The sequence below is a fragment of the Polypterus senegalus genome, chromosome 2 (assembly GCF_016835505.1).
Source record: "Polypterus senegalus isolate Bchr_013 chromosome 2, ASM1683550v1, whole genome shotgun sequence".
NCBI lineage: Eukaryota > Metazoa > Chordata > Cladistia > Polypteriformes > Polypteridae > Polypterus > Polypterus senegalus.
The window spans coordinates 66,741,961-66,814,049 of NC_053155.1; positions in this window are offsets into that span (position 1 = coordinate 66,741,961).

Here is a 72,089-nt window from a genome sequence, read left to right on the forward strand (position 1 = left end):
AGCTGATCCAAACTGTTCTTAAAAAGCTGGGTTGTGTCCATCAGAGTCCACAGCTGGGTGTCATTTTTATATATGTGCCTGCTTTACTTATTGTGGTTAATGTGCTTTTAAGTCAGATCCACAGTTAAATACCTTGCTGTAACATACATATATGCCTTAAATAATATACAAAATATTTGGCTGTGAATTAAATATTTTCCAGCAGCATTTTTATTTTTTGCATCAGTTACATATAACATTTATAATTAATTAATGACTAAATCAAGAAAACCATAGCTACAGAATATGTTACAGCTGTTGGGACATCACTAATACTGAAGAACACACCTTTATAATACTACTCTACAACTTTAATACCCAAGTGAATTAAAGAGCCTTGCCACCCCCAATCAACATACAGATGGACAATAAACAGTCCTTAATATGTTTGATAAGAACCCAAGTAATTAAACAGATGAAAATGCAATTGTTAATCAACAACAACAACAACAACATTTATTTATATAGCACATTTTCATACAAACAGTAGCTCAAAGTGCTTTACATATTAAAATGGTGGAATTAATTAATAATTAATTAATGGTGGAATATAAAAGTAATTTCTAGGAAATTATAATTAAATATTAAAAAGTTTTATATTTCAAAGATATCTGGGATAATTACATATATCTTTTGGGTTTTTTTTTGTTTTTCAAAAAAGCCTTTCACAATAGTAATGAAATCTTGGGTTGCTACTGGAGGAGGCATTGATGAGGCCAGCAGGGAAGGCTTACCTTGTAGTCTGAATGTGGATCCTAATGCCCCAGTGCAGTGACGGGGACACTGCTCTAAAATAGCACTGTACTTCAGATTAGATGTAAAACTGAGGTCCTAACTCTCTGTGGTCATAAAAGATCACAGTGCGTCTTTTGAATACAGTTTTGTGTTTCCTAATATCCTAGTTAAATTACCCACCATGGCTTGGTTATTTTGGCCCACTAATCATCCCTTGTCCGTTAACAGCTAACTCTCTGTCTCACCACTTTATCAGCTAATAGAGTATTTGTGGTGAGTGTTCTGACACAAGAATGGTTTCCATTTCATCATCTAGGTAGTTACTATAAATTGGTGGTGGCTGAAGGGATTCCTCACTGTCTATGTGAAGTGCTTTGAGTAGGTTAGAAAAGTGCTATATAAATGTAACTAATTATTATTATTTTTTAAATTTACCTTCCTTTTGATGCCTGGTGAGGTTTGGTTATTTTGTATGCTCCAAAGGACACTACTGTTAAGTTTGGTGAGGTAACAATTTCACAGCTAACCAAACAATTATCAGATAAAATAGATGGAGATAAAAACAGGAAAATAAAAGGCCCAAATTATATTATCATTTTTTCGTTAAAGGGTGTGGACTTTCAGAACATATTGCAAGGTATAGAGTATCTGCAGCTGGCAAAGCCAGGTGTAAATAATAAGTTGTTCATTTATTTATCACCATATAAGGTAAGCACTGTCCCTTACTGTACCAGAATTCAGTAGTAGCACTCATTACCTCATTACCTTACACCTCATCCTGTGCTTCTCTCTGCAGCTGTGTGTCATCTTGAATGAACCTTAATCACAGCAGCTCACTTCTACTGCTCCTTGAAATCAAAGCATGTTGTTCATGTCCAAAAAAGTGAAAATTCAAAACAACCTAACTTATGTAGAAATGCATGAAAGATGGCTCAGTAACATTTTATGCTACCCTGACTTTCCAATACACTAAAAACCCTATAATTGCATTTTCTAAAGATGATAATGGTGCAGAACTGTGATGTATCAAGTGCCACAATGATCTGCTTTCTATCATGTTTGGATGCAGACAACAATTTTAGCTTGAGACTTCAACATATGTTTTAAATCTTCATCAGGTACTTAAAAAAAAAAAACTTTACTTTTAAGAAATATGAACTACAATAAGCCACAGACCCATCACATTCAATACCTAATAATAGCAAATAAATCTTTTCATCACTTGAGATTGACTCCGTTGCCAATGAAAGCAATTTTAGCCACATTCATCCATCATCCAACCCACTATATCTTAACTACAGGGTCACTGGGGTCTGCTGGAGCCAATCCCAGCCAACACATGGCGCAAGGCAGGAAACAAACCCTGGGCAGGGCGCACACAACAAGCACACACTAGGGATGATTTAGGATTGCCAATGCACCTAACCTGCATGTTTTTGGACTGTGGGAGGAAACTAGAGCACCTGGAGGAAACCCACGAAGACACAGGGAGAACATGCAAACTCCACGCAGGGAGGACCCAGGAAGCGAACCCAGGTCTCCTAACTGCAAGGCAGCAGCGCTACACACTGTGCCACCGTGCCAGCGTAAATTTAGCCACATAATACTGTAAAATGGTATTAAAACATATTTAATGTACACTATTAATACATGTGGTTGCATTCTATAATCACTGTTATTTTTGAATACGGTTCACTGTTACAGAAGTATGTAATAAACAAACTTTTTGAAGTGACTAGAATATTTTAAAAATGCTCCAACTTTCAAACCAGCTAACAGTCTCTAAATCCATTTGAATGTTGTGCCATTTTCTTAATTGTTTTTATACTGTATTATGGCTATTTCTTGAGTTTATGGTTGGTCACATGTTAATGATAACTATGCTCTGAGGTTTTCAAGCAAGGAAGACAGAAATTTCAAAGTAAGGTATTTATAATCACTAATAATGGCACCGGAGAGTGGCAACATGTTTGCATGCTGATAAGCACACGCAAGTAAGAATTTCACTATACTTTGTACACATGACAATAATGACCATATAAACTTATAAGCCTTATTTCATATAAAGGAAATTATTTCGATTCACCAAAGGTTATTGTGAACAAAATGTTAACATTCAGGCTGCATAAAGAAAAAATAAAATAATCAGTTACCTGTAGCAGATCTTCAATATAGTGAAGGCCAAAGTTAGTGACTAACAAGTTGGACTATAAAACTGAAAATTTCCAGGTCAAACTGCACCATTCACTACCGACTCTTTGGCAATGAAATGACTCAATCTGCCACGTTGATTATTAAACATATGAACGATAAAAAGTGCATGTGTATATAAGGTGGTATTTATTTGATATATTCTTCAAATGTTAACTGACAGGTCTGGATGTTAAGAAATCAACTGAATTAAATTATTAAGCAGAGTTTTTCTTAGCAGGTTTACAACTGAGAAAGTAGTTTGGGCCCATTATAAAACTGAGATTTCTGCATTTTTTAACACTCAGACCTTCTCAGATCTCTTTCAATGTCATCTTATTTTTCATCTGTTGTCCTGGTATCATCACTGTGATAACCAGCTGAGGAGGACTGACCATGATTACCTATCCACTACTTTAATTTTAAGCTTTTTTCTAAGGAATTCACATATGTTCTTCAGCTCTTTTAAATATATATTTGCAAAATATCCTGATCTGCTTCTGGGTCTTTTGTTGGAGGTACAGTACTTCAAAAGTAAACATATCTGGATGTGGTTTTGCATGCCACTCAGTTCCTGTATAGATTAATAATTCAAAAGCATTTTTAAGCAACCTGTTCCAAGGTAGTGACAATACTATTCAATCAAATCTTTAGTGCATTATATTTTTTTATTTTTTTATTGATTTCATTGAAATCACACAACATTCCATACAAATAGATAAATTTTACAAGAATAGGATTGAAAACAAATCAACCCCCACCCCTGAGAAAGAGAGCATGGGCAGCAAAATAAAAAACCTAGTAAAAATAAGTAAATAGATAAATTAATAAGTGAATATAGATGATTGGAGAAGAAAAGAAAAAAAAGAAAATGGGGAGAGAATCTGCTTCCTCAGTGCTTTAAAAGCTTAATCAAAAATGTTATTAATTAGATCCTGCCAGGTTTTGAAAGATTTCTGCACAGAAAAGAGTGAGAATTTTATTTTTTTCGAATTTCAAATAGTAATCATCAAATAGTAAACATCAGTTACCCACTGACTTAAAATGGGAGAGTTAGGATTCTTCCAGTTTAGCAAGATAAACTTTCTCCGGTCCTGTTCAACCTATATACATCTGACTAACAATACGATTCAGAGTCCTGCCATGTGCAAAAGTTCGCTGACGACACTGCTATTGTGGGCTGCATCAGGAGTGGGCAGTAGGAGGTGTATAGGAAGCTAATCAAAGACTTTGTTAAATGGTGCGACTCAAACCACTTACACCTGAACACCAGCAAGACCAAGGAACTGGTGGTGGATTTTAGGAGGTCCAGGGCCCTCATGGACCCCATGATCATCAGAGGAGACTGTGTGCAGAGGGTACAGACTTATAAATACCTGGGAGTGCAGCTGGATGACAAATTGGACTGGACTGCCAATACTGATGCTCTGTGTAAGAAAGGTCAGAGCCGAATATACTTCCTTAGAAGGTTGGCGTCCTTCAACATCTGCAATAAGATGCTGCAGATGTTCTACCAGACGGCTGTGGCGAGTGCCCTCTTCTGCGCGGTGGTGTTCTGGGGAGGCAGCATAAAGAAGAAGGATGTCTCATGCCTGGACAAACTTGTTAGGAAGGCAGGCTTTGTTGTAGGAATGAAACTGGACAGTCAGTCTGTGGCAGAGCGACAGGTGCTAAGCAAACTCCTGTCAATCATGGAGAATTCACTGCATCCACTGAACATTGTCATCTTCAGGCAGAGGAGTAGCTTTAGTGACAGACTGAGGAGATCATTCCTCACCCACACTATGCGACTCTTCAATTCCACCCGGGGGAGTAAATGCTAACATTTTATTGTCTGCTTTTACATGTATTTTTATTACTCTTTAATTCAATATTGTTTTTTGTATCAGTGTACTGCTGCTGGATTATGTGAATTTCCCCTTGGGATTAATAAAGTATCTATCTATCTATCTATCTATCTATCTATCTATCTATTTATAAGTCTGCGTGCCAATAGTGTAGTAAAGGCAATCACAGTTTGTTTGTCCTTCTCCACTTTAAGCCCATCTGGAAGAACACAAGGCCCAGCTGTTAATGGGTTAGGTGGGATTGTGACACTAAGGCTGTCTGAAAGGTATTTAAAAATGTTGGTCCAGAATGATGTTAATTTGGTGCAGGCCCAAAACATGTGACCCAGTGAGGCTGGAACTTGATTGCAGCGTTTGCAGGTTCGATCTTTCCCTGGAAACATTTTGGACAATTTTAAGCAAGACAGATGTGCTCAATATGAAATTTTGAGTTGAATAATTGTATGCTTTGCACATATGTAGCTTAAGTGAATTCTCTGCTTTGCTACCTTCCTCTCCTTTTCTGATATGTTGAGTGAGAAATCTTTTTCCCACTGTCCTCTTGGATCTTTGAAAGGGAGGGACTGTAAAATGGTTTTATATATTGCAGAGATTCTAACTCCTTGAAACTGATCAATATATTTTAGAGCATAGAGGGAGGTGAGGAAAATTGGGCAGGTTCTGTTTAACAACGTTTCTAATTTGAAGATAGTGAAAGAAATGTGTTTCTGGAAAGTAAAATTTAGAATGTAACTGTTCATAGGATGCAAAGATGTCTATGTACAGATCTCTAAGAGATTTAATCCCTAATGTTTTCCAGTCATTAAAAACTGCATATGTTTGCGAGGGTTGAAAAAGGTGGTTCTCGTGCAGAGGTGCCACCGATAAAAGATTCTCTATCTTAAAATGCTTCCTACATTGGTTCCATATTCTGAGTGAGTGAAGCACAATTGGGTTATTAGTATATCAACAATAATTTGCATTTATTGGGGCACAAAGCAAGGAATATTAAGAGGTACTGCAGGATTTTATTTCTATTGCAGATGAAGCCTGTATATGTTCATCTATTTGTGTCCATGTCCAGGTTTTTATAGTTTGTATGTTTGCTGCCCAGTAGTAAAACTGAAAGTTAGGTAGAGCCATGCCACCTTCTGCCTTTGGCCTTTGTAGGGTCGCTCTTTGGATACGTGGATGATTTGAATTCCAAATAAATGTGGTTATGGTTGAATATAATTTCTTAAAAAATGATTTATTGATGTATATGGGAATATTCTGAAATAAAAAGAGAAGCTCGGGGAGGATATTTATCTTAACAATGTTAATTTTTCTAGCTAAAGTGAGCTGAAGGGTTGACCATCTATGTAAGTCTTGCTTAATTTTTTCCATACAGACAGCGAAATTTTGTTGATAAAGAGCTTTATGTTTACTTGTGATGTTTACCCCTAGATATTTAAACTGATCTGCAATAATAAAAGGGAAGAATTCACTGGAAAGAGCACACTTTTAGTAAAATTAATTCTGAGACCAGAAATCTTTTGAAATTCTGTAAGTGCTGTTAGGACTGCGGGTGCAGTATTTTGTGGGTCTGATATATACAGTACCATATCATCTGCATATAGAGAAATTTTATGTTCAAGTCCTTCTCTGATAATCCCCTTTATCTCATAAGCATTTCAACAGTGAACTGCCAGTGGCTCAATGGCGATTGCAAAAAGTAGTGGTGACAAGGGGCATCCTTGTCTGGTACCACGTTCTAGTTTAAAGTAGTCTGAATTAATGTTGTTAATACAAACTGAAGCTTCTGGATTGGTATACAGTAGTTTGATCCATGCATTCTATTAGGACTAAAAGATAGTTGCTAATACAATGACAGTCTGTCTTTAATTGCTGAATCAAAGAGAATACTATTACTTGTTGCTTTACAGTTTTGTATGGCAAAACACGAGTTAATCATCATTAATGTAACTGATTTATTTTTTGTGTGATTCTTAAAGTTATCCCAACGTTTTCTGAAGAATTCCACATGAAAAATTGCCATACCAAGACTTTAAGCATAGTAATGGGAGATAATGTGGAGCAAACCTGCTTTTGCTATGTAATGCTATACTTACCCAGCTGCATTTTACATGTAATGCGACCGTTGGGGACGGATATTTTTCCTGTTGATGAACTGGTTAGTATTCACTTCTGGGTTTGGTCTCGTCCGATGCAAGAGATGGACGTCTGAAGTGGAGCTCCGCTAGCAGTCGTGTTATTTTTCATATTATTTGCTTATTATTCTGAGATATCCTGTATTTATTCAACCCGAGAGGGACTGCTACAGTATATGTAAGCACATATAAACATGGCCAACAAGAAGGGGGGTTCGAAAGAATCGAAAACTAAAGCTACATCCAAGGTGCGATCAACACGCCCCAGTTCAAGATACGGCCTATCAGAGACAGACCTGGATCAGATGGGCGAAAGCACAGACTCCTCGGGACCACGGTCCGCTACATCGTCGCCGGCTGAGAGCAAAAAGGGGAGCGAAGGTGCGATCGTGAGTGCAGATGTGGATAGCTCGCCGATTGGAGAAGATTACCGGAAACTGGAAAGGGCCAGTAAGTCCGCGGCTTCAATTATGCAATTACGCAAGCCTGGAGCAGCGGGGACACCGGCTTCAGCAAAGTCTGCTGCTTCATCTACGGTACAAGAAGGCACAATTGAACTATCTGAACTGAAGGTGTTGCTCGCTGAGCTCACGCAAGATATAAAGAAAAGCAAGAAGGCTAATGAGAAAGCAACGGCAAAGGCACTTGAGAGACTGAAACAGGAATTGAAACAGGAGATGAAACAGGCCAAATGTATGGCTGCGACAGGAATTCCAACAGGCAAATGAAAGGCTGCGTCAAGAGGTGCAACTTGAACTTCGACAGGTGCTGGGTAAAATTGAAGAGCGCATTCAGGAAAACTCGGTTAAACTGAGCACGCTTTCTGATCAATTGGAGCATCTTAAGGAGACATTCACGAATCGGATTGAAATGGCCGAACATTTAGCTGCCAGTGTCGAGGAAAGAGCAGTAAATGTCAGTTCCGAATGCAAAAAACTTGGAGAAAAACTTATTCTTATTTTGGACACATCTTTAACACCATCACCCGGGTTTATTATCTGGGTGTATCATCTTAATGCACTAAAATTGCTGAAGACTATATATAAATTTTAAGTGCAAAATTCTTTTTTTTTTTTTTTCTCTTTTAAAGACTATATTGGTAACAGATATCTCTATCTTTTAACCATAAAGCGCCACTGCATGGGGGCTTGTTGTGCTTTGGACGTGCTCTGTCTCTGGGTATGTCAGAGGACTGGGACTGCGTGAAGTGGGTTTTAGCCTCACGGGGAGGCAAAAAGGGAGGGTGAGGGGTTAAGGGGGGGAGAGAAAGAGAGCAGGCTTGATCTATACCTAATCTATCCTCTCAATCTTTATAATTATAACTAATTATATTATCTCACTTCCAGTTAAGACTATAAAATGACATCAAAAACTCAGAATCAGTGTCTCCATGATGGGACATTTAACTTCGTAAGCTGGAATGTTAAAGGCCTGAATCACGAATTAAAGAGAAAGAAAGTACTTTCTCACCTAACAGGTCTAAATGCTAAAATAGTATTTTTACAGGAAACCCACTTACTAAGCAAGGATCAGTCCCGCTGCAAAAGACTGGACTGGCCAAATGTTCCATTCTAGTTTTACAAAGAAAACTAGAGGGGTGGGAATTCTCATACATAGAACAGTACCATTTGTAGCATCAGATGTAGTATTGGATCCTGAAGGGAGATATGTGATGGTCATGGGAGACTTATATAACTGTAAAATGATTTTGCACCTAATGTTGATGATAAGGAATTTATACAAAATTTATTTGCATCCATTCCCAATCTGAACACTCATAAAGTTATAATGGCTGGGGACTTTAATTGTGTTTTAAATCCACTTTTAGATAGGACTTCCTCCACAGGGGAACGCAACTAACACCGCAAAGATAATTACAAAGTTTATAACTGATCACAACTTATCAGATCCCTGGAGGTTTTTAAACCCAAATTCAAGAACATATTCTTTCTACTCACCAGTACATCATTGCTACTCAAGGATTGATTACTTCTTTATAGATAATAACTTCTTGCCTAAGATTAAATCTTGTAAATACGATGCTATTGTTATTTCAGACCATGCACCTATGATCTTGGAGCTGAAATTACTAAGCCCCATACACTCACCCGCAGATGGCCTCAACCGCTTCTATTAGCTGAAGAGAATTGTACTGAAATTTATATCCAAACAAATCAAATTCTTTCTAGAGACAAATACATCCCCTGAGATCTCTGCAGGAATACTCTGGGAAACTCTTAAGGCCTTCTTAAGAGGACAGATTATCTCATATCTTTCCCACAGAAATAAATCCGAAGCAAGAAAGTAGCAGAGATAAAAAGCGAAATTACTAAAATAGATGAAGAACATGCCAGACTACCAAGCGAGACTCTACATAGAGGAGGCAGGCTCTACATTCAGAATTAAACCTCTTGACAACTAAAGAAACTGAACAACTAATTTACAAATCCAGACATCATTATTATGAACATGAAGAGAAAGCTAATAAGCTTTTAGCTCAACAAATTCACAAGCAAGAAGTGCAACGCAATCTCGTAATTACTAACACTAACGGAGATAAAATCATCGAACACAAAAATATAATGCACACTTTAGAGACTACTATAAATCCCTATATACTACTGAGTTTAAAGAAGACAATATACAATCTAATGCATTTCTGGATACATTACAGATACCACAAATTGACGCTTTTAGTGTGGAGGAACTTGATAAACCTCTGCATTATCAGAATTACTAGATGCTATAAAGTCACTCCAAGGTGGAAAAGCAGCAGGCCCTGATGGCTACCCTGCAGAGTTTTACAAGAAATTCTCCCTCAGCTAGCTCCCTCCTATTAGCAACATTTACAGAAGCCAGAGATAACCAATCTCTTCCACAAACCTTTCGCCAAGCACTAATCACTGTCTTTCCAAAACAAAATAAGGACTTATTACAATGTGCATCATACAGACCAATTTCACTTCTGAATAACGACGTTAAAATACTCTCTAAAATCATAGCTAGAAGGATGGAGAAAGTGCTCCCTCGTAATATCACAAGACCAAACTGGATTTATTAGGGGCCGACACTTATCTTCAAATCTTCGACGCCTGTTTAATGTAATATACTCACCAACTAAATCAAACACCCCAGAAATATTATTATCATTGGATGCAGAAAAGCATTCGACATGATTGAATGGAAATACCTTTTTACTATTTTGGAGAAGTTTGGGTTTGGCCCGAACATTTGTGCATGGATTAAATTACTGTATACTAACCCAGAAGCTTCAGTTTGCATCAATAACATTTGCTCAGACTACTTTAAACTAGAACGTGGCACAAGACAAGGATGCCCTTGTCACCGCTGCTGTTTGCAATTGCCATTGAACCACTGGCAATACATTGTCGAAATACTGATCAGATAAAGGGGATTAGCAGAGAAGGACTGGAACAGAAAATCTCATTATATGCAGATGACATGGTACTGTATATATCGGACCCAGAAAATTCTGTGCCTGCAGTCTTAGCAGCACTCACAGAATTTCAAAAGCTCTCTGGTCTCAGAATTAATCTGAATAAAAGTGTACTCTTTCCAGTGAATTCTCAAGCATATAATATTAGATTAGACACCCTTCCTTTTATCATTGCAGAACAGTTTAAATACCTAGGGGTAAACATCACAAGTAAACATAAAGCTCTTTATCAACAAAATTTCGTCTTCTGCATGGAAAAAATTAAAAAAGACTTGCATAGATGGTCAACCCTTCATCTCACACTAGCTGGAAGAATTAACACTGTTAAGATGAATATTCTTCCTAAGCTCCTTTTTTTATTTCAAAACATACCAATATACATTAATAAATCATTCTTTAAGCAATTAGATTCAACAATAACCTCATTTATTTGGAATTCAAAACATCCACGCATCAAAAGAGCGACCCTACAAAGACAAAAGGCAGAAGGCGGCATGGCTCTACCTAACTTCCAGTTTTATTACTGGGCGCAAATATACAGGCGATAAGAACCTGGACACAAATAGAAGAACATACACAGGCATGGACCGCAATAGAAGTAAAATCCTGCAGTACTTCTTTGTATTCCTTGCTCTGTGCTCCAATAAACACACGCTATCGGCAATACACTAATAACCCAATTGTGCTCCACTCACTTAGAATCTGGAACCAATGTAGAAAGCATTTTAAGACGGAGAAGCTTCTTCTGTGGCACCCTGCAAGAGAACCACCTCTTTCAACCTTCACAAACATATGCAGTTTTAATATCTGGAAAAATTTGGAATTAACTTGCTTAGAGATCTTTATATAGACAACGTCTTTGCATCCTATGAACAATTACATTCCAAATTTAACATTCCAGCTACACATTTCTTTCACTATCTTCAAATCAGGAACTTTGTTAAACAGAACCTTCCAGATTTTCCTCATCTTGCACCCTCATCCACGCTGGAAAAATATTGCTCAATTTCAAGGAGTTAGACTCCATCTCTACAATATATAAAATCATTTTACAATCCCTTCCTTTCAAAGATCCAAGAGGACACTGGGAAAAGATCTCTCAATTAATATATCAGAAAAGGAGTGGAAAGTAGCAATGCAGAGAATTCACTCAAGCTCCATATGCGCAAAGCATACAATTATACAACTCAAAATTATATATCGAGCACATCTGTCTCGACTAAAACTCTCCAAAATGTTTCCAGGGCATGATCCAACCTGCGAACGTTGCAACCAAGCCCCAGCCTCACTGGGTCACATGTTCTGGGCCTGCACCAAATTAACATTATTCTGGACAAAAATTTTTAATTACCTCTCAGACAGCCTTGGACTCACAATCCCTCCTAACCCATTAACAGCTGTGTTTGGGGTTCTTCCAGAGGGTCTTAAAGTGGAGAAAGACAAACAAATTGTGATTGCATTCGCTACACTGTTGGCACGCAGACACATTCTGATAAACTGGAAGAACCCAAACTTTCCTCTTTTAAGTCAGTGGGAAACCGATGTGTTATATTATTTGAAATTGGAAAAATCAAATACTCAGTTAGAGGATCTGTACAGACTTTTTCAAAACATGGCAGGATCTAATCAGTAATATTTTAAAATAAGTTTATAAAGCACAGAGAATTTATTAATTTAGGTATTTTACAAGCCTTAAATTTTACACCGCTTTGGCTTGCTCTCTCTCTCAGGGTGGGGATCGATCTGTTCTTAACTCAATTCTTCTTTTTGTAAAAACTTGATTGCGTTGTATGGATTGTAATAAAATTAATAATAAAAAAAAAGTATTCACTTCTGACTTGTAGATCTCAGGTTTATGTTCAACAATCTTCATGTAAGGATGTGAGACACAGAGGGACCAGACCTTTAGGAATTCTTTGTCATGTGTGAATCATTATCAATAAGTCTAGCATTCTCAGCCATCATTCTCTCAAAATTGTTCAGTAAGACAGTTTATTCATGTGAAAACAAACAATTGATTTAGAGGCAGCTTCTCACCTCATACTATATGTATTATAAACAAAGAATTGCAGCACTAACACTTGCTCTTTCTTACAAGCCCTTGGCATACTGGATTGGATCCAGGAATAAAATTATACAAGAGGTTACATCACAGACTCAAAGTAGTTAGGGATTTCCACAATGGCTGCAATGCAAAACCAACAACTGGAATCGAGTTATACTGACCTACTGTATTTTTGTTTTACCTGCTGATAAAGAGCTGTTGCATATATAATTTTAAAAGTGAATGCAAATTTGTTTACTGATATTTATTATATAAACTCATTCTCGAAGGAAAACTAATAAAAATTATATGACAAGAGCCATAGAAGAAATGCTTATTAAACAGACAAACAAAATTTTAGATTAATACAATAATATGTAAACAGGCACTGTGTAAAGCACTTTTACAGTGAAAATGCAAAAATAAGTACAAGGTGTTATATTGTAAACAGTTTATGCATACTTGTTGAAGATTTGTCTTTTAGTACAAATATATACCAAAATAGTGCAGTAAATATGGCCTAAAAACTATCAAAACAGAAAAAAGAAGCAGTAGTTAAGGAGATGTGTAAGGTTGAGCTGTCATCACACAATAGATCAAGTGACAGAACCATTCACTGCATCCTAGCTTACTATCATCCCCAGCTGTGCCTCCTCTGAAGAACAGCACAATGATCCAAATGTGTCAGAAAGAGACAATTACAGTATAGAAGTCAGAATTATGTGTCACACTGCAGAGTATATCTTGTGACATGAGGTTAGAGACCATGGCTTTACTGATGGTTGTCAAAAAAGTCATGCCATCGTGTTTATCTTTTGGGCAGGGCCTAAGATGAAAACCAATGAATTACTTAATAAGTAAAATATTTTTTTACACAAAAAATAGTTTGAGATACCTATAGAAAATAGTAGTGCATCTTAGCAGAAAATTTAGTCAAGAGAAATTAATTTACTGTTAAATTAAGATATGCAATACATGCAAATACAGGCCACAAGTACTCTCTGAAGAGCATTCATTTTGATTATACCGTTTCTTTATGTCAGTTGAGTTAAACATGAAGATCATAAGTATACAATGTAGGAACCACAATCTGCAAGATATGTTTCTTAAAACATACTCATATTTTTGCTCTGCTCCATAGACTTTATAATATATTGTATAAATAAGAATCATCACACTACACTAAGTGAACAATACAATACTAGCCATTGCAAAAATCTGGTTCAAAAAGGTGCATTGTAAAACCAATGCCTAAGTTTCTGTTAATCGATGGTTCATGGTGTTGAGTCAGATATGACTTTTTACATGTACTACACACTTGATTATTTTCCAGTAATTAAGTGAACGTTACCCAAGCTTGTGACTATATGTTTGAGCAGATAGACTGAAAAATGTTGAATTGTATCTGAAAAGGAAGCTTCTTCTTTACAAACACTGTCTCTTTCAATCACCACAGTCCTACCGATCTGTTGATCACTCTCTTGATTCCTCTCATCTCTTACTTCCCTATAGTCAGCAAGTTATTGTTTTCCCAGGAGAGAGTCGGGACCTTAGATTTGGAGATTTGTTTTGCCTGATTCTTACTTCAGCTTCTTCAAAACTCAGTCCAGGATAACATCCTAATTGGGACTGTCCATGTCTATCTCTTGATTAGTAATTAGATCTTTTTTGTCCAGTATACCTACTGTCTCTAAGAATCCTGAAGTCTTCAATAACTGTGATTAGGTAAAAGCAAAAAACACCATATTTTTCTTTTCTGTAGCCTAAAGATGTACTTGAACTGTACATCCAACTTGAATTGCACAGCACACACCTAGGGTATTATGAATATTTCCCCAGCCTCTCAGATTATTTTTGGTGAAACTAATAAAAATCAACAACACTTTTAATGTTAGTGAAACAGCAGTCCATATCCAAAGAGCCAGTTTCCATTTCATCTGTGTGGCTCTGTCAAGCAAATGCCTGTCAATTGACAAGCACTGCACTTAACATCATTTACCTTGGCAGGATATAAAAATAGCTTCTGCGTTTTGATAAGGCTGACTTATTATTAGGAACACCTGTACACCTGCTTAACCATGAAATTTTCTAATAAGCTAATCATGTGGCAGCAGTGCAATGCATAAAATCATGCAGGTACAGGTCCGAAGCTTCAGTTAATGTTTACATCGTACACCAAAATGGGAAAAATGTGATCTCAGTGATTTCAACACATGATTGTTGGTGTCATATTGGCTTGATTGAGTATCTTTTTATCTGCTTATCTCCAGAGATTTTCATGCCCCACAGTCTCTATAGTGTGCTCAGAATGGTGGGAAAAACACAAAAAATATCCACTGTGCAGCAGTTCCAAGGATGGAAAACACCTTTATGATGAGAGAAGTCAGAGTAGAATAATGACCAAACTGGTTTGAGTGTGACAGAAAGGCATTGCTAACTCATGTAACCACAACTGTGGTGCGGAGAATAGATTCTCAGAATGTACAATGCATCAAACTTTGAGGTGGATGAGCTACAGCAGCAGAACACGTTGTTTCCACTTCTTTCAGCCAAAAACAGAAAGCTAAGGCTGCTGTGTGGACAGGATTATCAAAACTGGACAAATGAAGACTGAAAAACATAATCTGTTCAGATTAACCTTGATTTCTAATGAAGCACATAGAGGGTAGAATCAGAATTTGATGACAATAACAAGAATCCATGCACCACATCTGCCTTGTGTCCACAGTCCATGCTTGTCATGGTAGTGTAACCAATCAATCATCACTAGAATACCTTGGCCTATTTGAGTATTGCTGCTGACCATATACATCACTTTAAGGCCACAATGTACTAATCTTCTAATGCCTACTTACAGCATTATAATGCACCATGTCACAAAGACAGTGCTCTTCAGTGACCATCCCAGTTACCAGATCTGAATCCAATAGAACACCTTTGGTATTTGGTGAAAAGGAAGATTTGCAGCAATAATGTGCAGCTGACAGATCTGCAGAAAAATAGTGATGCAATCATGTTAACATGGACCAGAATTTCAAAGAATGTTTCATCTTATGGAATCCATGCCACAAAGACATGTTGTGAGAGCAAAAAGGAGGCCTTATCCAATCTATATATATAATTCACTAAGGCAAGACAACCATGAAAAGCACGCCGGAAGGGGCGTGGATTCACTAAGCCGACAAGTGAGACACCTATGGCGCACGAAGGAAGGAGCCACGCCCACCAACTCCATTGGATACGGCGACAACTCGCAGGGCCACGCCCACCAAGTCGGACGCGAGGACACAGAAAAAGTGGCGTCATTTATATTCGTCTGTCGAGGAGGCCACATGCGGTGCAGGGCAGGTTAATGTCATGCACCTCCGAGCTACGTTGACTGTTCATAGAGGCGAGTTTCTCGCGGAGGTGAATCGCCATATGCAGCAGGTGAGGGGTATCTCATGGGATCTTTAAAACAATCCTTTACAACTGAGGTTAAAACACAATGAAGTAAGCAGTCTTTAAAAAACGATTTTTCGGTTACAACGCATGACCGCTTGCACCATAGCAAACTGTTTTACACACTACATACAGATTCGCATCCGCGACAAACATGCGTCTTCTTAGATGCTCCTGCAGGAACACGGAAGACGTTTTCCTACCCACCAACACTCCTTTTCACCGCCCGCCCCTCGCTCTCTAGGCATTCACACTGCCTGCCCATGTGCCCGGACGCAAAAACTCACCGACCACCCAGTTAGCCTCTTTCGTCTTTGCTAGGAGTCCACATGCACGTCTAAGCCATGTTGACTTTTCATTATTCTTTTTGGTTTCGACACCATGAAAAACCATGCGAAAGGAATAACGAAGCCCCGCCCAGAAACTCTACCCCTCCTCCCACGTGCTCAGGAACGCACCTCAGACCACTGCCCGCCAAATCAAACAGCTCATCAAACACATACTCACTCGCTTTGGTCTGTGCTCCGGTCCAAACTCAGCTGTGAGCCACGTTGACTATTCTTTTGCCCTCCATGGCTGCCGCTTCAAATGTATTTCATGGAAACAACAATTCTGTCAATGTTATGGAAATTCCTGCTTCAGGTAATTGTTTGTTTCTGTCAGTCGGGTTTTTTTTGAAGAAATGTCATTGACGAAACTGTTGCTCTCAAACTTCGTGACATGGCTCTTAGCTTTGTTTGCCAACATTGGGATAACTTCGGTGACGTGGTGTCCGTTGTTCTTAGTCACAGAGGCATTATTATACAGTCTGCTCAACAATACGCTGATTACATGAATACGTCCGGACTCTATGGTGCAGCGTGTCAAACGGTTTGCGAGGGGTATGTATCCCATGGGATCCTTAAAACAATCCTTTACAACTGAGGTTAAAACACAATGAAGTGAGCAGTCCTTAAAAACTGAGTTTTCGGTTACGACGCTCCACCACGTGCTCCATGGCAAACTGTTTTACACGCTACATACAGCAATTCGCATCCGCGACAAACATGCGTCTTCTTAGATGCTCCTGCACTTTGTTCACACCGCCCTCCCACCTCGCTACTACCGTGGTCAGGTGTCTTGGTGGATTATATATAGAAAGGCAGCCGAAACCGCACAGAGCAATGAAAAGTCTAGAGTTCCATCTTTTCATTCACTTTTTGTTGTATCCTCAAACCCTCCCTTTTTAGACAACGGTGTCTTTCCAGAAGTGTTTAGCATTCAATAAATAATTATGCATGACATTGACCGTGTGTCTACCCGGCGTGGGTAAGCCGTTGAGCCCCATTCGGGCTGCAAACCGTGGAATTCCCACTAAGTGCAACTCATACGCTCCCCAGGGCCGATCCTGGCGACGGGCAAAAACGTGCCCCGCACGGGCGACCAAACTCAAAGGCGCGTTGAGGAGACGTGCAGCAGCCGGCGACGCTGCGACCGGCGGCTGTCCGCCTTTGAATTTTAAAGTCTGAGCGCGGCCGACGACTATAGCAGCGGCGGCGTTTGCAGTGAGCAAAGTTTGACAAAGTGGCGTCTATTGTAGTCGATGCGTTGATGCCTATTAGGGACTCCACATACATAGCGATTTGCTCGCGCGATCTGGCGCAAAAGCCTTTGATGGTCGCCGTCTCATCGCACACTCTGTCTGAACGGTTCCATTGCTTACCATGTGTTTACGCACGCTCTCTAAATGTGTGTAGTCCCTTAGTCAACGTTCAACTTGCATATTTCATAGTTGCGTCGCGAAGGCGATAGATTTCATGTGAGACACGACGTTCCTCAACGGGATTGCGAGTCAAGAGAAGCGGCAAAAGACAGCGGAGCTGCGGCGATCTCTGAATTGACTGTCACTGTGTGCAGAGCTGCCTGTCGCTTAGAACGATTAAATAAACCGGCTTTCTAATCTAGGCTGGTTTGATTTGAAATTAATCGTTTGAAATTAAATTTTATTTATACATCCCGACTCTAACCCTAACACCGTCATAATCCTGTTTGAAGTAGTACATGTAATAGTAATATCCATCATATCATAATAGAAAATAGGTACGTAGGGCGGCGAAACCACATTCGCACAAAGGCGGCCGTCTACCCCGGATCGGTCCTGACGCTCCCACTGGTTGCGTCGCGACAAACGTGCGTCTTCTTAGATGCTCCTGCACTTTCTACGCACCCCCCTCCCACCTCGCTACTACCGTGGTCAGGTGTCTTGGTGGATTATATATAGAAAAGCGGCCAAAACCGCACAGAGCAATGAAAAGTCCACGTCAGTCACATGTGCATCTGGACTGTGTAAAGACGACGACACAAGTGACAAGTTGGAGGTGGGCACGTGACCGGGCAGTACATACTGAACGAGAAATCAGCAGACTAGCATGACGGACGGAGCTGAATGGATGTCCTTCTCTCCTCCCGTTCCACTCTCCGTGCCGTGAACCCCCATCCCTCCGTCTGGCAGCAGAAGGCGCGAGGACGATCCGCCGGTTTTCAGTCACGGACGATTGTGTGTTGGTTCGTTCCGTGCATTGTTACAATGTTGCTTTTCTTGCTGATTTATTACATTACCGGTGTTTCAAATGTTAATTTTCTCCCTGTGCTTAAAATTCAATAAAAAACCGGCCTGATTATGCGGCGTATGGTACGCCGCGGGTTGGCTAGTATTGAATATTTGGCCAGAGTGTGTTTGAGCAAAAAAACTTCCATTTTCAACCTTCGGCACAGGGTTGTAGGACTGTTTTCTAGACAAAGTCTTTGCGGTTTTAATTGAACCTTTTGGGTGATTTGTTTGGCTATTCTCTTAAACTCTGAATATTTCGACAAGGAACAATACCCTCCATATGTGAAAGCTGTAGGTTTCCCCAGGAGCATAGAAACACATCTGCCATGCCTAGATATTGATCTTAGAAGATCTAGAATTTTCAAAAGTTAATCTAATTTGCTATCACAGTCTTTGTCATTTTTGTATGCCCAGTACAAACCTGTGGCAACCTGGTGGGAGGCGTCAATTCAGTGTTAAAGAAAATCAGCAAAAGTTCTTAATTTTTGGTGTAGGTGGCAACTTCTTGATGTTAAAGAAAACAGTTAATTTATATCCAAATGAGTTAGAAACTATTGTTAATTTGTTTGTTCATTCATTCATTCTCCAAATTTGCCCTCAGGTTTAAAAAAAGCTTTGACTTTGCAACAAAACCAATATAAAAAGCCCTCAGTATTTAACAGACCTTTTGTTTTATTCATTTAAAATGAAATTCCACCAGTTGGGCAAAATCAATATACAGTTGTGCATCAAAGCATGGATTACTTTCCTGACACTTCCACAAACAAGAATTAAGGAGTCAGGAAAATGCGCTTTGACAACAAAAGAGAAGTCTTTTTCAAATAGTATTTTTAAAGGTGCCGATTCTTAACCTTCAATCAAGAATACTAATTATTACTTCCGCAAGCTGTCACAACAATTAAAGACACTGTTTTTACTTCTAAAGACTAAAGGGAAAGCTTCCCACAATGACAAGATGTGCAGATTTTGAATCACACATACTTCCTGGCTAGAACTGACAGAAAAAAGAAAAAAGAAACAGATGCAATAGTCAGCAGCAACATTTTCAGGAGTACCTTAAGGAACATGATATGCAACTGCCACAAAATGCAGACATTTGTCAACCACCCAGATTCATAAAGTTGTTGGCACTGAGAGAGATGAAATACAAAGAACAACACTTAGAACAATATAGTCAAAGAGCACAGTTATATGCATTGAGGAAATAAAACATTTAATATATTTATTGAAGATGTTGTTCTGATGTCTGTTGGCCAATATAAATTAAACATTTATGAAAAAAGTGTATTAATGTCACAACATTGCAGTTTATTTTATTTCTGACATTGTACTGAATATATAGATTTCTGTTTATGTGAGTATTTTGGCAAGTGGCAACTCATTTTTCAATTTTGCCCCTACTCAAAGAAACATTTTGCTCCTGCATAATTGGGAACTGAAAAGACTGACATAAATCCAGTTAACAAGCAGATGAGAACCTGTTGTATGCTGTAAGCTTTATTAGGAAACCCAACAAACAAACATAGACAAGTTTCTCAAACCCCCCACTTAGCATAATCTACTTCAAACCTGAACCAAACAGGAATATTAGAAGAACATACAACCCAGATTTTCAGAGGTATAGATTTACTTTTTCCATGAAGCATCGTGAGCAATGGCCATTGTGTGGTACTATCAAACTAAAGGATGAAGAAAGACATTTGGAAACAAAGATTTCCACGTGCAGAAATAAACTGCTTGTCTTTAAAAATAAAATCTTGAAGCTTCAAAAAGTGTGTTTGCACAACAATGTCTCATTACACATCAACTGCGCAAATATAAGAAAGCATACACAATTACAGAACAACACATCTTGTCTTGTGCATTAGATATATGCACCATAATTCTAGATGAGTCAGCCGCCAGCAAACTAAAATAAATTCATCTCTGCATTCTGATCACTTGCCCCTGATTTTGACAAACATGAAAATCACACATGCCCAGGTTACTGATTAAAATGGCAAATTAACACTAAATTTGATTAAGTATTAAACCCCATTGTGTTGAGTTATTCTTGGATGAGTACCATGCCTATTTCATCTGTTATTTGTTAATATGTGCCATGCAAAAGAAAATATTGCTAATAAAGGGTCACCACTGAAAAAAATATATAAAACATGGTCCCAAAGCCAAAAAGGTTGAGAACTACTGGTTTAGCATACTCAAATTAGAGATACTGACATTTATTTTGCAATCAGTTTTCTAGTCATTTACTCAAAAACAAGCTTTTTAATCAGTATAACTTTTACTGGCCTTCCTTTATTCTAATTCTCTTTTTGGTACACTACTCTATCACTTGGGAGCACTACCACATTGCCACACTACTGCTTCTGCCCATGTGAGTTGACATCAGTAATCCTGGATGACTTGGGATTCAACAGAATTATTTCTACTTCTTACCAGACTCTTCAAAATGTAATTATACTAATGCAGAATGCAGGAGGGGAAGGGTGGCAATATACTACATTTCTGATATTTTCTCTTTTAATAAATTATGTGCCCTACAGATGGCTGTTGACTCGAGTTTTCATTATCTCTCCTGCATCGTCAACTGAGCATATCTCATTTTATAACATTTACAGGACTTTATATTGTCTTGATTTGTTTCTGTTAAAACTTTAAACTGCTTTTGTTCTACTGTGTGTTTAGCATAATCATTGTGCTTATACATAGAAATGTTGCATGTTTTAATATTTTACACTTAGCGAATTCTACTTGTAAATATACACAAGTGCTCTGAATGCTATAGAAAATTCAAATAAATATTTTATGAAATATATTAAATTGATGTTTCTTTTTGACATTATCAGTAAATTTTTCATAAATAATGATAAAATTTCAATTTGCATATTTCCCCCAGGGTGTTAGGCCACAAAGTTTGGACCATGGTTTAACTAATAGCTGATTTGCATCTTTGCATAGAGTCTTTACAGAATATTAGCCCTGTGTTTGTGTGGACCTCCTGCAGTTATTTCAGTTTCTTCCTATAAGTTGGACATGTTGTTAGTCTGACTGGTAGGTATCATCAAGAGCATTCTGACCAGCTGCATCACTGTCTGGTTTGAGAACTACATTATCTCTGACTGCAAGGTCCTACAGTAGAATAGTGCAAATACAAGAAAAGATAATTGGGGCCCTATGGCCTTTATTAAAAACATCTTTATCAAGCATGGCATCCATAAAGCCTACAGCATTGTGAAGGACCACTCTCACCCCATCATGGTCTCTTTGTCCCACTGGCAAAAGGTTCTGTAGCATCTGAACCATTTCCACCTGATTCTGCAACCACTTTTACACCTTATTGTACAGACTCTGAACTCTGTGCTGCCCCTCCACCCTCAGAGCTGCTGCTATTAGCTTCTTTATACAAAGTTCGCTTGTTAAATTTGCTACTGTTGTTTTTTAATTGTTAGTTGTTGTTATCATTTTGTTATCTATTTATTCATTTACCCGTTAATCCATTTATTTATTTATCTATTTATAGTATAGTACAGTACAGTATAGTATAGAGCAGTTCTTTACATGTCTTGCACTTTATCCCATGTTTATGTACACATTGCACCACATTCCTTTTTTTTTTTTTTTTTCCTAAGGAATGTTATTTCGAACCACTGGATGCCACGATACTATGTATGTATGGTATAACAATAAAGCTATTTGGCCAAACTTGCATCCCTATCCCCAGCTGATTACTCATGTCACCAGTGGACTAAAGTGTAAGAGAAACTGAAAAGAAGCTGCCCAATATCAATATTGCATTCAAACAAGTTGTGTAGTTAATGGAGTGACAAGGCAGCAGGATAAAATAGTCCTTCCATACTCAGTAAATATTTGAGAGCTAAAGCCATAATGTGTTTATCAAAATCAAAAAATATAGGCAATTTAAAAATTCTGAGGTAAACGCAATGGATAGAAGCTAACATGATGTAACACATGTTGAAATGGTTGTATGAACATGCACAGCACAGCAATCTGCTGTTAGTATAGTTGAAGCCAAGGTCAAATGAACATGAACACTCTGCTGTGGGACTGCACCATTGCTGAACAAGGCACCGTAGTGAGATTTCTTGGGCAAAACATGCAGTGGAAACACCTGTTATATCCAGTAAAGAAAAAATTCAAATAATAGCCCACTGCCAGGAAAATCATGATGACCTTCTCTTGGGACATGAAGGGTCCTATTCTGTCATATTTTCCAGAACACAGACAACCACTGACCAGTGCAACATGCTTAGAGACAAACTTAAAACAGCAATTTACAGAAAAGGAATAAGAATTATGTCAGAACAGTCTTGCTACTCAATGACAACACACAACCCCATGCAGGAGCCACAACGGTGGAGGCAGTGCAACAGGTGTGGTTTGAACATCTTACACATCTTCCTTACAACTCTGACCCAGCACCATGTACAAACATGTTTCTTTATGCACGTTTCTTATATCTTTTCTGTGCATGAGAAGGTAGTTTTTTTGGATGAAGGGTCTGTCCCATTCATGAATATTGATGAGTTATCATAGAGCATCAGAATGAATTGAAATATTAATGGTGCTCCACTACTATTAGCAACATTTATTGAAGCTAGAGACAACAAAATTCTACTGCAAACATTTCGCCAATCATTAATTACCCTCTTTGAAAAGAAAAATTAAGACTTATTACAATGTGCATCATACAGACCAATTTCACTTCTGAATAATGATGTTAAGATACTCTCCAAAGTTCTGTCTAGAAGGACTGAGAAAATGCTTCCATCTGTAATTTCACAAGACCAAACTAGATTTATTAAAGACAGACACTTAGCTTCTAATCTTAGACATCTGTTTAATGTAATATACTCACCCATAAATTCTAACACACCAGAGATCTTATTATCTTTGGAGGCAGAAAAAGCATTGACATGATTGAATGGGACTACCTATTCACCAGTTTGCACAAATTTGGGTTTGGCCCAAATATATGTGCATGGATCAATCTGCTCTATACTAGTCCAGGAGTTTCTGTTTGTATTAACAATATTATTTCAAAATACTTTAAACTAGAACATGGTATTCGACAAGGATGCCCCCTATCACAATTACTCTTTGCAATCACCATTGAGCCATTCACTTTTAAAATGTATCAGAGATAAAGCGGATTACCAGAGAAGGACTTGAGATGATACATCCATCCATTATCCAACCCACTATATCCTAACTACATGGTCACGGGGGTCTGCTGATGCCAATCCCAGCCAACACAGGGCGCAAGGCAGGAAACAAACCCCATGCAGGGCACCAGCCCACCACAATGATACAGTGCTGTATATATCAGACCCATACACTTCCGTACCAGCAGTCCTCAATGCATTAGCAGAACTTCAAAAGATATCTGGACTCAAAATTCATTTGAATAAAAGTGTGCTTTTTCCAGTAAACTCTCTAACACACAATATTAGACATGACACCTTCCTATTTATTTTAGCAGATCAGTTCAGATACCTAGGGGTAAACATCACAAATAGATATACAGATTTTTTTCAAACTTTTTTGCTGTATGCATGGAAAAATTAAACAAGATGTGAACAGATAGTTTATCCTCCATCTCCATCTTAGGGGTAATTGTTGACTGCAATCTGAATTTTAAATTGCATATTAATCAGATATCTAGGACAGCATTTTTTCACTTAAGAAATGTAGCTAAAGTTACACCTCTTATATCACTGAAAGATGCTGAGAAATTAGTTCACGCGTTTGTTTTCAGTCGACTGGATTACTGTAACGCACTCCTCTCAGGACTACCCAAAAAAGACATAAATCGTTTGCAACTAGTGCAGAATGCAGCTGCTAGAATCCTAACTAGGAAAAGAAAATCCAAGCACATCTCTCCAGTTTTGATGTCACTACAATAGTTACCTGTGTCATTCAGGATTGACTTTATAATTCTGCCTTAAATAATCTCACCCCATCTTATCGGAATGTCTGACACCTTATATTCCTAATCATAACCTTAGATTCTCAAATGAATATCTCCTTAGAATTCCAAGAGCAAAACTTAAAAGAAGTGGTGAGGCGGCCTTCTGCTGCTATGCACCTGAAATCTGGAATAGCCTGTCAATAGGAATTCGCCAGGCTAATACAGTGGAGCACTTTAAAACATTGCTGAAAACACATTATTTTAACATGGCCTTTTTATAACTTCACTTTAACTTAATCCTGATACTCTGTATGTTCAATTCATCATAATAACTATTCATGGTGGCTCTAAAATCCGTACTGACCCCTACTCTCTCTTCTGTTTCTTTTTCCTGTGCCACCACCACCTACTCAAAGCATCATGATGTTCCAACAATTATGGATGGATCAAAAGCCAGAAGTCTATGTGACCATCATCATCAAGTCCTTCCGTGAGAACCCTAAATCCAAAGAGGACTGTTTCATTTATGTTAGGTAGAATGCCCAGAGGGGACTGGGCAGTCTAATGGTCTGGAATCCCTACATATTTTATTTTTTTCTCCAGCCGTCTGGAGTTTTATTTTGTTTTTTCTGTCCACCCTGGCCATTGGACCTTACTCTTATTCTATGTTAATTAATGTTGACTTATTTTATTTTGTTACTGTGTCTTTTGTTTTTCTAGTCTTCATTATGTAAAGCACTTTGAGCTACTGTTTGTATGAAAATGTGCTATATAAATAAATGTTGTTGTTGTTGTTGTATCTCACATTTGCAGGGAGAATCAATTCTGTCAAGATGAACATTCTTCCCAACCTTCTAGTACTACTGTATTTCAGAGCATTTCCATATACTTTAACAAATTGTTCTTTAAGAAATTAGATTCAATTATAACCTAATTTATTTGACATTTGAAACATCCAAGCATCCAAAGAGTGACTCTATAACGAATTAAAGCAGAAGGAGTCATGGCAATACCTAACTTACAAGTGATATAGACCTGGAAATCGGCACAAATTGATGAATATACACAAGCCTGGTCTGGAGTAGAAAAAAAATTGGAAATACTTCTTTATATGCCCTGCTTTGTGCCCCAGTAAATACAAATTATCATCAATATACTGATAATCTAATTGTCCATCACTCACTCAGAATATGTAACCATTGCAGGAAGCACAGACAATCTTTTATCTGTTGCACTTCTACATAATAATCACCTTTTTCTACTCTCTCATACCTACGCAGTATTGGAAAATGTCTGGGATTGAAACATTTATAGATTTATAGTATATATAGAATGTTTTTTAATCTTATGAACAATTATGCTTCAAATTTAACTTTCTGTCAACACGACTTTTCCACTACTTTCAAATCAGAAACTTCACTAAAAGGAACCTGCCCAGTTTTTTTCAGCTCCCACCCATTTCTATTCCAGAGGCAATACTGATCAGTCTTGAACACTCAACCAGCATCTCAACAATATATAAAAACAACTTAAAGTCTCTTTCTTTCAAAGATCCTTGGGTATAAATGGGAAAGGATCTTTCAAAGGATCTTTCACTTAACATCTTTGAAAAGGAGTGGCAGGCAGCCATGTATAAAATACACTCCAGCTCCATTTGCGCAAAGCATTTAATCATTCAACTTAAAATCTTTTATAAAGCACATTTATCTCATTCTCAGCAAGTGAATTTTGCAGTTTAGCTCCAGCCTCACTGGGCTATACATTTTGGGTGTGTACCAAATTAACATCATTCTGGACAAAAAACTGTGAATGCCTATAAGACAGCCTTGTTGTCTAAATCACTCCTTACCTATTAACAGCCATGTGCAGAGTACTCCTGGATTGGCTTAAAGTGGAAAAGGACAAAATCATTGTAGTTGCTTAATATACAACACTACTAGCACATAGACTTTTTTGCTTAACTAGAATAATCCCAGCCCACCTGTTATAAATCAGTGGGTATCTGATTTGAAATTGGAAAAACTTAAATTCTCACTTAGATTTGTTCAAAACTTTTTAAAATATTGCAAGATCTAATTAATCAAATCTTAGAATAAGCATTTATTTCAGAGAAAAGGATCTTCTCCTCTTTTTGTTTTTTTAAAGATTTGCTCATGTTGCAGTCTCTCTTCTTTCTCTCAGGCAGGGGTTGTATTCTAGTTTGTGAAGTTTGACATCATTGTATGGAATGTTGTTTTATTCAAGTTATCTCACTATTATAAAAAAAATCTTGGCAGGGAGACCAGGAAGACGAGACGTGATCTTCTCAGAACACAATTTGACATCACGTGAGACAAGGCATTGAGACAGAAGGACAGCTGCTGTACAGGCTTTTAAATGATTGATGCACAGCATGACAAGCAGAACATGCACATCAGCAGCAGGAGAACAAAGCCAGCAGCTGATCCATCCACATTTGCATAGCGTGCGTTCAGCCCCCCGCCTTCACAACGCGAGCGGGAGAGACTCGAAGTGGCAGGAATGTTCCGCACCTGAGGGTATGGCCGTAAGGATGGGGTAATGGGAGGTGGAAGTGAAGCGAACGAGACCTAATCATCTCGGAGAGACACATTGATGTCATGCGAGACTAGACATTACAACCTTAGGAAGCAAAACCTGTGAGACTTTTGCATGTCACGCCCTACTTACAAACAATTAAAAACAAGTTCACAGACATCTAACCTAGCAGTTGTTAGAATGCTTTTTGGCAAACACACTACTCTCAGCTCTTAAAACAACGACAAGTGACAAGCAGAACACGCAGCTCGCCAGCAGCAAGTGGATCAAGCCAGCAGATAATCCGAGCGCATCTCCTTAGCGTGCGTTCAGCCCCCCCTTCCCACACGACGCGAGCGACAGAGACGCGAAGTGGCAAAAGGACAGCTGCTGTACAGGCTTTAAAATGATCGCCACAAAGTGTGACAAGCAGAACAGGCAGCTCGCCAGCAGCAGCAGCAAAAGTTCAAAACAGCTGATGCGACTGCATCGCCTTAGTGCGTGTTCAGCCTCCATTCACAACATGAGCAGCATTATACGTCCTGTGAGAAAGAGATTTAACTACGCCCGGGGCAGGAAATAAAGGACAAATATTGTTTTTACAAAAGTTTTAAAGTAAAAGTGAAAATAATGCATATGTAACAATTCCCATTAAAATAACAATCTCTTTAAATTGTTTATCTGGTAAACCAAACCCGGGAGTGGGCGAGCAAAGCGAGCAGAGAGCAGGGCCCCTTAGTATCAATAAAATTCAATAAAAAAAAAAAGAAATACTTATGGTAGCCATCAATTGGGAGATTAATATATACAGCTTATGCATTCCATCTATTGGAGTGTACATTTGTGGCACAAGGTGTGCCAAAGAATTGCACAACAGGATTTAATTGGCTTCCACAAAGTTTGGTGACTTGTTGAACCTATACATAATTATCTAATGAATGCCTGTGCACACTGTGGAAACAAAGCAGTTAACTATGGCTTTACTGATTTGTCTCTCTCATAAACCTACACTCTGCGTGAGTGGCTTGCAGAAATCAATGGCAATTGGCTTTCCACAAATTCCACAAATGGCCATGTTCAACTACACAGCATTTAAAATGTTTTAACCAGAGGTTTTTACTAAAATGGTTCTCATCTACAGCATCCCACAGGTTTCTGACATGCAGACATTCCAATAAATCTGGTTTAGGATGCAGTAAAAGGGCAGTTTCTTGTAGGTGTATTATGTAAGTAATTGCTTCATTGTATGTGTAATCTTTGGGTGTTATTAATTGTGGTTGTATCTAAGATATAAGAATTATTAAAAACTGTTGAATATTATTCAGTTTTCAGTATATGGAATTCATTTAACTTTCAGCGTCCTTATTAGTTACAGTGCTTCCGGAAAGTATTCACAGCGCATCACTTTTTCCACATTTTGTTATGTTACAGCCTAATTCCAAAATGGATTAAATTAATTTTTTTCCTCAGAATTCTACACACAACACCCCATAATGACAACGTGAAAAAAGTTTACTTGAGGTTTTTGCAAATTTATTGAAAATAAAAAAATTGAGAAACCAAATGTATATAAGTATTCACAGCCTTTGCCATGAAGCTCAAAATTGAGCTCAGGTGCATCCTGTTTCCCCTGATCATCCTTGAGATGTTTCTGCAGCTTAATTGGAGTCCACCTGTGGTAAATTTAGTTGATTGGACTTGATTTGGAAAGGCAGACACCTGTCTATATAAGGTCCCACAGTTGACAGTTCATGTCAGAGCACAAACCAAGCATGAAGTCAATGGAATTGTTTGTAGACCTCCGAGACAGGATTGTCTCGAGGCACAAATCTGGGGAAGGTTACAGAAAAATTTCTGCTGCTTTGAAGGTCCCAATGAGCACAGTGGCCTCCATCATCCGTAACTGGAAGAAGTTCGAAACCACCAGGACTCTTCCTAGAGCTGGCCGGCCATCTAAACTGAGCGATCAGGGGAGAAGGGCCTTAGTCAGTGAGGTGACCAAGAACCCGATGGTCACTCTGTCAGAGCTCCAGAGGTCCTCTCTGGAGAGAGGAGAACCTTCCAGAAGGACAACCATCTCTGCAGCAATCCACCAATCAGGCATGTATGGTAGAGTGGCCAGACGGAAGCCACTCCTTAGTAAAAGGCACATGGCAGCCAGCCTGGAGTTTGCCAAAAGGCACCTGAAGGACTCTTAGACCATGAGAAACAAAATTCTCTGGTCTGATGAGACAAAGATTGAACTCTTTGGTGTGAATGCCAGGCGTCACGTTTGGAGGAAACCAGGCACCACTCATCACCAGGCCAATACCATCCTTACAGTGAAGCATGGTGGTGGCAGCATCATGCTGTGGTGATGTTTTTCAGCATCAGGAACTGGGAGACTAGTCAGGATAAAGGGAAAGATGACTGCAGCAATGTACAGAGACATCCTGGATGAAAACCTCTTCCAGAGTGCTCTTGACCTCAGACTGGGGCGATGGTTCATCTTTCAGCAGGACAACGACCCTAAGCACACAGCCAAGATATCAAAGGAGTGGCTTCAGAACAACTCTGTGAATGTCCTTGAGTGGCCCAGCCAGAGCCCAGACTTGAATCTGATTGAACATCTCTGGAGAAATCTTAAAATGGCTGTGCACTGACGCTTCCCATCAAACCTGATGGAGCTTGAGAGGTGCTGCAAAGAGGAATGGGCGAAACTGGCCAAGGATAGGTGTGCCAAGCTTGTGGCATCATATTCAAAAAGACTTGAGGCTGTAATTGCTGCCAAAGATGCATCGACAAAGTATTGAGCAAAGGCTGTGAATACTTATGTACATGTGATTTCTCAGTTTTTTTATTTTTAATAAATTTGCAAAAACCTCAAGTAAACTTTTTTCACGTTGTCATTATGGGGTGTTGTGTGTAGAATTTTAAGGAAAAAAATTAATTTAATCCATTTTGGAATAAGGCTGTAACATAACAAAATGTGATGTGCTGTGAATACTTTCCAGATGCACTGTAAATATGGAAAAGTCCGAGAAGCCAATAGTGCCTACTGTGGTTTAAATATTTATAAAATTCAGGATGGAAATGCAACAGACTGCTTCTTTTAGCGATAAAGCAAAACTTGTGTGAAGAGCATTTTTTTCAGGAAGTGATATCATCAAATAAATAGTTTTTATTGCTAAGTTTCAGTTTGATGGTGATGAACTGCTGACAGCAGAATATACAGAGTTGTTTAACACATTTTCATTTTATTGATTTAAAAAAATGCACATTTAGTTTATGAACCCTTAGTTACAGTTGGTTGTTTTGAGGAAACGTCTCAATAAGTAATCATGATATATTGCAAATAACATCCAACAAAGGTCAAAAAGGGACTGCACAGTTAAGTTTCAAGAAAAAATTACTGGAAAATGAGCTCATTTATATGCCCTATATAAACAAGTTATTATATCCTAAGCACATAAAAATCTGTCTATAAAACATGACACCTAGGTCAGTGTTTCCAAGCTGCTCCTGCACAAAACAAAGATCCCCACACCATCGCTCAGATGAACATGCTCAATTCACAGTGGCAGCATCACAGGTGGATCATGGCCAACCATGGACAAAACCCCATCCACAGTTCCAAAGATCACCCTTGAATCACAATGACAGCATTGCAGGTGGATCACAGCTGAAATGGGAAGAAAGCATTAACAATCATACTTCATTAATCTAACGCTCTGAAGCTGTGCCCCATCCCCTGCTTTGACGATCACGCCAAATTCACAGAGGAGTTAACTGTGACATGTGACACCACAAAGGTTGGGAAACACTCTCTGAGGTACTGTTTCAGACAGACAGATACAATGCCAATAAAAGGGATTCATCCCTGGATGTAATTAATTTAGACCTCTTTGCAGAGATCTGTATTTACTTTGACATTAAAGAATCTTTTTTGCTGATTAATGTAAAAAAAAAAAAAACAAAGTAAATCCACCATGGCTCAGTGTTGTATAATAATAAAATGTGAATACTTCCAAGAGGTGAATAATTTGTACAGGCATTGCTGCAGCCCTGCATAAAATAAAATCAAAAAATAGGGTCTTTTTTTTAATAACAAGCATTATTAACATAAAAAGAAAACTAATAACAACACAAATCTTTCATGTGTGACTTAAAAAGGATAGATCATTAAATATCATAGTACATTTATTATTTGATTTGATATTTTTACCCAAAGTGACTTACACATTACAAAAGAGGTCCTGTTATTTGAACAGGTTAAGCAGCTTACTTAGAGTCAGTTTATGTTCCATTAGTCTGTGGTTCCAGATGCTGTACACTCTTTTATGTTTGAGCAGTAGAAACAGGAGATGATAACATACTTAAAATGTTAATCAGAAAAGCTGTCTCTGTTCTGGAGACTTGTCTGAATGTGCTGGATGCAGAATAATGAAGGTTATTGGCTAAGTTACTGGCCGTCATTGTCCCACCTCCTCAAAATCAATTTGTTGGTCAACCTGCAGAGGGCCTTTGGCACTGGTCAGATTTTACCAGGTGCTCCAGGGAGGAAACATGCAGTTATTTCTTTCTTTTTGTTGCTTCAAAGAGACACTGAAAAAGGGAATGTATTTTATATGAGTTATGACATTTGTAGTTAAGGAACTTGGTTATAAAGTTCTTATTACTTTTGTCTACAGTGCATACACTCTCATCCAAACATTAAGATAATCTCAGATTTCTAAAACCAGCAATTGTGCCTTCATCTCAGAATGTATATGCTGTATAAATCTAATAATGTGGGATGATAAGTGAGTTCATGAAGACAGCAACAGTGAACAGATGCTTTCTTTGAAAATGATTATTTTAGTTCATTTTTAGCTTCTGACAAGTTATCATACAAGAATAGCCAAAGGCAATAATAAAGTAGCTCATGTTTCTAACCTCTACAACAATCATCATACATAGATATTATTATGAAGTACAAAAGTTTTCCTCAATGCTGGATGTAATCACTCTAGCAATTGTTATAAGTACGGTAAACTTGAAATAATGAATTCATTGCTAGGGAGGTAAAAATATAACTCTCTAAATATCAATGCAAGTGATGTTACTAAAATTAAATATATGCATATAGCACTCTTTTACTCCAGTGCACACATCAAAATCTATGTATGAATTATTCTTGAAAAAATATGTGTGACATGCAAGTGAGCTTCTAAGCCAGTATCGTTGGTTTCCAGGGTTTCTCTATTAGGAACCCAAGCACCATAGGTGCTGAATATATTGCTTTTCTTGCTTTACTTAAGTGGCTGAGCACAATATAGTAGATGCTGTGCATATAATGCTTTTGTGAGTTTTTGGGGCTTTGTGACAGACAATTAAGAATACTATGGTTTAACAGAGAATAGTATATTGTACTGGGAGCAGAGTCTGGTCTTCTCTTGTGGGCTATAAGCATCAGAAATGAGGAGGATATGGACAGACATATTAAGGCATAGGGTTTGAGGCACTACCCCCTTCCAGTGTTCCTTTAAATTTGGTCCCTGTAAAGGTGGTATGATGGTCACACTTGTGAAAACTGATTATATAATTAAAATGGAGTGTGTAATGTACAGTATATAATTGGAACAAACAAATATAATGTTCAAGGCACTCTGTGGACTGGCATTTCCACTTTGGAGTTGGTAGATGTAAGTAGTGGGAACAGACACAACAACTGCTACTTTTTTTCCTTCCCTCTTCATTTTGAATGTACATTTCTCTATAAGTTCAGTGCTACATGCTTGACCAACTTCAGTGTCTTATCAATATCTTGCCTAAGCCATTTCATCTTTCAAGGTTTTGCAACAGGTCAATTCGAAACATATAAAAACTATATGATGAATTCATAAAATCTATAATAAAGCTTTCACAGTGGCTAATAATCACCAGTTTACATTCAGGAGCTTCTCAAACTGATGTATTTATTTATATAATTCCTGAATTTTATTTTCATTAGGATATTCCACTCAAAAGATCCCCCTGTCAACAACGAAACAATAGGAGGGAATTCTGAACCTGTTAAAAAAAAAAAACAAGACTACATTTGAGTTAAAAACCCATGAAAGCAAATGGGTTCTCATCAGAAACTTCCTGGATAGTCAAATGTAGGTCATTTGCCATGTCAAGGGAACCTGTCGACAATGTTGTGTTTTGGAGCAGCAATGATTGATTTACATTTTTTTAAGAACTCTTTAATACAATTAATGAATTTTTACCATTTAAACTGTCAGTATACAGTATATTGTTAACATTGCCTAAATACCGTGTATCTGTTGTCTTGTTAAATTATTATACTATAGTTGTATCTAGTCTTATTTCTTAACTTTCATTTAATCAATGTTGTTATCAGCAGAATAACATTTTTGTTTTGAAATTTTATTTGTGATCTTTACTTTTGAAACATAATCAGCCACCGCCCTAAGTTAGAGTATTTGGTAACAGGAACAAACCACATTTAAAGCACATTTGGACACAGTTGGCTTGACAAAGCAAAATAGTTGGCCCTTATTATTTTGGACAGTAAGAGAAATTAAAAAAATATAGTTAATGTGCTAAAACTGAGTTTTTGTTGGAGTACATACTTAACCCCGGACTCCAGGAACTGGACAAAATGAAAAAGCTTCATTCTGGACCATCTTAAACATTAAAACCAAAATGTATTTTACCTAGACAACATGGATCAGTTGCAGCATACCTGAGATAGTATTACACTAGCACTATATCCAGACTAGACTACTCAGTATGGTTCTAGAAAGGAATGATTCTCAGATCTAAGTGTTGTTGCAGAGAACAACTGAAGGAGATCAGAACTGAGGTTTGATTAACCTAAAGCTAGTCCTGTTGTGGTCCTGTGTTAATCTTCAGCATGGTTAGCTTAATTTCTGACTGCTTGTTAAAAGCAGCACATTGGTAACTGATGACTTGTCACTATGTACTCCCAACATATTTAAAGGGGCAGACCAAAGAAAAAATGTATCCTTTTTTAAACTTCATGAAACATGCTTGGAAACACTATATTAAAACTTCTATCCACATCATGCATTCTTGGAAACACTACAATAAATTATATCAGATGTACTGTAGGATTATTGTAGAGTAATTCAGACATGAAAAAGCATTGAAATTCTCCTTTCATGTAAAACATAATTTGGAAAAAAATGAATTAGAACTTTAAAAGTGTATTAGCACATTTACACTTGAGTAACATTAAGCAGCAGATCCTAGATTTTTATTGTTGCTTCATTGAAAAAGTCACCATTGTAAGGAATCCTATCTTCAGTAAGTGCAGAAATAAAAAAATGATACTTGAAAAGTTTGAATAACTAGTGTGATAAGGCGTTATATAGGCGCCCGACCCAACACAGACTGGACACGGAGGTACACGTAAAATAAACAAACTATTTATTTTTTCTTCACCTGTGGGTGCACGTCTTCCCCATGTCCCACAGGTAGTACACAGTCCCAAGCACAAACACCAAGTACACCAAGCAAAACTCTTTTTCTTCCTTCACCACTCCTCCCAGACAACCTTGTCCTCTTCCTCCCGATTCTGGCTCCTTGAGTGGTGGTAACTGGGCCCTTTTATAGTCCACCCGGAAGTGCTCCAGGTGGTTGATCGCCAAGTTCCAGCTGCACTAAAGGGTGTGGGGAATACACAGCCCATATGGGCTCAGGAGTCCCAGCTGCAGCACCCCCTGGCGGTTCCTGCAGGACCCAACAGGGCTACACCCAACTCCAATTCCCATGGAGTCCTGCGGGAAACTGAGGCACCGCTCCAACCCAGGGGGGGTGGCAATCAAGCGTCCAGGGAAAAGTATTGCACCATCCATGGCTGCTCCCCCTGAGCATATAACGAAGGGGTGTCCTGGCTGGTCATGGACCCCAGCCGTACACCACACTAGTTACACTTTACTAGAATAACATCTTAAATATCACTGCCTCCTTAATTTTACTCATTTTACAATTTCATTGATAATACAGAAAAGCTGGTGAAATAACCAGTTGCCAAAACCTTAACAATTTGTATACTTGTTAGCTGTTACGCACACGTTATTCTAAAATGTTTGTAATCCCACTTTGCAAAAAAGATACTGTAATATTCCATCAGATGGTGGACAATATATGTAAAATTTACCTAATTGGAGCACAAAACACATACTAAAGCAGAAGTTTAATATACATTAACAAAGATACTTCCACATTACTCAGAGCATGGAAGAATCTTTCATCACCTTTAAATGCTCACTTTACTGTCAGCATTGCCAATAGTGAACAATAATAGTTAAATGTACACTCACCTAAAGGATTATTAGGAACACCTGTTCAATTTCTCATTAATGCAATTATCTAATCAACCAATCACATGGCAGTTGCTTCAATGCATTTAGGGGTGTGGTCCTGGTCAAGACAATCTCCTGAACTCCAAACTGAATGTCAGAATGGGAAAGAAAGGTGATTTAAGCAATTTTGAGCGTGGCATGGTTGTTGGTGCCAGACGGGCCTGTCTGAGTATTTCACAATATGCTCAGTTACTGGGATTTTCATGCACAACCATTTCTAGGGTTTACAAAGAATGGTGTAAAAAGGGAAAAAGATCCAGTATGCGGCAGTCCTGTGGGCGGATGGGCTACAACAGCAGAAGACTCCACCGGGTACCACTCATCTCCACTACAAATAGGAAAAAGAGGCTACAATTTGCACGAGCTCACCAAAATTGGACAGTTGAAGACTGAAAAAATGTTGCCTGGTCTGATGAGTCTCGATTTCTGTTGAGACATTCAAATGGTAGAGTCAGAATTTGGCGTAAACAGAATGAGAACATGGATCCATCATGCCTTGTTACCACTGTGCAGGCTGGTGGTGGTGGTGTAATGGTGTGGGGGATGTTTTCTTGGCACACTTTAGGTCCCTTAGTACCAATTGGGCATCGTTTAAATGCCACGGGCTACCTGAGCATTGTTTCTGACCATGTCCATCCCTTCATGACCACCATGTACCCATCCTCTGATGGCTACTTCCAGCAGGATAATGCACCATGTCACAAAGCTCGAATCATTTCAAATTGGTTTCTTGAACATGACAATGAGTTCACTGTACTAAAATGGCCCCCACAGTCACCAGATCTCAATCCAATAGAGCATCTTTGGGATGTGGTGGAACGGGAGCTTCGTGCCCTGGATGTGCATCCCACAAATCTCCATCAACTGCAAGATGCTATCCTGTCAATATGGGCCAACATTTCTAAAGATAAAGTATCTATCTATCTAACTATCTATCTAAAGAATGCTTTCAGCACCTTGTTGAATCAATGCCACGTAGAATTAAGGCAGTTCTGAAGGCGAAAGGGGGTCAAACACCGTATTAGTATGGTGTTCCTAATAATCCTTTAGGTGAGTGTATAAGGCAATCCTTTTTTCTCTTTATCGAAGAACAGTTTAAATTGATTAATATTACATATTAAATGATTGATTATTTTTCTATACTTCATTCCAAATCAGGACAGACACTATATAGTGTGTTTTATGATTTACCTCTTTAATAACAGTTAAAAGCTATGCATTTGCTTATACAGTGATACCTCGGTATACGTCCTTAATTCGTTCCAGATCTTTTGACTTATACCAAACAAATTTTTCCCATAAGAAATAAAGGGAAAATGATTAATCCGTTCCCATGAAAAAAAATCCTATTGTTATTGGCATATTATACATTGATGGGGTTGTATAAAATAATTTAAACACTACTTAATACTAAAATACATAAGTACAAAAGCAATTAGATGAAATAAATGAAAATTTAACTTCACTTTATTTTTTTAATAACGTCTTTGTTTTTCACAATCGTAGATACCATCATTCTTGGCATACAGTATGCAGCAGCCAAGTCCCGGATAGGCATGCCACCTTCATACTTTTCAACAATCAATTCAAATTTACGCGAAAAAACACAAAATCACGTTAAAATTCACAGAGAGTTATAGCGCGTACTTACGCCCGTGGGCAGTCGTGGCATTGTCTCAAGAGAGGTAAACAAGGGTAGCGCACGGTGTTCTAGCATGCGAGTCGTATTCCAAACAAAGGTCATATACCAAGCAAAATTGTTCACGTCCAAACAGGACATATACCAAGTTGGACTTATTCCAAAGCAGACGTATATTAAGGTACCACTGTATGTGCTTTATAGTGTTTGTAACAGTCTGTGTAATGCATGAAGGTATTCATTTTATAATAATTTTCACAATCATTCTAAGCTGGTCAGACTTGTTCATAAGGTGGTTTAAGTTAGTGTAGATATTTGTTCCCCTTCACTGGATCCAAGATGCACACTGCAACATCATTTAATCTTAGTCTGCAGGTGTTGATCCACAGCTGGTGTGCAGCTCATATGCACACTACAACAGACATACACGTGAAAGTCTTGCTACCATAAATGTATAGTGAAATAAGCTAATCTAGGGGTTATCTCTGGTTGATTGTACACTGCAATTGACCTCAAATGTTTTACCTTTCCCATGCAAAGAATGACAAAATGTCTTTCATTTATTTTTTGCACTGATTTTTTAAATAGGAACTGCCTGTTATCTGGCCTTTTCTAAACAAAGTGCAAGCATAAAATGGAAGTAAGAATGAATAATCAAGAATTTCTTCCCGTGATAGTCATAGTACTAACAACAATGAAAATACTACCTTAAATGAAAAAATACAATCCTAGTAATATGGTTGATATTTTATTTGAAGTAAACTGTTTATTTCTGGCTTGATTTGTAATAAAATAATCAAGGTCATTTCTATGAACCTCAGTTTTTTAATTTCTGCCAACAACTAAATTTTCTGTTGTTTCCTTTCTTAGCCTGTGAAATTGTACTGCTTGTTGTATTATCGATGAAAGATCTCTGAAACTCAGTGTTATTTGGCACTATAGATACTGTAAGTAAAGCTGCCTATCATCTTCATTGCGGTGACAGATTTGAAATAATCTGCCTTTAAGGGATCATATAGATTGAGAATAACAGCAGGCCCAGAATTGATCTCTGTGGTGCACCATTATACTGACTGCACTGAGTGGCAGCAGTTTTGATTAGAAAAGGAACCTATATTGCCAAATGTTCTTAATTGTTTATTACTGTTTAAATATAAAATATTTAATTAGTTGTGTATATGTTCATTGAATATTTATCTACAGTATGGCTATCATCTACAGCTATTAATTTCATAATTTTCCTTTGTAATGTGCACTTAAACGGCACAATTATATAAATATACTTTAATTTTGTCTGTGAAGATGTAAGCCTGAAAAACCCACATCCCGTTCACACCCTACAGAATAATAACAGTTTACAAACAATGAAGGTGTAAACAATGTTCAATCTAAATTGTATCATTTAAAAAGTCATTGTTGCTGACCCTTGACTGGGGTTTGAACGTAGATCTTTACTGGTATCATGTTGTTTCTACCTTTCACTGCTCTGTCTGATGGTTTTTCAAGCTAATGTAATCAAATCATTTTAAATATCTGAAATAGTATGATTCTGCGCAATGGGATGCTGACAGCACAACCACAAAATAACACAGTATTTCTTACTTATTTAGGTTCATTATGATGGTCTTATTTCTTATAGTTTCACCAATTTCACTTCCTATCATCATATTTAATTTTGTACTTATTTCAGGCAGGGATTCCTGTTGTGGTATATGGATTACATAAAGGAGTGAGTGCCATGACCGGTGATGTCATACTGTGACATCTTGTGCTTCAGCACAAAAAAAAAAAAAACTAAAATATTAAATGCTCAATTTGTCTTAGTCTCGCCCACTCATATTCTTATAATAAGAACCCCAGACTTTCATAGGGTAAATGCAAGCACAAAACTGCAGCTTTCCAAACTAGCCGTATTCCTTTGGATTTTAGGCAGTAGCATATCTTTTCAAAAGAAATCCATGCCCATACAGAAAAACAGACAAAACTCAACTAAGTGAGGCTCAACTAATTGTAGTTTAAATTCGCTCTCAAGATCTAAGAGCTGTAAAGTAGTAAAGCTAACAACCCTGCTGGGTACAAAAGATAATGTAGCCATTTTGCTAAATAATGGAATAAGCACTTATTTTTTAGCTTAGTTGAAAACTATTAAGATATGCACAACTAATGGATCATGGCATGTTTAAGGTAATCTAAAATAGTAAACAGTGGTAAATGTATAGACATGCTAGCTAATTGTTACATATTGTATCATTATGCATAATTACTTAATTATTACCTTTTAAAAATTTAATATCACTTCCTAGTTAAAACAAGGCAGCAAAATATCACCTAAATATTTCTCCATTGTAGGTTAATGACAACAGTCTGTCAGATTATCTGATTAATTGATTCATTCTCTGGTTGCAGCTGATTTCTTTAGTTGCCCAACTGACTTTCTAGTGCGTAAGGTAGTGTTCTTTTGCTAATTAATTATTCATTAATGACTTTTGCTATAATTTATGTGGTATTGGCATACTCTTTCTGTAGTGTTTTTTGGCAGTAAAGTTCATTTAAACACTTGAGGACAATTAATTTGGTACTTTTTAAAATGTGCAATTTGAACCTAACTCCAAGCACACTTAACAGTTTTTACTCTCCACTGAATTTGGTGTTTGTACTTTACTTTCTTCTCAGCAGGTACTGTAGATTAGCTGCCAAAGTCTTGGTTAATGAATTATAACACAATAACACAACTGTGCCATCAGCACTGTAAAACAGGACTAGGTTTTAGTTTGCTTTTCTTTACTGTCACTTTTTATAAAGATGTGTTTGACTTTGCATTCAAAGCAGTTTTTTATAGAGTATTAAGAAGACAGTACCGTATAAACTCAATATAACCTGTGGTACAACATGCATTTCTGGTCTTTTGAAAGAGCAAAGAAAGGTTAGGGCAGGAATCAAATGCAGTGTTTTAAAAATGTATCTCATGGGCATAAAGGCTATTTTTCAAAACTTTAATGTTTGAATACAACTATTCTTCATCAATTGGAAGTTGCAATATTAATAAAATAAAAACTTTATTTGCATCTCAAAAATAAGAAGTACTTTTAATCAGAGTTTTTTCATGGAATTTAACTGTTTTAACAGGTGATATCTTCTTTTTTAATATCAAAAACATTTTCATGCACAATATGTAAAGTGTAGGTTCCCGTGAAAAACAAGTGCACGGTAAAATGGTTTATATTTTAACACCTACTGTAAACTTTCCTATTAAAATCTATTCCTTGTGGAGGTCATTAGAATACTATAATAAACAGTTCAGTTAGTCAGGTCTTTTTCAATATAGGAGGAAGCTCTATCTCCAAGATTTAGTCCTTTCTTTTCACCTTTCTGGCCAGATGTCACTTTCCTTAGCACAATCAGAATCAGCAAAGCTTGGAGACCTTCCTGCCCTTGCCAGTTGGAATGCTGGGCGGTTTAAGCAAGATGCTCAGCAGGAGAAAGGCAACTAAAGACACATTTTATTACAAAGTGTTTCACTTAGTTAGGAAGTGCCTGCTTTTGATATCCTTAATTACACTAATACACATAAGTTCAAGCTAAAATGGAAGAACACTTTTTATTTCACCTGGCTTTTTATGACTTTGTAGGTTACCCTTTTTTAGTGGCTGTAAAGCATAAATACTAAATTTAGCAATTAATTTAATTCATGTTTTCACGTGACAGTGGTGACCACGCATGAACAATTCATGTAATGGTGTAATGGTAAATTTAATGAAATGCATTTTGTATTGGTTGTGTTTTATTGTTATTGAACCACTCAATTCCTACTCCTCCTCACTGCATTATTTCTCTGAAATATGAAGTGGGGCCGTGGAGTAATCATATAGCATTTGACATTTTTTCTTCTAGCAGTTACTTAAAGCTACTTAATTACATAAGAGGTCTTTTCATTTGTGTATGATTAAATCAAAAGCATCATTCTCCAATAAATATAGTAAAACAAACAAATAGACTTATATAGTCACTTTTCTTTCTTCTCCATTTTGCTAAATAGGACCACTTCCACCATTAGATTTTGAGACAACTTTTTATTATCCGGTCATAAAGTTACTCAGCAGTAACGGTAAGGGTTTTCTTACCGTCAACCACTTGAGTATACCAGTTGTGTGTGTCTTATATATATATCAATTGACATTGTATTTAATATTAAGTTTTGTATTCATTGGCTGTTTTTGTATTATACAATTATCACAGTAGTATAAATATGCAAGTATCTCATTTTACAGTGTTCCATAGCAATAAATTTGAATTTCAAGCAATATATACAAGTATGAGAATTCAGTAAGACATGGACACTATCCAGTGGCCTGAGATGAAGCCTGGACTCCTTTGGTACTGTGTATCTTCGATGAATCCTTGGGTACCACTGGTTTAACTTTGTGTTGAATGAGTGGTTGCTGATGGAGTCCCAAATGAGGCACATTATCTGCACTGTGAGGGAGCATCAGTTATGGCACTATTTGGTGCAATTCCCCGAGAGTGATCCGGCTCACAGGATCCTCATTGTTGAGGACCCCAGCAGCTGGACCAGGCCAAGGTGATACCCACATAACACCTGGCTGTCGCAGATCTATGGTGATTTCCGGGGGGTGGGGTGGAACAGAACCACATGTCTGCCAGGGGGGTTGCCAACCAGGATCCCGAGCAGTTTCACGTGTGGTGGGTGCAGCAACACACTGTACTAGTGCATGCTCAACATTCTGACCTAACCTGAAAACAAAAACACACATGCTCTTACAGAAGGCTTAGCAGCAACATAAATACATATTTACAATGCAAAAATGTTCATTAACAAAAGCAATATACAAGCCTTAATAAGCATACTGAAAGAATAGTTAAAGAACTGTTTACACTTACTAGCCATCTTTGAAAATACATACCATATCAGAATGCACAGATATCGTTCAGTTTTTGCTTTATTACTTATTATTTGTGTATTATTTAAGTGACAATGTCACTTCCATTTTGTGTGTTTATTTCTCCATAGTTGATGCCATTTTATAGGTTAGCCTTTCAGTGGTAGTGCCATTTTGAGTTTGTTTTCATGTCACTAGGCAAAACATGCACACACTACAGTACAGTTGACATCATTGCAACCAGTTTATAACAGATGGCAACATGATTTAAACCAAATCCAAAAGAAAACTCTTCCTGACTTCCCTTTTGTTACATACCTTAAATTGTAATCACTAGATTTAATAAGGGCGGCACGGTGGCGCAGTGGTAGCGCTGCTGCCTCGCAGTTAGGAGACCCGGGTTCGCTTCCTGGGTCCTCCCTGCGTGGGGTTTGCATGTTCTCCCTGTGTCTGCGTGGGTTTCCTCCGGGCGCTCCGGTTTCCTCCCACAATCCAAAGACATGCAGGTTAGGTGGATTGGCGATTCTAAATTGGCCTTGGTGTGTGGGTGTGTTTGTGTGTGTCCTGCGGTGGGTTGGCACCCTGCCCAGGATTGGTTCCTGCCTTGTGCCCTGTGTTGGCTGGGTTTGGATCCAGCAGACCCCCATGACCCTGTATTCGGATTCAGCGGGTTAGAGAACGGATGGATGGATAGATTTAATAAAAGTAATAGAAAAGCACAGCACACATAAAATGAACAACAAACACTGTTGTAGGCCTGAATCATTGCTTAAGTTTGTTTTTGCATATGGGCTAAAACTAAAAATGTCCCTTTCATTCTTTCAACACAAGTAAAAGCAGAAAAAACAGCTAGTATCATTGTTTTGTAATCTCACTCTGTTTTTGGGAATACTAAGAAAAGTCATTCTCTTCAGATTTCACTGGTTATTGACCTTCATGATTTCTTGCAGTCCATGGTAACTTCATAATAGGCAAAAATGTCCAATCCCAGTGTTTGCCTTCTGCTATATTCCACTATATATAGCATTAAAAAAGCTTACCAACCCAGTGGTGACCTTCTGGAATTAGTGCATGCTTTCTGCTATGCATACCTCACACTCGGTGGTTCTGCACTATATGCTCTTCACATCTGCTTGGTGGTCTTTTATGTCTAAGAATGTACTTTTTGCATTATCTCAGTTAATTTTTTATTGCTATTTAGTATTAGTGTTCTAATAGTCACATTATAACATCACCAATTTTTGGTTTTGTTTTCTGATGCCACTGCAATTTTGTGTGTCATTTTAATGATGCTGTCCTTTTAATCATGAACATTTATGAAAATTTACCCTCTAAGCTTTGGATTCTCTCTCTCAAAGTCAAGGAAAGGGCATATCTTAAGGGGTTATGCTAGTTTTTTTTTAATTTTGTTATTTTTGTCTTGTGTTTTGACTACAACAGTTGTCCTCACATTTCCATTGGTAATGATTTTCACCTGTTTTTTCTGATATTTGGCATAGGCCTCAAATCTTACTCTGTCATTATTTACTTTCCACAACAATGGTGGTTATAACACTTCGCTTAATGTTGTGCTATCTTGTTGCAATCTTGCTGGAAAAAAAACTTCAAGACCTACTTTACTTTTCTCAGAACTGACAACTCCAAACCAGCACTTACTCAAGGCTCCTCCCCAAATTAATTAATCTTACCATGTGACTGTTGGTTGCAACCACAACCTTTCGGAGCACTTGAATTTCATTATTGCTGGGCAAAGTCCCAAAGAACATACTTTCTCACAACTCCCGCTCACTTTCATCGTTTTTCACACTCTCCACCCTATCAGCCTAAGAATCACCATTGCCATAGCAATAAGGGACATACTGTATAACCAGAGGATGCATACAAGTTAAGTTGCCTCAATTCTGCCGAGTAACTCCCTTGTCTAATAAATATTTCTTTCAGTAACTTCTTTTATACCTTTCGTGGAGTCAGTGGATTGTATCATAAACCAATGATAACAAAATCTAATCAGTATAAATATGAGAATAGGCAAATATGTAAAACAACACTGTCGCAAAAACCAGACATAAGAGTCATAAAAATGTTTGGGGCAGTCACCCGTATATTGGTATCTTGGCTGCAAAGTTGCAAAATGTATAACAGCACTGATGTGCACAAAACCGTGTCTAAAACAGAACTGAGGGAATAGGGAAAAGGCGGAGGCTTTTAAAGAGGAAGACAGGAAGTGAGATCAAAGGGGTCAGGCTAATAGGGGTCTTCAGCCATAGGCTCGAGCCCGGACGTGACATCACAGGGGCCGGAGCCGGCAAGGTCTTCTTCCATAGGCTTAGACTCGGAAGTGACGTCAAGAGGGCCAGGTGGAAGCTTTCGTGAATGGTCTGCAGGAAAGGGAGAAAAAGAGTCAGTGCACTCTGCCACATCCCAGTCTGATTTGGAATTGCCCTTACTCAAACCCTTTAGCTACCTCCCATGTGCACGTATGTGACAACACATATGTTATTGAGTTGTTTTGAAGGAAACTATAGTGACAAAGTTTAATTGGGCTTTGGTGATAGATATAATTACACTAATGACAAACAGTCCATAAAAATTTTGTAAAAGTTGCCTACAACAATATATATATTCTACTATAAATAAAATAAATCCACCACCATTTAGAATATGTACATTTTACAGGTCCCCTACAGTAGCAATAGCACTACCATCCAACATTGCACATGCAAATGCTGAGAATGGTAATCAGGTGCTATGAAATTAATTCAACTGTCTCAGTAGTTAGCTACCTTCTTGCACTTTATGGAAAATAAACCCCCTCCAGCACTCTGACTTCACTCCTTTAAAATGAGCCATCACCTTATATCTCCAGATTCACCTAGACTAAGGAACTTTGGTGTTTTACATTACATCTTTTCATCAAAGTCTAAAATAATGTTTTTGTCTAGTAGACATAAAAATATGCAGCAGGTTAGGTTAATAAAGGACAAAGATGGAAACATACTCACAAGAGAGGAAAGTGTGTTGAGCAGATGGAAAGAGAACTTTGAGAGGTTGATGAATGAAGAGAACAAGAGAGAGAAGAGGTTGGATGATGTGGAGATAGTGAATCAGGAAGTGCAATGGATTAGCAAGGAGGAAGAACGGACAGCTATGAGGAGGATGAAGAATGGAAAAGCCATTGGTCCAGATGACATGGATGTGGAAGCATGGAGGTGTTTAGAAGAGACGGCAGTGGAGTTTTTACCAGATTGTTTAATGGAATCTTGGAAAGTGAGAGGATGCCCGAGGAGTGTAGAAGAAGTGTACTGGTGCCGATATTTAAGAATAAGGGGGATGTGCAGGACTGTAGTAAGTATAGGGGGATAAAATTGATGAGCCACAGCATGAAGTTATGGGAAAGAGTAGTGGAAGCTAGGTTAAAAAGTGAGGTGATAATTAGTGAGCAGCAGTATGGTTTCAAGCCAAGAAAGAGCACCACAGATGGAATGTTTGCTCTCAGGGTGTTGATGGAGACGTATAGAGAGGGCCAGAAGGAGTTGCATTGCGTCTTGACAGGGTGCCTCGAGAGGAGTTCTGGTATTGTACAAGGAAGTCTAGAAGTATGTAAGAGTTGTACAGGATATGTATGAGGGAAGTGTGACCGTGGTGAGTCTGCGGTAGGAGTAATGGATGCATTCAAGGTGGAGGATTACATCAGGGATCGGCTCTGAGCCCTTTCTTATTTGCAATGGTGATGGACGGGTTGACAGACGAGATTAGACAAGAGTCCCGTTGGACTATGATATTTGATGATGACATTGTGATCTATGACCCTGCAGAGGTGGAGATATGCTCTAGAGGGGAGAGGAATGAAGGTCAGTCGGAACAAGACAGACTACATGTGTGTAAATGAGAGGGAGGTCAGTGGAATGGTAAGGATGCAAGGAGTACGTTAGAACATTAGAACACTCTAAACGAGAACAGGCCATTCAGCCCAACAAACCTTACGAGTCCTATCCACTTATTTCTTCCAAATAAAATCAAGTCAAGTTTTGAAAGTCCCTAACGTGTTTCTGTCTACCACACTACTTGGTAGCTTATTCTAAGTGTCTATCGTTCGTGTAAAGAAAAACTTCCTAATGTTTGTGTGAAATTTACCCTTAACAAGTTTCCAACTGTGTCTTCATGTTCTTGATGAATTCATTTTAAATTAACAGTCTCAATCTGCTGTACTGATTCCCTTCATAATTTTAAACACTTCAATCATGTCACCTTTTAATCTTCTTTGGCTTAAACTGTATAGGTTCAGCTCTTTTAATCTTTCCTCATAACTCAACCCCTGTAGCCCTGGAATCAGCCTAGTCACTCTTCTCTGGAACTTTTTTAGCGCTGCTATGTCCTTTTTGTAGCCTGGAGACCAAAACTGCACACAGTACTCAAGACGAGGCCTCAGCAGTGCATTATAAAGGATGAGCATAACCTCCTTGGACTTGTACTCCACATATCGTGTTATATAACCTAACATTCTTGTTAGCCTTCTTAATGGCTTCTGAACACTGTCGGGAAGTCGATAGCTTAGAGTCCACTATGACTCCTAAATCCTTCTTATAAGGTGTACTCTCGATTTTCGGGCCACCTATTGTGTATTCAAACCTAACATTTTTAATTCCTATGTGTAATACTTTACATTACTGACATTAAGTTTCATGTGCCACAAATCTGCCCAAGCCTGTATGTTATCCAAGTCCTTCTGTAATGATATAATGGATTCCAAATTATCTGCTAATCCAACTATCTTGGTATCATCTGCAAACTTAACCAGCTTGTTATTTATATTACTATCTAAATCATTTATATATATTAAAAATAGCAGCGGCCCTAGCACTGACCCCTGTGAAACACCACTCTTAACATCGGCCAATTCTAATCAGGTTCCTTGCACCATCACCCTCTGCTTCCTGTGTCTGAGCCAATTCTGCACCCATCTAAAAACATCACTCTGAACTCCCATTTCTTTTAATTTGATGTCCAACCTCTCATGTGGCGCTTTATCAAATGCTTTCTGAAAGTCAAGATAAATAATATCATATGCTCCATCTTTGATCGTATCCTTTTGTTGCCTCCTCATAGAATTCCAGCATGTTTGTAAAACACGACCTCCCTCTTCTGAACCCATGTTGACTCTTCAGAATAACTCCTGTCTTTGCTAGGTGTTGCTCAATCTTATTCTTAATAATTCCTTCCATTAATTTTCCTGTGATGCATGTTAACTTTATTGGCCTATAGTTGCTTGGATCTGACCTGTCACCGTTTTTATATAATGGGATGATATTTGGCATTTTCCAGTCCTTCAGAATCTCTCCAGTGCGCGAGTAGAGTAGAGTTGGCGAAGGTGGATGAGTTTAAATACTTGGGATCAACAGTACAGAGTAACAGGGATTGTGGAAGAGAAGTGAAAAAGAGAGTGCAGGCAGAGTGGAATGGATGGAGAAGAATGGCAGGAGTGATTTGTGACAGCCAGAGTGAAAGGGAAGGTCTACAGGGCAGTAGTGAGACCAGCTATGTTATATAGGTTGGAGATGGTGGCAATGACCAAAAAGCAGGAGACAGAGCTAGAGGTAGCAGAGTTAAAGATGGATAGGATTAGAAATGAGTACAAGTTGGATGGTTGGGAGACAAGGTCAGAGAGGCGAGATTGTGCTGGTTTGATTTTTTCAATTAAGAAACATAAGTAAAGTTAGACCTCTTTTATCACTGAAAGATGCTGAGAAATTAGTTCACGCGTTTGTTTTCAGTCGACTAGATTACTGTAACGCACTCCTCTCAGGACTACCCAAAAAAGATATAAATCGTTTGCAACTAGTGCAGAATGCAGCTGCTAGAATCCTAACTAGGAAAAGAAAATCAGAACACATTACTCCAGTTTTGATGTCACTACACTGGTTACCTGTGTCATTCAGAATTGACTTTAAAATTCTGCTTATGGTTTATAAAGCCTTAAATAATCTCGCCCCATCTTATATATCGGAATGTCTGACACCTTATATTCCAAATCGTAACCTCAGATCCTCAAATGAGTGTCTCCTTAGAATTCCAAGAACAAAACTTAAAAGAAGTGGTGAGGCGGCCTTCTGCTGTTATGCACGAAAATCTGGAATAGCCTGCCAATAGGAATTCGCCAGGCTGATACAGTAGAGCACTTTAAAACACTGCTGAAAACACATTACTTTAACATGGCCTTTTTATAACTTCATTTTAATCGTAATTTAACTTAATCCTGATACTCTGTATGTTCAATTCATCATAACAACTATTCATGGTGGCTCTAAAATCGGTACTGACCCCTACTCTCTTTTCTGTTTCTTTTTCCGGTTTCTTTGTGGTGGTGGCCTGCGCCACCTCCACCTACTCAAAGCTTCATGATGCTCCAACAATGATGGACGGATTAAAAGGAAGAAGTCTACGTGACCATCATCATCATTCAAGCCCTTCCGTGAGAACCCTAAATCCAAAGAGGACTGTTTCATTTATGTTAGGTAGAATGCCCAGAGGGGACTGGGCGGTATCATGGTCTGGAATCCCTACAGATTTTATTTTTTCTCCAGCCTTCTGGAGTTTTTTTGTTTTTCTGTCCCCTGGCCATTGAACCTTACTCTTATTCGATGTTAATGTTGATTTATTTTTTATAATTATGTCTTTCATTTTTCTATTCTTTAATATGTAAAGCACTTTGAGCTACTGTTTGTATGAAAATGTGCTATATAAATAAATGTTGTTGTTGTTGTTGTTGGACGTGCAGAGGAGAGATGCTGAGTATATTGGGAGAAGGAGGCTAAGGATAGAGGTGCCAGGCAAGAGAAAAAGAGGGAGGCCCAAGAGAAGGTTTATAGATGTGGTGACAGAGAACATGCAGGTGATGGTTGTAAGAGAACAAGATGCAGAGGACAGAAGGATATGGAAGAAGATGATCAGCTGTGGCAGCCTCTAATGGGAGCAGACAAAAGAAGAAGACATAAACATATTTGCAGGGCTAAAACAAAAATCTAGAAGTTGTGATGATAAAATAAACAGGTTAGAAATATTTGCAAGGGTTAGGATTAGGGTGAGGGGATAATAGCCCTAAGGCAAGCCTGGGCACTCTGACCCCCTATTTAACAGTTTAAATATAATTAGGTTAAAATGCAGTGTACAATTAAAAAATGCTATTATCCTCTTCATTATATCTATTTAAAGCTAAATTAAATGGAGAATGCGCAAATACCCTCTAATCCATATTTAATCCTTGCAAAAATGTGACCTTTTTTATATATGAATCCCTAACTATTTCTCATTTAATCTCTGCGGCTGAAATGTGTCCAAATCTTGTATCAATTGTAGTTCTTTTTAATTCGAAGAGTTTTGCTCCAACTCCGATTATGTTCAATGCCGAACATAATCAGTTTATGTCCAGATGGAACAAAATGTTTGTATGAAATATTTGGTTGTACCTGATTTTCAATTAGATGAAGATGTTGAATGAATTTAACTTTTAAAGAGTTCTTAGTTTCCCAGATATACATGATTCTGCAATCACATCATTGAATGCCATATATACATTTTGATGTGTAGAAGTATAAGTTTTGAAAAATGAGGAATTCCTTCTGGGAACACCTATTAAGAATAATCTTTTTAACCTTACATGGGATGTCCCATACAAATTGATTTCTCGTTCTTACACCACATGGGGCATGTGCTAACATGACTTTTAAATTTTTATTTCTCCAACAAGCTGCAATTAATTTCACAGATTTTGCATTTGAAGAAAATTAAAGAGGAGCACTCTAATGACATGTTGAGTTTGGGATCAAAAAGTAAATTTCAAGGGTAGTTTAATTAGATCCATTACTGAATCATTCCATGCTTCAGGATGCGGAAACCACCCTATCTGAAGTAATGGAAGGATTCTCCTGTACAGTCTATCCCACCAGTCTTGAAGATCTACAAAACGGGCCCAAAAGGTTCCAATCGCCATCACTTTGGAGAAAAGAGGACTGTGAAAAAGACTGAAGAACAGACACCCACGCATCACCAATGTTCCAGGAAATGCCTGAAAAAGCCAAATCCATAGATGACTCCAAACAGGTGTTTGCACTTTATTCTCAACTCCAGATATTAACCCATCATGTACCTTTTGACCTACAGGAGCAGAACAGGACAACAGGATCCAAAGATTGAACACAGGTAACTACATTATTATCTATAGGTATTACTGTACATCTCTCTAAGGGGAAATTAACATTTCAAAGGATGCACATACACCCTTACTGTTATTTAATAAAGATTTATTAACTTTAGTTGTATAGAAATCTGATGTCATACCTACAAGACCATCCATTGAAAGATTTTAAATTGATCCCATCTTTTTCTAATTGAGACTGTTTAGCAATTTTAGATAAATTCTGAAATGTTGAAACTTGTTTTTGTCTCGAGAAAAAAAAATCACCCGAAGGAGAAGGAGGCATATTAGCAATAAGATGATGTTTTAACAATGAATCAGAAGAAGAAAAAGAAAAGAAACAAGAGTGGAAAGAACACCACTAAGGGATGGATAATGCAATGTATCAAACCATGTTTTAAAAAGACTATCAGAAGTAGAAGTATTAACCAAATTAGAAGAAGAATAAGTAATAGCAGATGATTGTGCCTGAGTACCATGGCTCCCAATGTCCCCCAGAGACCCCCAAGACCAAGTGCAACCAACCTTTTTATTTTTCTTTTTGACCACAATTTCCCAATTTGCAATATCCACTGGATGTTGTGGAATATGAATATCAATATTAAATTGATGAATACATCTTGTGGTCAAAAGAGAATGAAACATTTTAATGTTACACTTACTATCAACAGCTTGGATGACACACTTCTGGAGAGCAACTTTTCACATGCTCAATTGGCTTTGTCTACATTTATTCATGCTCTTAACCTCCCATGACAAATACGTATCTGTAGTCTGTACATAAACAACACATTACAACTTTCTGAAAACCTTACCCTTGCAATTACAGGGAGGCATAATTTTTACCCCAGCAATGTTTTATGTTGCCTGTTATATGAATTCTATTGGCAGTGACTGACCATTTATGTTAACAATTCCAGGGAGATGTTTCAAATGATTTTCCAATTAACACACTTTTTACTAGTGTAGAGAAAGTCTCTTTAGCTGAAGTCACTTTGTTATGAGATGTGTTAACTCATACATCAGTGACTTCTCTTGGGCTGAGCGTTGTACACTGTGATAAACTTCAATTAACCACCTTCATTTTAAACCAATACCAACTACAGGGCAAAATTAAATTTCTCCTGATAATCAATATACTTGAGCTGTTTACCTGATTGCCATGTAAAAATGCACATACTATGAATCCCACTCTTTATATTGGTTGAATTTGCAGTGGCTAAATGTTGTATATATACATGCTGCAGTAAATAAGCTATAATACAACAGTCAGATATCCACATTGCTATAAAAGAGAGCATTTTTATTTTTAATGATTTTAATTACAAACAGATAACATTCCAAAGAGTGTAGTCAAATTTAACAAATCAAAGCAAAATTCATAGAGGGGAGCCGGCAACTGAAGCTACTGTATAAAAGGAGCAAGAAAAATGGATTTTGAACAGATCCTCTAAGTGAGAATTAGATTTTTTTTCAGTTTCAAGTAGAATAATGGCTACCCACTGACTGAAGAGTGGTGGGGTGGGATTCTTTCAGTTGGGCAAGATAAGTCTACATGCTAGTAGTGTAGTAAAGGAAATTAAAGTTTGTCCTTCTCCACTTTAAGGCCGTCTGAGAGTACACAGCTGTTAATAGATTAGGAGTGATGTGACACCAAGGCTGTCTGATAGGCATGCAAAGATTTTTGTCTAAAATGTTGTTAATTTGGTGCACGCCCAGAACATGTGGCCCAGCAAGGCTGGAGCTATTAACATTTTGGACAATTTTAAATGAGATAAATGCTCTTGATGAATTTTGAGTGACAGATCATTACTCCAATGCACTGTGGCATCTTTGAAAGGAGGAAAGGAAGACACTTTAAAATATTTTTATAAATTGTAGTGATGCTATCTGAGTCTTCAATACTGATCAATAATTCTTCTGGAACAGCAAAGTTTCTAGCTTGAAAGTAGTGGAGGAATTGCATCGATCAGACGTTGTATTTGAAGTGTAATTGTTCGTAGGATGCAAAGACATTATCTATGTACAAATGTTTTAACCCCGGACATTTTCCAGACATTGAATAGTGTATAGGTTTGAAAGGGTGGATAAAGATGGTTGTTATTTAGAGACACAGCAGATTTAAGCTTTTCTGCCTTAAAGTGCTTCCTACATTGGTTCCATATTCTGAGAGAATGAAGGGTAATTAGATTTTTAGTGTAATGACGGTAGTTTGTATTAATTGGGGCACAGAGCAGGGAATATAAAGAAGTACTGCAAGATTTTATTTCTTTTGCAGACCAGGCTTGTGGATATTCATTAATTTGTGTCGATATTCAGGTCTGTATACCTTGTATATTTGCTGCCCAGCAATAAAATTGAAAGTTGGGTAGTGCCATGCCCCCTTCTGCTTTATGTTGTTGTAAAGTCGCCCTTTGGATGTGTGGATGTTTCAAATTCCAAATAAATGATGTTATGATTGAGTCTAATTTCTTAAAAAATGATTTGTTAATGTATGTGAAGATGATTTGAAATAGGAAGCACAGCTTGGGAAGGATTGTTATCTTAACAATGTTGATTTTTTTCTGCTAACGTAAGGTGGAGGGTAGACCATCTGGTCACATCTTGTTTAATTTTTTTCCATGCAGACAGGAAATTTTTGGTGAAAAACAGCTTTCTATTTACTTGTAATATTCACCCTTAGATATTTAAACTGATCTGCTAAGATAAACGGGAAGATATTACATGCTAGAGAATTCACTGGAAAAAACATGCTTTTTTCAAACTGAATTTAAGCCCAGGTATCTTTTGAAAATCTGCTAATGCTTTTAGGACTGCTGGCACAGAATTTTGTGGGTCCGATATAAATACAGTACCATATCATCTGCATATAGTGTTATTTTCTGTTCAAGTCCTTCTATGAAAATCCCTTTTATCGTTCATGTGTTTTGAAAGTATATAGCCAATGGTTCAATGACGATTGGAAAAAGAACAAGGCAATAAGAGGCATCCTTGTTGATCACCACATTCTTATTTGAAGTTATCCAAAATATTGTTGTTAATATGAACTGAGGCTTCTGAACTAGGATGGAGTAGTTTGATCCATACACATATGTTTGGGCCGAACCCAAATTTGTGCACTGTGGTGAACTTTGGAGGCTGTCTTAACATTGTTATTCAGATTGGTCAGTACATCTGAATACATTGGTCAGTATGTAGTGACCACCTACACTACATGTATATTGTAATTTCTTAATCTAGCACTTCTTCAGAAGATAAAGGAGCAAAAAAGTGAATTTCAGTCTACTGTAGTTACATGATATGCGAAATGCAGTTTCTGCCTTAACAATAACAGTTCACATCATAGCATATGAAACCAAAGGTTCTTTTTCTTCCATAAAGTGCCTATTGTGCGTCAAATATTCAGGAAAGGTACTAGAACTGATTATCTGGTACCTTGTATTACCATTGTTTTTAGACTCAGCCAGCAAAAGTGACAATTTTATGATGCAGAGAGCTGAAGTACAATGTAAAATGATGTTATATACAAATGTATATTACAGAGCATTCATAAAGTATTCGCACACCCTCATTTTCTAAACACTTTTTTGTGATTTAATGCTAAATGGATAAATTTACCATTTTGCCGGGCAAGCTACACTCAATAACCCATAATGACAAAGTGAAAACATGTTTTGAGAAAGACTGCATTAAAAGTCAAAAACTGAATTCTCTCATTCATAGCTGTTTTCAGATCCTTAATACAGTACTTTGTAGAAGCCCTTTTGGCAGCAATTACAGCTTGAATAAGGCTCTACAAACTTAGCACACCTGTATTTGGGCAGTTTATCCCTTTCTTCCTGGCAGATCCTCCTAAGCTCCATTAGATTAAACAGGAAGCATCTGTAACTGCCACCTTCGGGTTTCTCCACAAGTGTTCAAAGTCTGGGCTTTGGCTGGGCCACTCAAGAATGATCACAGACTTGTCTTATGAGCAATCTAGTGTTGTCTTGGCTGTAAGCCTTGGTCATTGTTGTGTTGAAAGTTTAACTGTTGACCTAGTCTACAGCCACATGCACTCTGAAGCAGGTTTTCTTCAATAACCTCTTTGTTTTTGGATGAATTCATCCTTCCCTCCATTATGACCAGACTCCCCATCCCTACTGCTGAGAAGCACCCCTACAGCATGATGCTGCCACCACCATTTTTCCCCAGTAGGAATGGTATTAGGCAGCTGATGAGCAGTGCCTGATTTTTGCCATACATAGTGCTTGTTGATCCGCCCAGATAGTTAAATCTTTTTGTCTCATCACACCAAAGTCCTTTAAATGTGTTTTTAGGAAACTCCAAGCTCCCTGTCATATGCATTTGAGTGGCTTCCATCTAGCAGAGTATGTTCACCCCTGACCTGATCAATGCCTCAACACAGTTTCATTGTGGAGGTCTACAGAGAGGTCTTTGGACTTCATGACTTGGTTTTGTCCCGAAGTGCAGCGTGAATTGTGTTACTTTATATACACAGGTGTATGCCTTTCTAAACGCTGTCCATTCAATTTTGTTTCCCAGAGGTAGGTTCTAAACAAGTTCTAGTCACATCACAAGGATAATTAAATCAAACAAGATGCACCTGACCACAGTTTGGAATGCCACAGCAAAGGGTCTAAATATTTATATAAATTTCAATTTTTGAGTTTTAATAAACTTGGAAACCTTTACGAAAACATTTTTCATTTTATCATTATGGATTACTGAGTGCAGATCGGTGAGCAAAATGTCGAATTTATCTGTTTAAAATTAAATCTACAATACAATAAAGTGTGCAGAAAGTGAAGGGGTCTCTGAATACTTTCTGAAACCACTGTATATGTGTATTAAGATCTCTCAATAACAAAAATAATAAAAGTAGGTATTTTCAGCATTTTGTTTTCATAGCATGATCTTCATTTTGGACCCCATGTCTTAATCTTTTGTGGTAGTGATATCTTTCTCTACTGAAAGAAGTGTATGGTCAAAGAGTTGTGAACAGATTTTCATGCTTTCGAGTTTGGAAAGACTTTGTTCAGCAGTTGTTGTTCTTGATACATGCAATGTGGCATATACTTTAAGCAATGTTAGAAACATTAAATTAACATCAACCTGTTTAAATATATCCAGCATTGCTTGCACACTGGTTTTGGGCAGGTGCAAGCAGAAGAAACTTTAAGTAGACCTGGCATGACTGAAACCATGTGGCATTTGCCAAATTTGAAATCCAAACCAAAATCAATCCCTTTTAATCTCAGAGTGAGCAGACACACCTGCACACACAGAAACACCTGTGGTTTTATGATGGTCTTTTTGGTTTCAGTGTGGTTCAGTTGATAGACAGAAAAAGCTGTGTTTTGTGAAAAATATATTTTATAAATTTATAATACTTATTGAAAGTGGGTGGCAGCTAATTAACCATAACAAGCAAACTAGAGAAGCTAGCATTATACGCAAAGTGAAAAGGTTCAGCTTGTGTACAGTCATTACAGCTACTATACCTTCTAACAGAACCAGCACACAGATAACAGATAATTAATACCAATAATTATCATAGGGTGTATTATTTCCATATAAAATGGTAAACTGTAAAAATATTACTTATCACTGTTTTTTTCTCTTAAAAGAAAAATAAAGTTATTAATTTCTAATGGGAGTAAATGGCATATGTGCCAATGAGTGTAAAGGGGCAGAGGTTTGAGCCACTCTAACTATTCTTCAGTACATGCCCCTGTCATTGCCATCCGATATTACACCAACAACTGCAATAAAAACATCTGGACTAACTGTACTTCCAATGGGATTTGACAGATAAGCAAATATCATTAAAAAGGTTTTAATTTAGGACATTCCTAAAACATATGACCTAATGAGGCTAAAGCTACCTGGCATTTAGGATCCACTCCTTCTTATTTTTAGTTGATTTTCATTTGGAGAGGCGTGTTTAATGATTCATTTTAAGATAAATTTGTTCCTTTAGGGGGCGATAGCTCCCTAGTTGGAATAAGCTCTTTTGTGATTGCGGTGTTTTAAATAACCCGAAACTATATAGATATAATGTAAAAAGGCAATATCTTTTCCATAGTGATATGGCGGTAAAAATCACATAAGAGAAAATAACTTAGCTTTCTTTAATGACAATTTACACGGCATAACAGACAAGGAAGCCATGACAACACTTTGTGCATAGTTTGTCATTTTCGTCACTTAAGTGAAAGAATTTTCAGGACGGATGACGTTATCACCCATCCGTTCATCAGCTTCCAAGTATTTGGCTGCTGTCCAAGTCTTTTGTACTGGTTCCTCCACATGCAAGCCCCCACGTCAGCAAATAGTCCCTTTCCAAACAAGGAAAGAAGATTTTGTGCTGACTTTTAACATAGGACAAAATAGTATACGCCTGTCTTTAGGCTGGCTATACATTCCTCCAGCTGTCTTTGTCTATCTTGTCCTATGCTTGGCCCAGCAATTCTAAATGCTGAGAGCCCCTGTGTGCTAACTTTGGCCTGGCCTGTATACGTGAGTGGATTTATAAAATAATTTTTGTACAGACCACAGTGACATTAAACTTGTATTCTGATTACAGAACTGCAGCTTGTTTTACACAGATTTATGAAAAATGAATATGAATAACTGAAATCCACTGCTTACCTGTGATATTAATAGATAAGGTGTTTTCCCAGTGTTGTGTAAGTCTTCAGTTAGGGATTAGCACATGCATATTTCAGCTTTGTGGATCTGATCATTTTCAGCTCATGAATAATGTATCCTTATATTTACTGAATTTTTGTGTCGCCATCTTGGAATGCAGTTTCTTATCCTAGGCACAGTCATTTTGTGTATTTTTGCATAGCAGTGGCCGCATTGATTCTGGTCACTGTGCCCATTGCTGGTCACATGGTACTTGGGTCAGTTGATGTGTGATGTCATCAGTGACTAACTATATATGATGGTGGCACTCTTCTGGATATTGTGATCAATATTACACCTCTTTTTATGTATGTAAAAATTGTTTAGGGACCTTTGCATGTGTTTCTTAATTATGATTTTTGAGTGAATGATTTCTTTCATTTCTCTTGATAATTGTGCAAAATATTTTTATGTCCTCTGTTTTTTATTGGTGGCAGAACAGTAAGTACTGTAACATTAATTTATAAAGCCTAGAAATAATACCAATATCATGCAGAGTGAGTTCCATGCTGACAAAAGCATTGAAAAAAAGCTGCAAACATGTTATCAATATAATGATCTCTCATTGTTTAGTTAAATAATTTAAATGTCTCAGAATTGCTAGATGTATTGATTACCTTGATTTTCAACCATTGCAAATTTATTTTGTTTTTTAGCCGAAAATATATAACAAACTTAACTATACATGTAGTATAATCAAAACATACAAATACCATTGATTACTAGAAGTGCAGTTCCACTAAATGTGTCTAACTCAAGGCAATGTGATAGGTCCTTAATGTAAGCAGAAAGCTTTTTCCCGGTTTTCTGTTATGCATTTTTGATGCTGCCTCCTGACAAGCAGTTTGGGGTGAACATCTGAGTTCCCATTTTCATAGATACTGTTCCCGGTGCAAAATTCTCCCATTGTTTTAATCGGGATTCTGCCCAAGTGTAAGAGTTCAGAATGGAATTCCAAGTCTTATTACATGGCACCTCATCTAATTTGTTAAAATTCTAGTTGTAGCATTGACATCTTACATCTTTTACCCACAAGAATGACCTCAAAGGTGCACCCGTATCAGTCCAAAGAAGTTACTGTTGATCAAAAAGTCAAAATTTTTTATGTCCAGTTTCTACACTTACCTATTGCTAGGACAGTCCGCTGGGCACTGCTGAGTACTAAAAACACAGAGATAAACCATACATACTCGAATAATGGATACTTTATTCGCCATCAATGATTGTTTTGGTAAAGCCATACTCAGTGTATTCATTAGATGAACGGTAAAAAAGTAAGAGCGAGGGGAGGATGACTCATTGAGGCATGCAGGCTGTAGTCGGCGTCAACTCTATCTGAATTGCGATCACATTTGAAAAAATATATCTTTTCAAGTTCTATTTAGTCCATATGTGTCAAACTCAAGGGCAGGGCCACATCCGCCCGGCGTGTAATTATATCCGGCCCGCGAGATCATTTTATATACTGTATTATTGTTATTAAAGCCCGGGTATTTGAAGCGCTGGTAACATAATAAACTACAGATCCCATAATGCAGCGCTTCAGCTGCCTTGCCGAACACTTACCGCTTACTAGAGTTATTGCGCACTGAGTTTGCACGGCGCTTTGGTGACTTTGAAGAACAAAAAAAGTCCGTCTACATGCGGCTCGAACCTTGTGCATGTTTGGTAGCACATATCTGTGTGAGAAGCTCTTCTCAGTGATAAAGACTAACAAAACAGCACACAGGAGTCGCCTCACTGATGAGCACCTGCAATCCATCCTGAGAATCTCCACAACACAGAACCTCACACCAAACAGAAACAAACTTGTGGCCAAAAAGATGCCAGGCGTCCAGCTCTAAAATGACATATGAGCAAAGACAACTGAATGATTTGATTTGTTATTGCACGTAAGAGCGGAGTCAACCGTTTAACAGCGTATTGCACTGATCTGAAATAGCTGTGTGTGTATATATGTAGATATGTATGTATATGTATATATATGTTTATATATATGTGTGTGTATGTATGTAGATATATATGTATGTATATATGTGTATATGTATAGATATGTATATACAGTATATATATATGTTTATGTGTGTGTGTGTAAATATATATATATATATATATATATATATATCTATATATATATATATGACAACAACACTCATCACTCACAACAGTGACAAAACAATTACATTGACAATCAGGTTACGTTATTTTCAAAATGTTTCCTTTTCTTTTCATTGCTTCTTTAACACACTACTTCTCCGCTGCGAAGCGCGGGTATTTTGCTAGTATATATATATATATATACACAGATACACACACACATATATAAACATATATATATATATATATATACACATATATATATACACACACACACACATATATACATATATATCTACATATATACTGTATATACACTGTCACGCATGCACGAGTAGGAGGCCGCGGACGGATCTTAAACTGCTTCGAAAGACGTTCGCCTGCGGGGAGTGGCGGGGTACTAACCTTTCTCCTTTGTCTTCCAGAAAAAGAGATGCTCCACCATCATAGCCTGCCCGCAGTACGTCCACTTCCGCCCTTCCTCCGCCATCTTTCCTGACATCAGCAGTCCAATCCTCCCTCACGGTTCCTTCCCAGCATTCCTCCACTTCAGGCCCCTTCTCTATAAAATGGCCGCCGTCGCCTCTGAAAGGCGTCACGCATATGAACTGTTTTGTTTATATTTTGACCTGTTCTTTTTTTGAAAAATTGTGGAATTGTCTGCAATATACAGGGCCAGAAAAACCCCAAACCTTTATATTGTCTATTACTTCTTTTTACAACACACATATATATATATATATATACAAATCTACATATATATCTACATATATATATATATATTAGGGGTAGGACTCGATTAAAAAAATTAATTCAATTAATTAGAGGCTGTGTAATAATTAATCTTGATTAATCGTATGTAATCGCACATGTAAATTTGACCCAAATCACAAATGTTTTTTTTTAATTTAAAAGGGTTTTAGTGGGCGACAGAATCAAATAATAGACATGGACATAAATGACATGTCTTTCGGATGAGACGTTAAACCGAGGTCCTGACTCTCTGTGGTCATTAAAAATCCCAGGATGTCTTTCGGAAAGAGTAGGGTGTTACCCCGGCATCCTGGCCAGATTTGCCCATTGGCCTCTGACCGTCATGGCCTCCTAATCATCCCCATACACTGATTGGCTTCATCACTCTGTCTCCTCTCCACCAGTAAGCTGGTGTGTGGTGGGCGTTCTGGCGCACTATGGCTGCCGTCGCATCATCCAGGTGGATGCTGCACACTGGTGGTGGTTGAGGAGATCCCCCCCCTTGTATGTAAAGCGCTTTGAGTGCCTTGAAAAGCGCTATATAAATGTAATAAATTATTATTATTATTATGAACTCAAGCTCTTTTAATTTCTGAAAAAAAAATGCTTTTAAACTGCATTTGAATTTAAAACAGAAACAAAAATATCATCCCTGGTTAAAATTGGTCAAACTTAAAAATAAAGTGGTAGTTTAAGTACATTTTCAGAATGGTATTGTCTTTAAATAATAATAACCAAAATTTCAACATAAAGTGCAGTTTTTCTTCTTAAAAAAATAAGTCAGAAACATACAAGGTAATTTGACCAACTTAATCTTTAAACTCTGAGTAACCTTAGCCAAAATTATTTTGTACATTAGGCTAAAACCGTGTGATCATTGAACATTTTGTAATTAGATGTAATTAGAATTACTAACGGTCACGGAAGTCCAATGATCCCCAGTAAGAGCCACCAAGTCCGCTTTCTGTAATGCATCTAATTTTGTTTGCTTTTCAGTGTGCACAAAACCATGCTTTTATCAAGGCTTCGCTCGGGTAGTTTTTTGAAATGAAATTTTCCTCCGATCAGTGTGATGTGTGCATCAGTGTAATCGATGTACCAGGAAACCATGCATTGACAAAAGTCCCCCTTTGCTTGGAATTGAAAGTGTAATTAAATGCGTTATTTTTTGTTATGGAGTACATGCATCGAAGCTTCTCAGCTGTGCTTGTGCTAAGAAAAGGAAAGATTTTACAAACAACATAACATGATTCTGCGTTAACCGCATATTTTTTCATACGTCCCAAACCAAGGAGATGCGAGGTTAAAATGAATCGTACTTACTCAGTACATCCCCTCTCGGGAATCGAACCTCGGATGTCGGCGCTAGAGGCGAAGCCTCTACAATTGCGCTATGGCGTGTGGCTTGTCTATTTGAGAGTATGTAGATCGGGCTATATATATATATATATTCGCAGAGGAGAAGTAGTGTGTTAAAGAAGTTATGAAAAAGAAAAGGGAACATTTTAAAAATAACGTAACATGATTGTCAATATACAGTAATTGTTTTGTGAGTGTTATTGAGTGTTGCTGTCATCAAGGATTTGATTATCATTATTTGTTTCAATCAGGGTCGTATTTGTACGATGTGTTGTGTTCAAATTACATTCCGTGTTTGTCAATCGTTGTAAAGATAAGAGGTTTCATTCATCAATTCGTTTCTTACTGCATCAATAAACAGCTCGTTTTCCTCTTTATCTGAGATGTGACACACTGCATGCACGGGTTTTTTTTTTACACTGTCTTTCTTTAGCGGGACATTCTCTTTTTCCACCGTGTGCTTTGTTTCCGCAGTAGCTGCACTTATGAATATGCTTGTATGTATCAGAGGCTTCATATTTTTTTGCTGCCTTCTCAATTGTGTAATTCGGTTTTTGTTCAGCACTCTTTGGAACTGTTGCTTTTTGTCTGTGCACTGCGTCAGTTCACGTGAGCCGCTTGGTGTTCTTGCATCGAAGGTTCCCAGCTGTGCTGGTGCCATCTCGTGTAATGTCCACGGCTGTATGTAATGTCAGCTAAGACCCAGCACTTAAAAGTTTCTCTCGCAGTTTCGCTGAGTTTGTGCCAAACACCACCATGACCATCTCATCTTCCTCTGCATAAGCACAGTCCTTCACCCGTGAATATTTAGCGGCAGTGTTTCTATTGGATTGCCGCTGATGGACGGCCTTATATGGGCAGGCACTAAATTACAAACACCAGCGGCAACCTGTCTATGAACTTAATTTAAACTTTAGGTTTACACCGTGCTTTGTTTCCGAAGTAGCAGCACTCATGAATATGGTTGTATATGTCAGTCGCTCGCTTCTTATTGTTTCGCTGCCTTCTCAAATATATAATGCATGTTTTCTTCAGCGCTTTTTTGAGCTCTTCCTGGTTTTCTACGTACTGCGTTGATAGTCAGTTCACGTGATTACGTGGGAGGCGTGATGACATCACACGAAACTCCGCCCCCCACGGCCATCCAGCTCAACTCCATTACAGTATATGGAGAAAAATAGCTTCCAGTTATGACCATTACATTACGCGTAGAATTTCGAAATGAAACCTGCCCAACTTTTGTAAGTAAGCTGTAAGGAATGAGCCTGTCAAATTTCAGCCTTCTACCTACACGGGAACTTGGAGAATTAGTGATGAGTCAGTCAGTGAGTCAGTCAGTCAGTCAGTGAGGGCTTTGCCTTTTATTAGTATAGATGGACAACTAACTAAATGGGCACGATTAAGGACCTGTATTTTTGATGTTTATTCTGTTCTTATAATTAACATGCACTCCAGACTGGACTGAGAAATTCATCATCTGTGTATTCATCGTTTCCTGATATGTAATTATCCATTTTTGAATTTCACATAGTGTGACTTGGATTTCTGTCAGCCAAACCAAGACTAACGGTACGTAGATGTCAATAACTGAGTGTATGTTACAATTTAATAAAACAAAAAATATTTGTCCTTTTTTATTTGAACTGTAAAATACTTCAGTAGCCTTCACAAAAATCATTACCTACTGTATACTGTTTAAAGAATTTAACAAACAAAGCCTGTAACAGCCATAAGGCAGTAGATTGTTTTAAGATTAATTGTTTTTATTAATCAGCTACTTTTAGCTCTTTTCCATTATTTTATAAGTGAGATTTCATTTTGTGTATCATCAAGGGAGTTTACTTGTGTTTTATAATTATTTTTCAGCACATAAATGGAGCGTTCTTTAATCACTGTATATTTATCTACATTCCAGTAGCATTTAGGACAGGACAAACTAATCATTGATTCTTTTCATGTCTGTTAGAAAGCTATTGCTATTAGATGAAGTAACCGATCCCTCAACTACATTAACTTCAATACAAAATGCAAAGAAATGTGCTAATGTATCTCCATGCCATTAATCAGGAATCCAGGCTGTTTTTTCCCTATCCCTCCCCCACCTTTCTTTCACTCTCCCTCTCTCACTCTCTCTCTCTCTCTCTCTTTTTAATAAGCTTCAGTTCAGTCAATGTGTAAGAACCACAAAAAACACCGTCTGTTTACTAATCCTGATATAACAGCCTTCGGGAAAATTTCAAAGATCATTTAAGACAACAGAACCTCTTAATTATAGGCTTAAATTACCTACATCAGGTTTTGTTCCATAAACATTTCAGAATGTAATTTGTACATGCGTGGGGGGGCGGTGGAGTGGGCCGTTGTTACCAACAATAATACTGCTTCTATATTTTTAATTCTAGATCGATATTATAGTGCAATACATAAAAATCTAAGCATTTTAAAGGATAAAGACGGCAGCATTTATCCAAATTTCAAAACATTAGAAAACAGTGTCCTATCGAGTAATTTAATGTATAAGCAAATGCCTGTCACAAAAGAGACTGTGTCTATGATATATGTTAAGTTAATGGGCTGTAAATAAAGGTTGTACTGCATGACTTGCTACTAATGCTCAGTGAATGTTTCAATAGGTGAAACAGCCACCATAGTTACTGTAGCTGAATGACTGTTTGACCAGACCGGGGGCAGAACAACTCACCCTGCAATAATTTGTTTCATGAAAAGTTTGCCCTTGGACAATCCAGCTACACAATATTAAACCCTTAGAATATTGTATCCCTGCAACAATCACTATACAAGTCAAATCACCCCGCACAGATTCATCCACAGTACAACTTGACCCAGCACTGATTTGCCTTGTTGCTCAGTCCGTCAAACACAAAATGCCCCAGGAGGCCTGTGCTAGAAAGACATAAGCCTTCCCTGACCCGCCATGTGAATATGAAAATATATGCACTAAGTGATTATGTGAAGGAAAAAGACAGCTAGATGATTGTAGATTTAAGAGAAAGATTTGATTCACCTGTTTTAGAAAAGTAAGAAAAAATACATCACTGAAACTGCAAATTAGTCTTCACAATTTGGAATACATGGTGCGGCATGTTATCTACAAAAGAATTCTGCTTCTTGATTATATATAAAAGGAAAGAAGAACAAAACACATATGCTACCAAGGTATTCCTTTCATTTATATTGTACAGTAATAAAAGTATTTGTTTAAACAGCAAAGCTATTACACAATAAGCATATTATTACAGTGAGTACACAAACATTTAAGGAGAAACGCAAAGAAAGTGAGAGTGGGTGTGGGTTAATACTAGAGAAAAAGAATCATGTAAAGGATAAGCAATTGACAAAGCGTTGCCAATGGGTGTGGTAGGATGAACAAATTGGGTTTGCAGGAAGGAGGAGGAGAAGAGTTCACTAGAACAAAAGTGGGAGAGTTAATGTCATGGAAAAGAAATCCATGGTTTTGAAGCAAAACAAGGGAGCACAAGTGCAGGAATTGCTAACTGTCCATGGCAATTCTGGTGGGGCTGCAGTAGACTATTTCTACAGTGTATGTATGCAGATTAATGATGGGTATTACAATTCTCTTTACTGAATATATTCTTTTGAACTACCTATTTAAATAAATTGATTCATTTGATTTTTTTTACTGGCCCCACAGGCCCCTTTGGATGAATCAAAAATATATAGTCAAATAATTCATGTATTTGCCATAGTGAATGTTAAATTATATATTATTATATTAAACAAAGGAGGAACAACAATGAAAAGTACATAACAAAATAAAATGAGGCAACCTTGCAACACTATTAAGTTGCATTTTATCTCATCATGATGAAATAAATTTCTTGACTGATAACAAAAGTTTGTTTTTTCAATTTGGTATTATTTTTTATTTTTATTATTAATTGAGAGTCATAGGTTTAACTAAGTTTGACAAAGAAAAGAACAAGAATAATGTGACTCATTTGTGGGTAAGGATTCAGTTCAAGATAAGTGAATGAGAATTGTGCGACTCATTCACAGGCAATGATTCAGTTTAAAAATCAAATGAATGAGAATCTCAACATTTGTTTGCGAATAATGATTCCATTTCCAATTCAGAAGAATCAGTGAACGATTTCTGGTGGGTGCTGGCTTAAAGTTAATAACATATACTAGTTAGAAATTAAAGTGGCATTTTTATAAGGTTCTGTTTTTTGTGACTGTAAATAAATTTGTTGAATATACAAAGACACATACACATATTAGTTTAATAATATGTTTCTATTTTCTATTTCAGATAAGTCTCAACAAATTGCACAAAAAACAATTAATACATTTTAATGTAAACTCCCTCAGTGTTGGTGTATTACTGATTTGTACTTGTATGATGAACGAATAAATTGTCAGTGAGCCAGTTCATGTATGTGACAATGTTATGAGAAGTCGAGATACATGCTTTTATGGTGGTAGATGCTAGGACTGCTGTTCTTTTTACCAGTTATTTAAATTTTTGGTGATTTTTTCATTCATCCCCTATCCCTTGTGCATTTTTCATGTAGGTTTTGTTTTGTGTTTTTTTAATTTTCAACATGTGCCTTACCTCAACTTTTGTAATTTTGGGCTCTAGGGTATTATCTTGATTGACTCAATAAAAAACTGAGACACCTGAGATACCTGCTACCATAGCTGCCTTTCTGTTACAATTGCTGCTATAGCAGGGTCCTACTATTTTGTGCTTCACCCCTTTTGTTTGTATCTTCTACCTGTTTGTAACTCCCATGAATGTACAGAAGAGCAAACCAGGGATAAAAAATGAAATAGACAATAACAAGATTGAGATACAAATTCATATGATTATGGGGATTGGATCTGTGCTGCTCCAAATGGTCAAACTATACTGTGAGCTCCAGAAACTAAAAAAAGGCATGTTATAGGAATTTAAGTCATGAGCAACAGAAGATGAATGCTTGGAACAATTCCAGTTTCTCATTGTTGTCCATTTTGTGGAAGTTGTTATGACCTTCCTAAGACACTAAATGGAATTTTGCCACCATAAGAAGAGAAAGAAGCAGCACAAGTGCTGTCATACAAGAGTCCATCCATAGTTATAACTTACTTGTTAGGACCCAGAATAATGTTCTTGATAAGACACAATGCTTTTGGGAAGGCACAAAAAGAAGTAGGATATCATTCATGAACACTCCCTTGTTCTTTCAGTAGAATGCTTTATTGACCATCTCTCTTTTAATTTTAGAGTTGTAGCAGAGAATATTGATTTCAGAATGGCAGTCCAGAGTGTGTAGCTAGCAAGACGATCTTGGGGGAGGCAACGCATTGAGCTGTAGTAGTTAGAAATGGAGATGGGCCTGCTAAATTTTATTACTCGGGGATGAATTGAGGCAAACTGAACATCATAGAAATACTACAATAGGCTGTCAATGCTATGCTGTGCTGTGTGCAACAGCATCGGGCAGGCTAGAACATTTTAAAAGCTGTTGAGCCAGCAAAGGATTCTCTACAGATGTAGAGGCACATTATTTGAACTCAAAAATGACACAGTGATATTATGTCCCAACTGAATAAAATAGGTAAGTTCAGTTGCTTCTCATCTTCACATTAGCATTTAAATGTTTCTCCTCTACAGTGGCCAAAGCTCCAGGCCATTTCAATGAAATAGAGGTGCATGTTCCATTGTACTCAAATGGGATACCTGGAAGGCATTGCTAAGGGTACCTCAAGGGATCAGTCCTACCTTGGAAAAAATGGTGTTCTCTCCTTTATATAAAGAATATGGAGGACTCTTTCTAGTTTTCTGCAGCACTCTTGCACATTTTTATCATCAATCTCTTTGTGTTGTGATGCATATGTTATTAAAAATCACCCTGTCATAAAAGTCATAAACAAACATATACATGTGGAGTACTTGGTTGTTGTTGAGTGGAATTCACAGTAGTCCTGCTGCTTTTTCCTTTATTGTGAATAAATAAAGCTTTTCCAGAAATTTTTGATGCTATGTTTTCAGCTTGTGAAGAGCTGATAGCCCACTTTTAAAGATAAACAGATATGCTTCAAATCTGGTTAGGTAGCAAAAACTACTGTTATTGGCAAGAAGAACCAATTCCTGCCCTAGCCTATTTTCAAATATCTTTTATGCTTGTGAATTCGTTGGCACATGTGTAAAGTCTATACATTTGCAACATACACAGATTATATTTATGAATTTGCACATCAGTTGTCACGTGAACACGTTTTTGTTCATTTCCAAAATGTGCTACACATTTACAGTAGTATGCTTTGTACACACACATTGATTGACACATTTGCAAAATATGTTATGTTGCTTGACTGGTGGTCACCCCCATGTTATTTTCTGTGCAGTCCAAGATGACCGCTACATTGTAACATCACATGAAGGCTTACATAAATAGGTGATGTGGTGTGGATGACTGTGTATAATATCACAGCAGCCATTTTTCCTTTCAGAAAGTAAGCCTGAGAACAAATTTAAGATCATTGATACCTCTGATTTTTGTTGGATCAGATAAACTCTTAATTTAAAATGATTTTTAAGCTATTATAAGCTATTTTTTAGTAATCTGCTTTTTTCACAGTGCAGTCGGCACCTTTTAAACACATTGTTTTAGTGCATTATTTTTCACTCTTTGTTATAGTTTTGTGGTATTTGTCTATGCTCATTAGGAGCTTGTTAAGGCATTCACCAATGTCTAGCAAAATAGTTCTGTGGGGAGGAAGCAAGTCCTTCCTGGCCCAAACAAAAGGCCTTCATAATTTTTCGTGGTCTATCACTACGGCTGTCAGGGTTTTGCACCATGTATTTCAGTTACTGTTAAAGAAAAATAAGATTTAAATTTTCTCTTTAATCTGAATTCCCGAGCTTTACATATTTGTGACATGTTTAAACACTTAGAAAATACAGCCTATTTCCTACAGTACATGAGAAATGAGTGTTCAACTGGCTCTCTATGTTTTTCTTAGATTTTAAAATCTCATACACAGGACTTGTGATGGGTTAGGCTAAAAGCCAAGCTATAGTAAGTTGGCCAGTCCTTTTATGAATTGGTGTTTCCTTCAAAGTGCAATAACATGGGATGTCCACAAAGAAGTCAGGAAGCAGGCCAGAAGTCTGCTTGGTCTGTTTAGCAGATGCTCACCAGACTTCAGCCAGGCCTAAAGGCAACCTGCTGGTATCAGGCACAGCAGGTACAACTGTAACAATATCAAAAAATATATCCAAAGTCCCACAAAAGGAAGGAAGGACTTTTGCAGAGAAGGGCAACAAAGAGCTGAAAAGAGGCAGAAAGGTGTTACCTTTAAGTAATCTAAAGGCAAACAAGCTTACAACGACTCCAAGAAACGACAATGGTTCACACTCCTAGGCTGTACCACTTTTTTTTAAATAGCCTGATGGAAGGCCCTGTAGTGGTGACATTGGAGTGGTCCTGCCTCTTAAGGCTATTCCACAAAGAAAAAGTAACATCAGTACATTTAAAGAAACAGTACACTATTACAAAATAAAACATGAAATTAACAGAAAAAAATAAAAGATTTGAAACATAATAGCTCAAACAACGAAAACAATACAAATTCTAAAAATACAATTATACAATAGTCCTAAGACTATTATACAGGTACAGAGGTTTATCAGTTAGGTCCAGTTATCAGAAAGCTCCAGGTTGATTGTTTCCACAATTACAGGAATGTTTTCTATCATACATAAATATTTACTACTGTTCTTGTTTAGTTATATCCATAACGTAATTATTTAGTGTGAAATGAAGGTTAACATGTGTCACACACCTGTGCATTGGGGACAGTTTACAGGATCAAATTGTGATATTCGTCAGCCAGACTGGGGGTTAGCGCTCTCACTTAATCCTCTCTTCTCTTGTTCCTCTGCAGTTCACCCAAAGACCCAGCCCCTTGATGACATCACTACCGGCCCACCCACTATTGATGTCACTTCCAGCCAACACTGATGACATCATTTCCCATATCCAGAATCCACCATATCGCCACATCAGTTCCTGTTCCGGCCATCTTGACTCCACCTCTTCCTTTCGTCCACCATATTTAAGCTCAGTTATTAACCTGTTAAGCAGTTCCATTTTGAACTCTGCCTAAAAGAAGTATTTCTTAAATCCTTAAAAGGCAGTCTTAATAGGCTTTATTGTTCATTCTGTAACGATATGCTCATTTAGGACACAATTCCTTATTGGCCAGTTATTAAGGTGTAAGTATTTAGTCTTTCCTAAGTTAAGGAGGTGTATATAGGGGCATGAATGAGTTTGACACAACTAAGGCTGCCAATATCAAATCAATCATGGATATATTTGTTAATGGACATATTACAGTTTTGGTTGAAGAAACAGGCTTTCTAAACTTGCCAAATTTATCCCTTAAAAGAGCTCTTCTTTGCCAACAACTTACTGGAAATATTTACTTGTCACATTAATAAAACATTCCTAGTGTCCAATGCTTTAAAACAGTTTGTCTCGTGGCCCTACAGAGCATTTTGACCCAAGCTGGATAGTAAAATAAAATTAACCTCTATTTATAATCCATAGACTAAGAGTCAAACAGAGAAAGCAACCAGGAATCTGTAAGAGATTTTACATCTACATATGTCCAAAAATGGTTAAACATTTAAAGAAATGCACATAAGACCAATGAGAATTAAGGGACAGTTCTGTGAAGTTGAAAAGACAAGACTGTGATTGTCCCATGAAAAAAGCATATACACTTTTGTTGTTTTCTTCAGATTGAATGCAAAAAGTAGAATGTGTGAATTTCCCAAAATGCCAATATATGCAGTACATATACAATATTTTGAGCACAGTTGTCACACAATAAACCTCCCACCAACATAAAAAATGATCATAAGTTAAAATTGCAAGTTTAACCACAAGAAACAATTTCTTCTACAGATAAATGGCATTTTTACATTCTTACAGCCTTCCATCCGCTAACACTAATTGAGTGGTTTGAAGAGCACATCTCAAAAGGGCTGAATGGAGTTAATTAAAATAAGAAGTTGGAAAAAAGCATTAGAAATTAGAGTAAATTATCACAAAATGAATGAAGTTTATTCAAATAATTGACACAGAAATAAAACACAGTATATAATAAAAAGCTATATAAATGTTACACCATTGTTCTCATTTTTACATATAAAAATGGCAGCTATATAAAGGAATCGAATATCTTATATCAATTTCCCATATACAGAAAATTGCTGAACATCCTATTTTTGTGTTTTATTTTTTTGTGTTATGGAAATTTAAATAAAGGTTTGCTTTATTTAAATTTGTGGTATTACATATTTGTGGTTTAAATGACTTATGAATTACTTGTATTATACAGTTTGTATTTGAAAATATGTGACTATCATTTACTTTTTTTGGTAAATTAACATCAAAATCTTTGTCTGTAGCCAATATATATTTATACTGCAACTTTTCAACATTAAACAATATCTGTGCTTTTATTAATTTCCCTCAGTTTATGTATTTTGATTATTAGTTATTTAATTGAAGTCTTTCATAACAGTTTTTCCACCTGTTTGTTCATTCCATCAATAAAATATAGTTTTATTAATTTGAGCAGCTTTGATTGTTATCAGAAATATATTTAAATTTTGTGGATATATTACTATTGTCAAAAAATACACACACCAAGTAGTTACTTAGACATATACAATCAGGGTTATTTAACACAGTTTTATTACCATCCCATCGGTTTAGGGTTCATCTTAATAAAAACAGGCATAAGGAACACTAGTCCCTACTCTGACTTACTAAAAAATCTTAATTTGTGCATTTTGATTTATGTCAGTAGCAATACTGGATGTTTCATATCATAACCTAAAACAAAGCTAAGATATTTCCTAGGTACCGCAGAAACACACACAACACTTGTGAAGAATTGATCTCTTACATCATAATTGCCTCCTTATGGTTTACACAACAGTTTGTTTGAAAAAGGCATTTCTCTTTTAAACTTTTCTTTAATTTTTGAAATCTATAAATAAAGGTCTGATACAGCATAGTTTGTATAGTAAATGCTTGACTAATAGCAAACGTTTAAATACTTCACATGCACTAAATGTTATATATTAATATAATTTCCAGGGAACAACTTGACGAAAACCCACATACATTTTATGAGTACAGGTAATACTACAGAAATACCTAACAATTCCTGCTGTATATTCATGGCCCAATACAAATAGTCCAAATTAATATAAACTAATGGGCTAGTAAAAAAACTATTGTATGCCACAATAAAAGTATGCATATCTTCCAATTCATTGCTATGAAAATGTGTGTTGCATACTTTAGATCAACACAAAGTACAAAGTACATGACCATGAAAATATTTGAAAAAAAGAAGAACATTACCATGCATTAAATACAGACTGGTACAAAAATAATATTTAACATGGTGTACTTTTATCTCCCTCTCTCAAACATGAATGTGCTTTAAAGAGGAGTAGTTAAACAGCCAAAAGAAAAGCACCTACTGTTACACCATAGACAAATGCAACACATTCCAATGGAATTCAAATGTTAATGTGAGTGTGCCTGATTGTAATAGTCTATTACTGGCTCTAATTAATTAAGGTGTTTGAAAGTAATTTGTCGAATCACCTTGACAAAGTTACCCATTAAAGAAATAGCAACAAACAAAAAAAAAAATTAAGCTCACTAAAAAAATTATATTGTTTAGTTTGAATGATCTTTGCTCCTGATTAGCTTACAAAAAGTGATCTTAGATTTTTATATCATGGACAAAAATATAGCAATTTATTTTGAAAAGGATGACTTAATGATGATCAAATACCCTGTACAGCTCACCAAAGAATAGCTCATTTGCTCAGTGGATGGTGAACTGTAGTGCCCCATTCAGAATCAAGTAAAAATGGTTTGTAAAGACACCAGAAAAATCAAACAATAACATTAAAGATTGAAGTAAAATTAAGTGATTACATGATTATTAATAATTTAATTTAAATTAGATTAGATTACAAATGCTTACTTATGGGAAAACTGTCATTCACAGTGTGGAAGAGTTTACACAATGTGAAGCCTATTTTCTGATGCACACCACACTTTACGCATTATAATCAATTACCTCTGTCAGAATATTCCC